The sequence below is a fragment of the Taudactylus pleione genome, unplaced genomic scaffold (genome assembly GCF_031769625.1).
Source record: "Taudactylus pleione unplaced genomic scaffold, aTauple2 ptg000064l, whole genome shotgun sequence".
Lineage (NCBI taxonomy): Eukaryota > Metazoa > Chordata > Amphibia > Anura > Myobatrachidae > Taudactylus > Taudactylus pleione.
Window position 1 is genome coordinate 3,609,989 of NW_028284466.1, and position 72,089 is coordinate 3,682,077.

Here is a 72,089-nt window from a genome sequence, read left to right on the forward strand (position 1 = left end):
TAGCAAGGGCTTTATTTTTGTATTTTTCTACATCAAGGCCTGCCTGTTCAGCGTATGCACCTGGGATTTATTTGCATGCTTCACAGTGACTTAAGGGGCACATCCACTAGACGATCTACTCCCTCTCCAATCTCTAAACGATTTTCCCTTGATTTTTTCCCTTGAAATTTTATCTTTCAGTCTGAACGATTTGCAAACGATCTTTAATAGATCAAGTGAAATTGACCTGCATGTTCAGTCGACTGACAAGACGATCAACCGACCAGCGGGAGCGCGCATCGTTGATCGTTAATGACCATACACTGCACGATTTATAAACGATTGAATGATAACGATGTTGTTATCGTTCAATCGCCTGCTAAAATTGTGTAGTGGATGCCGACGTCCGGCGGAAGGAGCCGGACAGGGACGGAGGGATCTGAAAGGATCCCTCATCGCCACCCGGAACTCCTTCCCGCAGGGGAGGAGCGGGTTGCGATGCCGGAGAATTCGCCATCTGAAGATGGCGAATGCTCCCGCAGTTAAGCTCCGAAAATATTATATTTTCGGAGCTTGATTAATTCTGTCCCCATACTAGTGTATGGGGACAGAGAGTCATTCCGCAAGAGGACGGTAAGTAGAAGATATCTCCTGCTTTACCCTCTTGATGAATGGCGCGATAACTTAATTTTTTCAATTGCAGGTGAAAATGTGCATTTTCACCTGCTTTTGTGAAAATTAAGTGATGATGAATAGGCCCCTGTGTCTGTTAAAAAGGGAAATACATTTCACCCAGCTTGCCTCTCTCATCTATTCAAACCTGGTCTGCAGTAACATTACACACACTGCCGCACGGTAGTTCATCGCATCGACAGATCTGCCATACATGCTGCTCAATCTATCAATGTGATGAACGACCATATGCATTTGGATGCGACTGGTGAACGACATATCGTGTGGTCATTCCGGCACCCAGAAAGGCTGGCAAAGGTGGCTTGCGCCCCATTCTGGCTGGCTAAGGTGCCCTGTCCCGTTCCAGAACTCAAACCAGCTGACTAAGGTGACTTGCTCCTTGTTACAGCACCCAAAACGGCTGCCTAAGGTGTACTCCGTCCTGTTCTGGCACCGGAAAAAAAGGTGGTCTGTGCAGGGGCGTGCCGGGCCTGGGAAGAAGCGGGGGTGGCCTAATCGTGGGAGGAATTACCACAACCCCTTAGGATTAAAACATTAAAAAAATTATTCTGCACGCTGGGGAAGGGGGGCCGTGAGCCCCTCAGCCCGGTGCAAAGCCAGGGGGGGGATGCGATCAGTGTGATCGCTCCCCCCGCACAGGCTTAGGAGACAGCTGCGGCTGCTGCTTAGCAACAATGACACAGCAGCATGTGCTGGGCTGCTGTGAGGTAAAAGTAAGATGTTGAGGTGGCGCCGAGCCCCTCCAGCAAGCCCGGGCCCGGGTAATTGGTACCCACACCCCCCCTCCTCTCAGTACCCCTGGTTCTGTGCCCAGTTCAGGCACCGTGAATGGCTGGCTGAGGTGGTCTGCACTCCTTTCTGGCTGGCAGAATTGATGATTAAAATAGTCAAAAGTTCAATTTAGGAACATTCTGGACAAGAAATGGAGGATTGTTTTTTTTAATCAATAACCTGATTCTTACAACCTCTAACCTCCCAACATTACCAGTGGGCAAGGGTTAATTATTCATATTTAATTGTAACTATATTGATAATATATGCCACTCTGCTCGATCCCTCTCTCTATGCAGCTAGTGCAGTGAGCTTATACAGATTAATACTAATAGCAAAGGCAGCCGTCTCCTCTGTCCGGGAGAAGCAGCAGCGGGTTAGGAAGGTGTATGTATGTAACATCACCCTGCACCGTTTTCCGTGTGACAAGCATCGCACAGAAAGCACCGTGCAGGGCTGACAGTCTCCTCAGTCCGGGAGCTGTAGCTTCATACAGGGAGGCTGTATTCTCTCCCTCTCCATTTCCCCGTTGACAGCTCTGGACGCGAGTCCAAGCTCCACTGAAGAAGGGGGTGATACAGCGGGCTGGTCTGGCGTTCCGGAGTCTGGACCGTTCCGGTTTTTATCCCATCCCCTTTTAGTACATCCTTGAAGAGAGCTGTGATCCTGGCTGATCTGGTTTTAGGGAGAGAGACACAAAGCAGTACTCTACCGTAGCCTGCCCTCCAACATGACCCTTTCCAGGCCGCAACTAGGGGGGGGCTGGAGGTGCCCGTACACCAGGTGCCAGATCAGGGGTCCATAGCCCCTGCATCTGACAGTGCCGCTGGACCCGGTGCCGCAGGGAGGTTCCATTTACCAGACGCCCGCTGGGATTTTATTTCCAGCGGGCGCCCAGCTGCTTCCCTGTAGCGCAGCAGTAGCTGGAGTTCTCTCCTGAATTCCAACTTCCGGCTCCCCCCATGGGCACTATGGGAGAGACGTTATGACGTCTCTCCCATAGTTCCGAGGAGCAGCCGGGCATCCTAGATGGCAGCGGACGTAGAAGCGGGGTTTAAGGTATTTTTTTTCCTGTGTAAGCGGCACTACAGGGAGCATTACTATGGGGGCGTTACTATAGGGGCACTGCTGAAAGGAGCATTACTATAGGGGCACTGCTGCAGGAAGCATTACTATAGGGGCACTGCTGCAGGGGGCATTACCTCAGGGGTCATTACTATAGGGGCACTGCTGAAGGGGGCATTACTATACAACAGGGATGGGGAACCTCAGGCCCGAGGGCCGTATAAGGCCCCCGGAATTATTTGGTATGGTTCTCAGAGCTTTTTTCTGCTAGCCTCATCTGGCTAGCAAGGTGCCTAGAATGGCATCCTGCAGCCAGAATCTATGCAGCAGTGCCGCCTGGAGTGTCCTTATGACACTTCAGATGGTCACACCGCTGCCCTTACAGCTCCCCGGAGCATCCTCCGGATGCTCCAGGCATTGCTGTAATCGCCACGATAGTGGCCCCGTCCCCGTGTGATGTCACATGGAGGGTCATGGCCTGCGAATACTGTTATATATATCAAAATGGCCCATGGCAGAATAAAGGTTCCCCACCCCTGCTATAGGGGCACTACTACAGGGGGCATTACTATAGGGGCACTGCTGCAGGGGGAATTACTATAGGGACACTATTACAGTGTGCATTACTATAGGGGCACTGCTGCAGGGGGCATTACTATAGGATCATTGCTACAGGGGGCATTACTATAGGGGCACAGCTGCAGGGGGCATTACTATAGGGATCCCGATGCCGGAAAACCGGCTGCAGTGAAGATCCCGACAGGGAAGTAAACTAACTAACCTAATCCTCTCCCCCCCTAACCCTCCCTTAGGGGTGCCTAACCCTAACCTCCCCCCCTAGTGCCTAAACCCCCCATAAGTGCCTAAACCTAACACCCCCCGTCCTCCCGGGGGGGTGTCTAACCCTAAGTCCCCCCCGGGAGCCCCTAACCTAACCCTCCTCCCTGCGGCTGTCCGCGCCCACCTTATCTTCATCGGGCTCCCGACGTAGGGATAATGATAGGTGTCGGGATTTCGACGCCTATCATTAGTCCCGTCGGGATTGCACAGTTGGGAAGCTGGCGGTCGTCATTTCGACCGTCGGCTTCCTGACTGCATACCTACCTTACTATAGGGGCACTGCTACAGGGGGCATTACTATAGGGGCACTGCAGCTGGTGGCATTATGTGTAAATGACATTACAATACGTGGCATTATGTGTAAAGGGCATTACAGTATGTAGCATTGTGTGTAAGGGATATTACAATATGTGGCATTATGTATAAAGGGCAATAGAATATGTGGCATTATGTGTAATATGTTTGTTCTGTCGATATATGTAATTTTAATAAAATAATTTGGACATTTGATGGTTTTAAGAAACCTTAACTAATATTTTTAAGGGATGGATATTACATTTATGTCAGAAAAAGCCATCTTATGATCGGCGGGCGGGTACCAAATTACTGCCTTGCCCCGAGTGACAAAAATCCTAGTTTGGGCCCTGCCCTTTCCATCAGGTACAAAATGCTCTGCTTCTGGACTTCACACCTAATTAATGATTGCAGTCACCTGTGTTGAACTAGGTAATTGATGAGACAGGTGTTTCATCACAGGTGGCTGCAATCATAAAATGAGAGAGAAGTCTAGGAGCAGAGCATTTTGTACCTCATGGAAAGGGACATGTTGGAGACTATGGAGAGTCTGCTGTGATGTACTGTGACAGCAGCCTGAGTCTATACATAGTGACGGGCGTTGTTATAGGACAGCACAGGGTAGATGCTACAGTGAGTGACAGTCAGAGGCTGCTGGGGGTTATTGGGCAGGGCTCAGCTACTCCACCCCATGTCCCCAGAAGGCGGGCCCCCAGGCCATGTGTGCGAGCTGCGGCCTTGTTGTGTGTCTGTGCGGTGAGCCGGACCAGGCGGAGGACACACACGGAGAGTTCCGGCGATTCCCCCCCCCCTTTCCGCTGCAGCAGAGACATGGCGAGTCCCTGTGTGGTGGTGAGTGACGCCGGCAGCAGCTTTCTTCCAGTGGGTCTGCGCGCTGGTACACGGGCTCTGTGGGAAGGTGACCGGGGAGCGGGACGGGCGCCTGGCATCGCCTTGCTGGGTGTAGCCGGCGCCATGGTAACCGCAGGCAGCGCGGCTTCAGTCAGTCACATCTGAGGCGCGTGTGGGGAAGCCGTGTCATCATGGAGGGAAATGATCTCTGCTTGCTATGCTGTATAGTGGGAAGATCACCAAGTGATGGTGACAGGGGGATGAAGGGTACGTGCAATGGCTCAGGGGAAAGGCATGTGATGGGGGGAAATGAGGGGTGCATGCCGTAGCTCAGGGATATGGGGGATGAGTTTTGTGTGTGCCATGGGTCAGGGGGAAGGCATGTGATAGGGGAGATGTGTGTGTGTGTGCGCCATGGGTCAGGGAGAAGGCATGTGATGGGGGGGGGGGGGGGGGGGGAGATGAGGGGTTTGTGCCATGGGTCAGGGGGAAGGCATGGGGTGAGGGGTTTGGGTCAGGGGGAATGCATGTGTTGGAGTGGGGGGGGGGATGAGGGGTGTGTGCCATGGCTTGGGGGAAGGCATGTAACAGGGATGTAGGGTGTGTGTCATGATTCAGGGGAAATGGGGGGGATGAGGGATGCATGCCATGACTCAGGGAAGACGTGATGGGGGGGGGGGGGATGAGGGGTGTATGTCATGGCTCGGAGAAAGGTATGTGATGGACAGGTGCGTGCCATGGCTTAGGGAGAAGGCATATGAGGGGTGCATGCCATGGCTCAGGGAAGGCATAGGGGTGTGTGCCATGGGTAAGGAGAAAGTCATGTGATAGGTGGGATGAGGGGTGCGTGCCATGGCTTGGGGGAAGGCATGTAATAGGGGGGATAAGGGGTGCATGCAATGACTAGGGAAGATGTGGTTGTGAATAAGAGGTGCATACCATGGCTAAAGGCAGACACGGTGGCTATTATGTATGCCATGGCTGAAGGAAGGTATTATGCCAACATGGTGCAAGAGGCTTTATAATGTCATGCCAAACTCTTCATGCTGCTCCTAATGCTGGGTACACACTAAGCGATGTGTACCCAGCGATGTGGGTGACGACCCCTGCCAATATGTCTGCATCTGCCGTATCCCGCTGAATGGGGTCATCAGCCGCATCGTCTGGTAGAGCTGCATGTAGGGCCGATCTGACGATGCGTTTGTCGACCCTACAGGACCGTGCACTGGCCAACATAGTTGGTACGCTCTTGTCGATTTGAACGATTTGTTGTCCTGATCCATCAATTGGGCAAATCGTTAAACAAAAAAAATCACTAAGTGTGTAACCAGCTTGAGAATTAAGGTATGGAAAGTAGGTAAGTATGGATTACATTTGTAAAACTTTAATGTTGGGTATACACTTTGACGACGCATCGGTCAGCAGACCAATCTGTCGTCAGAGCGGTGATTGACAAGTGTGTATAGCTCACCAATCACCGCTCGCTGATTCTGGTCTAACAGCACACCTGGGCGGGCATATAAATTTGCATGCTCAGTTGAGATGTCAATGTCTGCGTGCCCTACGGCCAGTGTATGGTCGGTTGCAGTTTCGCCTGTACACAGCCAGAAGCGCTAATATATCTTTCTGATATATTGGCATCGGCTGTGCTGCAGCGCCGACCTGAAATATATGTGAACGCCGTCGTTTAGACATATCGGGTATACAGACACGCCAATGCACTCGCTATATTTCACTTATTGATTGACCGAGTGATATTTTGCTAAGTGTGTACCCAGCATAAGTCTTGCTGAGTATTACTTGGGATATGGAGAATATATATATATATATATATATATATATATATATTTTGTGTGTTATAAAAAAAATATATATATATATTTGAAAGGGGATGTACTCGCTCTTTTTCACGTGGCTGTGTATTTATATAGAACATTCTCAAAAAAGGAAGGTGCAAAGGAACCTATTATAAGAATATTTCTATACACGCTAGTAAAAAGCATAATGGGGAAAAAAAAGTCCAACTTCCTGAACAGTATGCTAAGGTTGGTAACATGTTAGTAAGCCATGTGCAAAGAACTATTAATGTCAAATACTGCAAGTCTTCAGAATAGACTGGTCTTACAACCTAGATATTGGTCATGGCTTGACTTGTGTTCACTGTTTCTTGTGCACCTTATATTTGACAAAAGTAACTGAATGATTATTCTGGAATCCTGGTCACTTAGGAGAGCAGTTTATGTGCTATGCTCTCACCTGGGCAGGCTTCATCCAGCCCACAAAGCAGGAAATTTGTAAGGTAGGTATGGATGAAACCTGGAATCTAGAGGGTATATTTACTAAAGTGCAGGTTTTTAGAAGTGGAGATGTTGCCCATAGCAACCAATCAAATTCTAGCTATTATCTTCTAGAAGGTGCTAGATAAATAAGTAAAATCTGATTAGTTGCTTTGGGCAACAACTCCACTTCCAAAAACCCACATATACCCCTCTAGACAGCTCAATCTGCATGGCGAGTAGAGTTAGCAAAATGTGGTATTCTTGCCTCAGGCCACCTTTTACTATCCTGTCTTGAGAGAGAGCGTCCCTCACTGCACAAAATGCCTTCTCCTGGGTAGAAATGGGCTTCTGAGGTGCTGTTTCTTTATTTTGTGTAAATACTGAACTTTTTAACATGCTCACTATGGCCCGTATTCAATTTGAGACGAAAAGTCCAGATTTTTCGCCTGTTTTCCAGGCGGAAACGTATCGCGCATGTGCCCGCTATTCCCCGTATTCAATTTCAAAGTAGGCAAAATAGAGAACTGGCGAAACCTGGATCGGAGAAAAATTACCCGTTTTTTAACATTGGTCAATGTAATTGAATACTGGTATATTGGAAATAGGTGAAAATGACGTCATCGGCGATAAATTTTCGCCGATGACTGACTTTTCGCCCCATATTGAATATGGCCCTATAAAGGAAAAAACTTCATAATGTGAAACCCTTACATTTATGTCATAAGTTTTAAGGCACACATCCACTAGATCAGGAATGGCCAACCTGTGGCTCTCCAGCTGTTGTAAAACTACAAGTCCCAGCATGAACTGCTTCAGTTTTGCTATTAGGGAATGCTAAAACTAGCAAGGCATGCTCGGATGTGTAGTTTCACAACAGCTGGCCTGCACTAGATTAAATTGAACGTTATCGTTCAATAATCGTTTGAAAATCGTTTGAAATGTCTACAAAGACCAGCGACGTGCTCCCGCTGGTCGTTTAGACATCTATCATTGGGCAAACATGTTGTACAACCTGACGATAATGTCAGGATCGACATGTTAGCAGATGATTGATGTGCTTACACTGAACGACTGCTCGTTCAGTGTTTGTACACTGACAAACGACTGCATGATTACAATGTCGTAATCGTGCAGTCGTTTGCCTGTCTTCTAGTGGATGTGTGCCTTTACTCTTATCAAATGGGTTTCAAAATTGTTTCCAATAACCCTGCACTATATTTCACCCTCAGTCGGGAGTGGTGGGATTGTGGTAATTCCTTTTCTATTTGCTCATGTTCAAGACAATGCAGTAGGCACCTCTGGTGTTTTCTTGATACTTTATAAGTATGTGTACATGAACAACACTTGGTCACCCTTCTGAAGATTTTGAATGAATTATTTTTTAATAGTATTTGCTCTTTGTTTCTACAGTCTTATAGACTTAAGCTGCATATACACGTGAAGATTTTTCTGTCCAACCAGCCAACTAGTTGATTGTTTGGAATGAAAATCTGATAAGGTATGGGAGTAAATGATGATCAGCAATTTGCTCCTAAATGCCAGAAAACGGATAAATGGTAGTCAGACAAGTTTGTTAAATGTTTGATCTAACAATTTGTTCAAACAACAGTTTTTGTCCATTTTCCGGCATTTGGGAGGAAATTGCTGATTGTCATTTACTTTTGACCCCATACACTATGCAATTCAAAGTTGGTAAGATGTGTTGTACGATTGCCCTTGAAATTCTTCCCTTTAAATTTTTCATAAGATGTGGTCAAATGGTGTACGAGATCACAGGATAAGATGCATAGAAGTGTATCACATTGTACTCAAACGATCATAGATCTCTCTGCAAAACTGTCTGATCGGCGATCCAAGTAGAGGACGGCGGGGACGCACATCGGGGTCGCAAACACACAAAAACCACTTATTTTCATAAGATTGGTCTGTACAACCTGTTGAAACTGTCCATATCGGGTAAAAAAAAACGTACAGTGTATGGGCACCTTTCATACGTTACCAGATTTTCATGCCAACCAATCAACTAGTTGGATGGTTGGACAGAAAATCTTCACGTGTGTATGCACCTTTAGGCAGTGTTTGCTGATTCCAAATACTTTTTTGAATACACGCAAATTGCAATTCTTAGTATATTAGCTACTGCAGCCATTCATTGTAAACCTGTGAATTTGGACTGTTCTTTTTAAAAGCTGTTTCTGTCCTTTAAACTTGGGAAACCTGCTTAATGACTTAGCATCACATGTATCTCAACAGCAGTTGACTTGGCAATAACTTTCATGTGAACTGTGTTCCTTTTAGAAATTGATCCCAACGCTGAGAATGTTTTTTGTTGGAGAGGAGTGCGCTCCTGCGTCACTGCCGTCACTCCGTTCGCACCACTGTGTATAGTATGTGTAGTACTTGGCTCCTCTGTAGAGACCTGCTGCTGCCACCATTACTGTTACCACTGTGCCTACTGCTATTGCTGCTGTTAACTCTGTGCACACCACTGTTACCAAATAAACCATCCAGACTGGTTAAGGACATCTGTGTGGACTAACATTCGCTTCACATTCCACTGACTCCTATTACAACCGAAGATTTCTCAATGAGCTTTGAACTCTGTAAGCTGGTTACTTATACCCCTTTCAGACATAAGCCAAAAACCTGGGTTTTTGAACATGAACGTGCATCGACCTGGGTCTGGCGTGTGTCTGAAAACTCTGACCTGGGTTGACAGTCCCAGATCCGCAACACTGGTCACTATAAGGGTTTTGTCCCGGAACTTGCAACCCAGATCAAAGATCTGGCTCAAGTCTAAAAAGTGTGACCCAGGCCATGCCTAAATGAAATTGTTTGGCTGGGGACAGTAGCACTTGGAGATGACAGCCTTTCCAAGCATCCACTGAATGCCAGAAGACATGGGTCACTGGGAGACCCAGGTCCGGTGTGAAGAGTGACAACTCTGAAATAACCCAGGTTGTCACCCGTGTGCTAAAGTGGTAACCCTGGCTTCAACCTGGGTCCTAGCTCAGTTGAAGCTGGGATTTTATGTCTGAAAGGGGTACTGGGGTATTACTGGTGTAAGGACTGTGTCAAACATCACCTTTAATTCATACCAGGTCTTGTGGTCAAGGGAGTAAAAACTATGAAATAGGGGAGAGACCATTATAAGTGCTCTGTATCCTGCAAACTGGGACTCCTCTTATTTGAAAGTGGGGAGTTATTGTCTGGTGATCATGTGTGAACACCACAGAACACCCCTGCACTATGAAGTCCAGGGATGGGAAATCTTGGCTTCAATAACTCTTTGAAATTATGTGGTTATCGTCAAGATAAATCTGCTCTGCATAAATACTAGTAGCGCTGGAGGATGGGTATTCAGCATTCACGATCTCTCTCATCTTGGAACTTGCATACTTGAGGGCACCTGCATTTTCGACTTTCATATTATTCTTGCTCATTTTATGCATTTCCTTCAATTGGGGAAATTCAATTGTGTTTTATGGGGCTATCGTAATGGTTGCATGATGGGGGAAATTCAATTGTTTTTGCTGATGGGTGCGCAGGTGCACATTATTTCTATTCGCATCCTCCTTGGGTGACTAGCAGAAATTTATGAAAAATCCTGCTTTTGGGCTCCCAACAGCAGCATGCCCAATACTCTAGAGGAGTTTAGCCACTGATGCATTTGGGTGTGACATGCGGAATAAGTAATGGGCGCGCTAGCTCAAGCTATTCAATATTACCCCGTCACTTTAGATGGGAGATCGGGTGTGAAAAAGCAAATGCATGCCCCCCATTTATGTAGAAAAATAGAACCGATGCATAATAATTTTGAATTGCAGATTTTATTATGAAATTGTGGGTGTTCAAAGCCGTCTTGTTACTGCTTTGTGTGGCTTCAGCATTAATTCACCTTTCCAGAGTATTTCTTGTGGTGGTTCGAAAACAAAATACACGCATTTGCTTTTAGTTCAATTGCAGTTTTAATGACATAAAAATAAAACACTTTATCCACCCCTACATTAAGGCATTGTGTAAATATTTTCTTTGTTTGAGCTGCAGGCTTTAGAAGATTCCCTACGCTATATTCTAAGTAGTTGATAATATGCTTCTGAGAGCTGGAGAATAGTCTTAAATTGCTTTTGTGCCCACTCTACTCCGAGATCTTGCAATCTCAGAGCTGATTGGACACTTGCGCCGCTCACTTACATGGTAACACAGTATTTTTGCAAAAGGTTGATGAAACCTCCTGGATGCTTAATGAATATTTGTGCACCATCAGTCTTAAGACTGAAATCACTGTTCCTTCTAGGGACCAGTGATGGTTTTTACTACTTGCTGCAATACACCCCCACCAAAATGCTGGATTCGACCCGGATTGTCAAACATTGTTCAAACCCGTGTCAGAGCCAGGTTAGATCCCTTTCACACTGTTTATTCCTTGGTCGGCCCTGTTCACACTGAACCCGTGTCTGACCTGCAAAACTTGTCAGTATGACCTAATCTTTGTGAGCCTAAAAACTTAGAGTGTGTGGGAACTGCTCACTGCATAGCATCATCCATGGACAATGAGATACCACTGTGTAGCCTGGAATTCCTGTCACTTGTTTAATTTCCTCCTCTCCCTTTATTGCCAGCAGCTCCTTCATCTCTGCATCCATCCATGCTGTGAGCTCTGAGGAATGCCTGAAGACGACATTATCTCTGAGCGCACCTTCTAGCACAGTGGTTCTCAAACTCTGTCCTCTGAACCCCACACAGTTAACATTTTCCAGGTCACTCAGCAGGTGCACAGGTGTATTCACTACTCACTGACACATTTTAAGAGATCCGCTGGTGGAGCTAATTATTTCCCTTGTGATTCTGTGAGGAGACCTGGAAGACGTGCAATGTTCTAAGGACAGAGTTTGAGAACCTGTGTTCTAGCTTTAGTCACTGGCTTTTAGCATGACCCGTGTCCGATAACCCAGGTCGCACTGTTCACACCACACCATTACCTGAGACCTTGTCGAGTTCAACCCAGGTAATTTTTCTCTGACCCTTTCACACCAAACCTTGACCCAGGTTGGCCTGGCAGTAACCCTGGTTAAATGTTTGGTGAAAAAGGGGTAATATTTATAAGTTAGGTATGTTAAAATGGTGACTCTACAGACTGATTAACTTTTTTTATGCTTGTAACACAAAACAATATATGGTCCACCACTGTGTTCATATACTAAGTCCAATTTAACACCTTTTCTGCTGAGTCTATGGGAGGAATCCAGTTGCAGCCGCTGGGTTTTGCTATTCAATTAGGGGACTAAAAATGGGATGCAGTGATTTCTATAGAAAGTCTGATTTTTATTTTATTCCCTAAAATGTTAATTTTAGGAAAAATCTGTGTGATTTGATCTGTGACCCCAGTGGCACCACCCCCTGAGGACTAATTAAGCAATTGGAAGTTTCCAATTGGCTTAATTACTCACCTACCGAAGCGGTGTCTTCTGCATCCAGTGTCGAAGAGCTGGGTCTCCTGCAGCAGGGCGAGTATCTGAGTGTGAGTTTTCTTTACATGACAAAATCTACCTAAAATAGCCAAAATTAATGTTGCAAAGGTGCCTTTACAATTTAATGCATCCAGACCTCAAAACAAAATGTATACAGTACTTACTAAGCAGCAGAATTCTTTTATAAGCATTTGTTACATGCCCCCTGGGATTTTTCAAGCTGTGCCCTAATGCGTTTTTTAAAGGTAAAAAAATTACAGGTTCTATTTGAAGGGGTTGCACATCCTCCATTCTGCAAACACCAACATGCTACACCCAGTAATCTGCCGCTCTATATGGCATGGAATGCCCCCTCCCCTTTACAAGCCTCTTCAGCTGCTTGTTCAGAAGAAGGGATCTGCACTTACAGTAAGTAGGGGCAGTGTTCTTCCCAGGCTGTTTGTTGCGGGCGCAACGACCGGCAAGAAACTGCTACCGCCCGGCACTTCCCTCTGCCCCAGTGATGCGTCCCCTGCCTGGCATTCCTCACTGCCCAAATGCGCCACTACCGCCATGGACCTGCCCCAGTGTTGTATCCTCCTGTCACTCTTAATGTGTGCTTGTTAGACACTGATGCTGGATGTGACTCTGAGCGCCGACAACACATGTTCTTCACATCTGAGGTTCCGTGTCCGCCGGCAATAAGGACATGCTAGTGAGGGTTCCGGGCCGTGGCACATTGGGGCGGGGGGAGGTGCCCGGCAGGGGACGTGGCACATTGGGGCAGGGGGAGGTGCCCGGCAGGGGACGTGGCACATTGGGGTGGGGGAGGTGCCGGGCAGGTGACTTGGGGTGCAGGGAGGTGCCGGGCAGGGGATGCTGCAATGTGATGGGGGGACGTTGTCCATCACAGTGCAGGGAAGTGTCAGACTGGAGGACAAAGATCCCTCCCCCTGTATAAAGGCACAGGTGCACTGTTAAGGTGGGACCAGTCGCCTGAACAGAGAGCAGACCTGCGTCCACTCAGTGTTGCACCTGGAAAAAAAAAAAAACATCTGTGGGAGCAGTATCTGAGGGCTGTCTAAAAAAATCTATATATTCTGTGGGGACAGTATCTGTGGAGCTGCTTAAGGAATCTCTTGAAGCAGAGCACACTAAACAACCTGATACTGATCTCACAAGAGGGATCAGATCCTACAGACTGATTATGAAAAAGCTGCAGACGACTGGGCCTCTAAGAAGAAGAGGCGAATTAATATATAAATTATTTCAAGTTTAAATAATTTTAAGGACACAATTTAAAACCCTTTACTTTTGCGAAGGCCCCCACCCGGCTACTTCTTGATGCCAACCGGCTGCAAACATTTTCTGGGGAGAACACCTGAGGGGTACAACCATTTTCAGGTGATGAATAACTAATCCTAGCATTATGTCCCAGCCCCTAATTTTGGAACATAGGCTTAAACAACCAAGTTTAGTGATTTACCATTAAACAGAAATGTAAGGTTGAAAGGCTTTAGTATGTCATTTAATATATTATGTTACCAAACTTATTTTGCTTGCTGCATTCTTTTGAGATACGGAGTGTAGGTGTCACTGTAGGTATGGAAACATTCAAGGTTGCATATTTCTCATATCGCGCTGCTATGCCCTTGAGGGCTATGTTAGAAAAGCATTTGTTAAAATAAATTCAAAGGTCCTTGCAGCAAGTGTGGCAGGGCTGATCTGCATAACTGGAGACAGGTAACCGGTGTCTCTTACTGTGCTATGTGAAAGAATGTGTTCTCCCCAGGCTGTTTTTCGCGGTTGCACCACCCGGCAAGAAACAGCCTGCCACCCGGAACTTTGGGAGCCTGCAAGTGGGGACAGTATCTGGCAGCTGTATAAAAAGGACCAGATCCTACAGACTTTGCAGCTTTTTCATAATCAGACCACTGGACCTCTAATAAGAAGAGGAGAATCAATATATAAAATGTTATTTCAAGAGTAAATCATTAGGTCAGGGTTTAAACCATTTATTATTGCGAAAGCTCCCACCCGGCTACTTCTTGATGCCACCTGGCTGGAAATATTTTCTGGGGAGAACCCTGAGAATGATGCTGAGAATTAGTATGTCATGGTTTCTGATCAAGATCGTGAAATAATACAATTGTTGTTTTGGGTTTTTTTTGTCTAATAATGTAATGAGTAAGGACTTAACAGCAATCCACTGCTTTTTTTTTTTTTTCTTTTTTGGCAATATTTATTTTTATTGAATAATTTTAAATAATTTGAGTAGTTGAACTTTTGCTTTTTTTAAGTTCTCATTCATCCCCTTGGTTTTGAATACATAGCAGTCTGTGTTTAAAACAGTAGCTGCTAGTAAACTAAAAGCAGACATGCCATATGTTAGACACGTGTAAATGTAGGGCATGCTTACTGTAAATAGCCACGCAAATCAGCACATTCAACAAACTTTCAAGCAATGTTTTCCATCGCAGAGACCAGATCAACAAGTACAAATTTAGTTCTTGCAGGGTTGGCTGGTTTAAACTATCTTGGTTTAAACCAAATGTTTAAAAAGAAAACAAAAAAACTCTGGCTTTATTAATATGCTGTAACTTCTTAAAAAAAAAAAAAAAAAAGCCTATTATAAGGGAATCCCCCTGGTCCACATTGTTGCTTGTTGTCTTCATTTGAGTGAGCTGAACCAAGACAATAAATTAACGCACAACACAGAGAAAAAGGGAGGGTGAACCAGATCTGTTTATTTAAATTGAAACCAGTCCCACTAAGATGAGTGGAAGGAAGACTTAAGCTGGGTACACACTAGGACGACGGATCGGTCATGCAGCCGATCCGCCGTCCATCTGACAATTGGGCCAACGATTGGTAAGTGCATACGCATTTACCCATGTGTCGTGCCTGACACCACATCAGGGTGGGCATTTACATGTACCCGCCCAGTTGCTGTCGGTAACCAGCGACCTGAGCAGCAAGTATATGGGCAGTTGGCTGACTGCCTATACACACTGCACAATGTACTGATATATCGGCCATCGGCTGTGCTGCACAGCCAATGCCATATGTCTGTTAGTGACTGCGTTCATCTGTACACACTGGCCAATGCACACATGATATATCGGCTAGTGTGTTCCCAGCATATGTCTGGCTCTCTTTTGATGAGATAAAAAATCTTAATAACTTTGTAGTGTTAATGTTAGAAAGCATTAAAACATGGTTGTTCAAAGATTTTAATACATAGCAGTGTTTCACAGTAGCAATATAATAAGCAGGTTTCTATTTTATTTTTTTTAATTAAAACATTAATGCAAAAAAAATAGTTTTAACCAAAGACAAATGTTTAAACCAATAAAAAAACAAAACAAAACGGAGGTGTTGCCATGAGAACGCCTCCAGTTTGTGGGCGGCCCCACTGACATCACGTTTACACAATGAGATATAGTGTCAATAGTGCAGTCTTTCTATATAAATATGCAAGGCAGTCCCCTTTATCTCAATATGGTATTGCTTCTGGATATGGGGTTCTCTTCCTTTTCACATATACTGGATGGAAAAGGTATATGTGAAAAGGAAGAAAACCCCATATCTGGAAGCAATACCATATTGAGATAAAGGGGACTGCATTGCATATTTATATAGAAAGACTGCGCTATTGACATTATATCTCCCATTGTGTAAAGGTTGTATATTCGGTTGTTTGGGTGTAATCTGAGATAGGACACAGCTGCAGTCTTTGGTTGCGAGTTACTATCATTCTTGTCGCTTTGTCCACTGACCTCACGAGTGACGTCAGTGGAGAGATTCCGGCTCTGTTAGAGCCGAAATCTCTCTGGGGCTTGCGGCCACGAGACCCTACCACAAGGGTCTCGTTGCAAGCCCGATGGTCGCGATGGTCTTGACCATCATCATGGCCGCTCGCTATAGCTGTGGGTGGTCACCCACAGCTATGCGAGCAGCCAGGAGGCAGCACAAAAAAAAAAAACGCCCTGATTCAGAGCGAGCGCTCTTTCAGAGTGTCCGGCTCTGAATCAGGGCCAGTGTTGTCATTTTAACAATGCTGACATTACATCAGTGTTGACATGAATATTTTTAAACGCGTTCAATGTCGACAGACATTACAGCCATGTTGACATTCTCATGATTAAATAAAAGCAGAAAAAGGAATACTGTAGAGCTGCACAGTGGGGATAGAAAGCAGTCAAACAGTACATGTAAATTCAAAACCTTCAAGAAGCAATAATTACATGCCTCCCAAAAAGGCAAGGTGCCGAACAAATGAATAGTACAGGGTAAATATAGAACATGCAAGAAGCATAGTACAAGGATGCACAGGTGGAACAGTGTAGTGGACAAGAAGACTGGGAGAGGCTTCGGGAGGAGGAAACGGATCAATGGTGCTGGCAGAGTTTAATGAAGTGACTGACAGACTGGATGTGGAAGTGCATTACATAGTTGTGAGGCATGGTAGTAGTCTTTACCATGTAAGTGGGATGTTCTTATCAGAGTGGAGTCCAGGTGTCAGCAGAGAGGGCAGGAATAATGTCTCCTACACGCTAGACGATCAATTGAACGATATGGACAATAACGATAATGTTGTTCATATCGTCCAGTGTGTATGAATATCGTTAAAGATGCGCACTCCCGTGGATCGTTAAATGTCTCATCACCCGAAATTGCTGTACAACCTGACGATATTGTCAGGCACTGCAAGTTTGGGGATGTGACAGGTGATGTCACTGAACGATATCGTTCAGTGTGTATACTCAATATCGTGCCCGACAGTTCAAGGGATAACACGTAAGGACATGCTCCATGAGTGATATCGTTAAGTGTGAAGAGAAATTAGGTTGGAGGCCTATGGAGGGAGCAATGGCAGCGGGCCTTGTAGTTGAGGTTTTTTTTGTAGAGAATAAGGAGCCGGTTTAGGGACTGGCAAAAATGAAGTGGTGAGAGTGTAAAATCTGTCCATCTACAGTATTATGGAAGGATTGAAAAAGGAACAGTTGGCGGTTACAGTAGTTAAGACTGGATGTAATGAGACTATGGATAATCTCTTTGGTATGATCAAGGGTGAAATAATGTCGTATCCCAGTGATGTTTTGAATGTGTAATTAATAGGCCTGGGGTAGAGACTGGACATTTGTAGAGGAGAAGGTAGATTCATAGGTGACTCCTAAGCAGTGGACATGAGTCCACAGTGAGAGTGATTGGTCTGGGAATCTAGGAGGAGGGAAGATGAGCTTTTTTTTTTTTTTTTTTTTTTTTTTTGTTAAATTAAGTTTTAGGTATAATTGGCACATCCATGATCGATGGCAGAGAGAGAGACTGAAGAACATACAAGAAATAATATAAGGTGACAGTTGGTGTAGAAGACATAGATTTGGGTGCCGCATCAGGGCAGATGTGGCACTGAAGTACTCCAATGTAGGAGGTTTACATGCAGAAGAGACTATGGTTGAGGATGGTGTCTTGTGGGATCCAAACAGACATTGGGGAAAGGAGGGGATGAAAGGGTTATTGAAGATGTAAGTAGTGACCAAGCAAAGAATAGAGCCACAAAGGGAGAAGGTATGGTGTGTTGAAAGTGGTACAGGAGGATGAGTATGGAGAAGTGATCCTTAAAAGATTTTTTTGTAGATGAGAACTGTTTTTTGAAAAAGAAAATGGGTTTGATGCCTGTGGAGAGGGACAGTTGAAATAGCGGGCCAGTGGTAGGCAGGTTATAGACCAGAGGGAGCTAAGAACATGAGAAGAGATGGGGTTCGGTAGAATGGGGCTATTTGTGGGCTGTACTCTGTAAATTTGCCTTTGGCCCCCGCTTTATTCACTGGATTCAGCTCCTGTATTCTTCTCCGGCAGCCCGAGTATCCGTTAATGGATATACAGTCAGGTGCTTAACTATTGGGACATTGACAGAATTTTCATATTTTGGCCTCTTCAACACCACAATGGCTTTAAAATGGCTTTAAAATGAAACAAACAAGATGTGCTTTAACTGCAGACTTTCAGATTTAATTTGAGGGTAATTACATCCAAATCAGGTGAACGGTGTAGGAATTACAACGGTTTCTATATGTGTCTCCCACTTTTTAAGGGGCCAAAAGAAAATGGGACAAACTAAACAATCCTAAATCTAACTTTCACTTTTTAATACTTTTGTTGCAAATCCTTTGCAGGCAATTACAGCCTGAAGTCTGGAACGCATAGACTTCACCAGACGCTGGGTTTCATCCCATCTCTGCCAGGCCTCTACTGCAAATGTCTTCAGTTCCTGCTTGTTCTTGGGGCATTTTCCCTTCAGTTTTGTCTTCATCAAGTGAAATGCATGTTCAAATCGGATTCAGGTCAGGGGATTGACTTGGCCATTGCATAACATTCCACTTTTTAGCCTTAAAAAACTCTTTGGTTGCTTTAGCAGTATGCTTCGGGTCATTGTCCATCTGCACTGTGAAGCGCCGTCCAATGAGTTCTGAAGCATTTGACTGAATATGAGCACATAATATTGCCCGAAACACTTCAGAATTCATTCTGCTGCTTTAATCAGCAGTCACATCATCAATAAATACAAGGGAACCAGTTCCACTGGCAGCCAATACATGCCCACGCCATGAAACTACCACCACCATGCTTCACTGATATGGTATGTTTTGGATCATGAGCAGTTCCTTTCCTTCTCCATACTCTTCCCATCATTCTGGTACAAGTTGATCTTTGTCTCATCTGTCCATAGGATGTTGTTCCAGAACTGTAATGGCTTTTTTAGATGTTGTTTGGCAAACTCTATTGTGGTCTTCCTGTTTTTGTGGCTCACCAATGGTTTACATCTTGTGGTGAACCCTCTATATTCTCTCTTGTGAAGTCTTCTCTTGATTGTTGACTTTGACACATATACACCTACCTCCTGGAGAGTGTTCTTGATTTGTCCAACTGTTGTGAAGGGGTTTTTCTTCACCAGGGAAATAATTCTTCTGTCATCCACCACAGTTGTTTTCCGTGGTCTTCCGGGTCTTTTAGTGTTGCTGAGCTCTCCGATGCATTCTCTCTTTTTAAGAATGTTCCAAACAGTTGATTTGGCCACACCTCATGTTTTTGCCATCTCTCTGATGGGTTTGTTTTGATTTTTCAGCCTAATGATTGCTTGCTTCACTGATAGTGGCAGCTCTTTGGATCTCATATTGAGAGTCGACAGCAACTGATTCCTAATGCAAATGTCACACCTAGAGGGGTATTCAATATGAAACGTTAACTTCACTGTTGAAGTTAACGTTTCATATCAGAGTTTTTTCTGCGTTAAGTCTGGTGCGCGCTCCCGCTTATCCCCGTATTCAATATAGACGCTGGGTTTCATCCCTGGTGATGCTCTGCCAGGCCTCTACTGCAAATGTCTTCAGTTCCTGCTTGTTCTTGGGGCATTTTCCCTTCAGTTTTGTCTTCATCAAGTGAAATGCATGCTCAATCGGATTCAGGTCAGGGGATTGACTTGGCCATTGCATAACATTCCACTTTTTAGCCTTAAAAAACTCTTTGGTTGCTTTTGCAGTATGCTTCGGGTCATTGTCCATCTGCACTGTGAAGCAGTCAGCAGTCACATCATCGATAAATACAAGGGAACCAGTTCCATTGGCAGCCATACATACCCACGCCATGACACTACCACCACCATGCTTCACTGATGAGGTGGTATGTTTTGGATCATGAGCAGTTCCTTTCCTACTCCATACTCTTCTCTTCTCATCTCTCTGGTACAAGTTGATCTTTGTCTCATCTGTCCATAGGATGTTGTTCCAGAACTGTAATGGCTTTTTTAGATGTTGTTTGGCAAACTCTAATCTGGTCTTCCTGTTTTTGTGGCTCACCAATGGTTTACATCTTGTGGTGAACCTTCTATATTCACTCTTGTGAAGTCTTCTCTTGATTGTTGACTTTGACACATATACACCTACCTCCTGGAGAGTGTTCTTGATTTGGCCAACTGTTGTGAAGGGGTTTTTCTTCACCAGAGAAATAATTCTTCTGTCATCCACCACAGTTGTTTTTCGTGGTCTTCCGGGTCTTTTGGTGTTGCTGATCTCTCCAGTGCGTTCTTTCTTTTTAAGAATGTTCCAAACAGTTGATTTGACCACACCTCATGTTTTTGCTATCTCTGATGGGTTTGTTTTGATTTTTCAGCCTAATGATGGCTTGCTTCACTGATAGTGACAGCTCTTTGGATCTCATATTGAGAGCCGACAGCAACTGATTCCAATTGCAAATGTCACACCTAGAATCAACTCCAGACCTATTACCTGCTTAATTGATAATGAAATAACGAGGGAATAGCCCACACCTGTCCATGAAATAGCTCTTGAGTTGATAGTCCAGTTACTTTTGGCCCCTTAAAGTGGGAGGCACATATAGAAACCGTTGTAATTCCTACACCGTTCACCTGATTTGGATGTAATTACCCTCAAATTAAATCTGAAAGTCTGCAGTTAAAGCACCTCCTGTTTGTTTCATTTCAAAGCCATTGTGGTGGTGAATAGAGGCCAAAATATGAAAATTCTGTCAATGTCCCAATATTTATGCACCTGACTGTATGTCTGCTCCTTTTGGTTTGGCACGAGGGACTCATCAGGATTGTCCGCTGTCTCCTGCCCTTCTTCCCATGGCTATCGAGCCATTGGCTTGTTTGCTACGTGCAGATCCTGAGGTTGGAGGTATTAAAACTGGCATAGTTGAGGATATTGTGGCCCTATATGCGGACGATGTGCTTATGTTTTTAGAAGACTCGGAGGACTCATTAGAATCGGTGTTGCATACTATTAATATGTTTGGTGTCTATTCAGGATTGCTCATCAATTGGGATAAGTCTTAACATATTCCTTATTTCCGGTTGTTTCCCTGAACGAGTTCAGCTGTCTTGTCCCTTGCAGTAGACCATACATTTTAATTACTTGGGTGTCTGGATTACCCCTCTGGCCTCAGATTATATGTCACAAAATATTGATCCTATAACATCTAATTTTAAAGCAAAGGTCCATGTGTGGGAAAAAACTGCTTTTCTCTTTATTCGGACAAATACATTTATTTAAGATGTCTATCCAACCCAAGTATTTATGTATTCTATAGCACTCTCCAATCTATATCCCAAAGAGGGTGTTTTCTACAATTGATAGTATCCTTTCATATTTTATCTGGGGTCAAGGGTCTGCTAGGGTATCCCTTAGAACCCTCTATAGATCTAAGGCTTCTGGGGGGCTGGCTCTTCCTAACCTTCAGTTTTACTGCATAACTGCACAGTTGGTTCACTTGTCTGAATGGGTGTCTGGTTCTGCTGCGTCAACATTACTGGGCTTCCTAGCTGAACAAGTGGGATCTTTTCTTACCCCTTCATTATTTTTACTTCTGGTGTGTCTGCTTCTGGATTGCCCCCTCTGCTTCGTCAGGCTCTATTGATCTGGCGCTACGCTCATACCTTATTTAATTGGTCTGATGTTGACACTGATTCTCCGCTATGGTTTAATAGCTCTTATCCAGAGTTACTTTAAGATATCGGCAGATAATTTGTGTATGAGGATGGAATCTTTAAGTCTTTTCAGCAGCTACAAACTGAATTTCATATTCCTCATACAGCCTTTTTCTGATATCTGCAGCTACGGCATGCTGTACAGGTGCAATTTGCCTCTGCTACTCCTGTGTTTTCGCCATCTCCTGTTAAGTCCCTAGTATCTGCTCTGGGCTTTTGGGGCAGGGTGTCCTCTATTTACGCAGTTCTCAATGACAGTCTATTTCCAGACCTGCTTATGTCCCTCAAACTAAAATGGGAAGTAGATCTCGGCCCACTTTCTGACGAACGTTGGCCTCAAATATTGGGTTCAATTAAATACACTACACCTTGTGTTAGGTATCATCAGGTACATTTCTATGTCATGCATAGAGTATACCGTATACCTGTACTTTTACACCGTGCTGGCCTTAGGGGGATTCTCTCTGTCCTAGATGTCAAGTGAAGAATGCTGGTTTCTGGCATTTGTTGTGGGATTGCCCACTAGCCCATATATTTTGGGAACATGTCTGGAGGGATATCCTAACTACTGACTCCTCTTTGCCGAGTTTCAGCCCTGAGAGTTGTTTATTCGGCCTTGACCTTGAAGAAACACACTCCTTTGTATTCTATCGTTATATTCTGTGCCTGTCTACAATGGCCAAGGTAATCCTGGTGAACGATGTGATCAAGCATGAAAAACATGTTCCAATCCCATAGTAATATGTCTTAAGTTTCATGATAAATGGTATAGATGGTGCCATTCAAGACTGGGCAGAACTATTGATGCTGTGGCGGTTACATAGATAAATTTCCCATTCCCTTTTTATTTTTTGTGTGTGCTATGAGTGGGATGTGTCTGTCTGGGTTTGGATTATACCTACTATTATGCTCACATGTCCAGATTTTTACTTTAATATGGGAATTTATTTTTGATTTTCAACACTGATATTTAAGATATTATGTATAATGAGGTGATTTTTCTCTAATATTTGTCTACTGAATTATGTGCGTCGCCTGATGACCAGTGGTATTCTGTTTATTTACTGGGAATGTTTCGTTATGATTGTGTCTGTATGACCATTTTTATTTTTTGTATTATGTATGCAACTGATGACTTTTGTTTTGTAAATGTTTGTTTTCTTTGTAACTCTGAAAATTGAGTTTACAATAAAAAATACATGATTTAGAAAAAAAAAAAAAAGAGAGATGGGGTTGAAAGGGCATGGGTGAGCATGGGTGAGAAGATGACAGCAGTGCAGATATTGTTCCTAGATCTAAAAAACAAAACAAAACCAATCTGGCTAGCCTAAACTGAATGGTGCTGCGAATGATAACTGGTCTTATGCCAAAATGTTTTTTTAAACTTCTAAAAGAAGAAAAATAAAACTTATAATAATGAGTGACAATGGTAATTTAGGACAAATACAGCTGAACTTTTACTTCTCTCTGATTAGACTGCGTTCGTAAAAGGGGAACCAGTGCTAGGAAATGGCTTGTGTAGCAATAGCCTGAACACACTGAATGTTACTTGCTAACACCGTAGGAGGAGGTGCACCTGCACCTACACAAGATAAGCCCGATACAGCATTTGGCCAAGATGGCATCCACCCACGTGAGCAAACTCATTTTGCAATTGATAGACCATTATTTCTTATGGACTTTTTCATAATGGGACCACTGCCACAGGGTTAGTGGAAAGCAGCTGTGGTACCAGTCCATTAAAGGGTGAAAAGTTTGTTCTAGAACTTTAGAAATTCTGAAATGTAATAACAGTATGAAGAACTGACTGTTTATTTTGGTATAAAAATGTGCCATAGAGATTATTTTTAATTAATTTGTATAAATATATTCAAGGTCGTTACAGATATGTTTATAACCACCTTTTCATATAAAGGGGAGCATTTATTGCATGAATAATAGGGCAGGATTCTTTACTGTAAGGGTGGTTAAACTCTGCAATTCCCTACCACATGAGGCAGCTATCTGTAGCTATAATTAAGTTGGGGGGTTATTTATGCAGGGAATGTGTTGTGTTTTTTTTTTATTATTTTTTTTATTTATTTATTTATTTTTTATTTCTTCAAAACTTAGTAATCACCCACCTTTTTGTTTCTATGTATTAAACTAAGTTATCCCCAGTGAAATTTAATGCAGTTAAGATTCGACTTATTTTAATCAGAAAAATATTTATAATAAAATGAAAATAAAGGTGTGTTGTGAAAAATCCAAATTGGAAAAATAAAAACAAAATATAATTTGTCATTCATTTGATATGCAAACCTAGTGTATATTTGTCCTTTGCATATGATATGGTAGCTGGTTTAGAGCATTTGAATTTCTCAGAAAACTGATGTTTGTTACTACATTTAAAAGTATGCTTATTCAAATCCTCCTCTTTTACAGCTTGCTGATGATGAACAAGGATACGACCTTGACCTGTTCTGTATTCCTAAGCACTATGCAGCCGATTTAGAAAAAGTCTACATTCCACATGGACTAATAATGGACAGGTGGGTTGAAATCCTGGTCTTTCAGAAGTCTCCTGATTACCCCTCACTCCCTGGCAGCATTGCAGGGTCATACCAGCTTTCTAAAGTCTGTTCACGTATATAGTTACTACTACCACAGAGACTGGCAACCTGAAGGAGGCTGCACTGGTGTGTAGTCAAAGGGATGACAATGACAATAGTGACAACACAATGTCGACAGTTACTATCTCGACATTGTTAAAACGTTGACAGTTTAGTTAGGTCGAAGGAGAGTAGAAGAAACACTAAACCGAATACTGTAGGATCACATGTCTAATCCGAAAGTCAATCGCATGACCGCCGGGACCCGGAAGATGCCGCTGGAGGCACTGCATCCATCTGGAGCAGGTGAGTCACCGCTGGTCCTCTAGGGTCGACATTCTAACATGTTGACATTTCACCACTGTCTACATGTTAAATGTAGACAGTCAACAGTTGAAAATCGAACAATTGTATAGCGCCCCGCAATATCCCGTCACTTTTTAGACGGGAGATCGGGCGCGCTATAACAATTGAATACCGCCCTAAAAGCTTATACCACTAATATTTACTTACAGTGGGGCAAAAAAGTATTTTAACAGCCACCAATTGTGCAAGTTGTTGCACTTTAAAAGATGAGAGGTCTGTGATTTCCATCATAGGTACACTTTAACTGTGAGACCGAATTGGAACAAAAATTCCGGAAATCACATTGTATGATTTTTAAACAATTTATTTGTATATTCTTTCTTAAAAAAATATTTGGACAATCAAAAAGTTTAACTCAATACTTTGTAATGTAACCTCTGTTGGCAATTACAGAGGTCAAACGTTTCCTGTAGTCCTTGACCAGGTTTGCACACACTGCAGCAGGTATTTTGGCCCACTCTTCAATGCAGATCTTCTTTAGATGTCATGTTTTGGGGCTGTCGCCGGGCAACACGGACTTTCAACTCCCTCCACAGATTTTCTATTGGGTTGAGGTCTGGAGCAATCCAGGACCTTGAAATGCTTCTTACGGAGCCACTCCTTAGTTGCCCGGACGGTGTGTTTGGGGTCATTGTCATGCTGGAAGACCCAGCCATGTTGCATCTTCAATGCTCTTACTGAGGGAAGGAGGTTTTTCCCCAAAATGTCACGATACATGGCCCCATTCATCCTCCGTAATACGGATCAGTCGTCCTGTCCCCTTTGCAGAAAAGCATCCCCAAAGCATACCCATGCTTCCACAGTGGGTATGGTGTCTTTGGGATGCCACTCATCATTCTTCTCCCTCCAAACACGGCGTGTGGAGTTTATACCAAAAAGTTCTATTTTGGTCTCTCTGACCACATGACATTCTCCCAATCCTCCTCCTGGATCATCCAGATGGTCATGGCCAAACTTTAGACGGGCCTGGACATGTGCTGGTTTAAGCAGGGGGACCTTTCGGGCGCTGCAGGATTTGAATCCATGACGACGTAGTGTGTTACCAATGGTAACCTTTGTGACTGTGGTCCAAGATCTCTTGAGGTCATTGACCAGGTCCCCCCGTGTAGTTCTGGGCTGATCCCTCGCCGTTCTCAAGATCATTGATACCCCACGAGGTGAGATCTTGCATGGAGCCCCTGTTTGAGAGAGATTGTCAGTGATCTTGTATTTCTATTTTTTTTTTTTTTTAAATAATTGTACCAACAGTTGATCTCTTCTCACCAAGCTGCTTGCCTATTGTTGAGTAGCTCATCCCAGCCTTGTGCAGGTCCACAATTTTGTCCCTGGTGTCCTTAGATGGCTCTCTGGTCTTGGCCATGGTGGAGAGGTTGCAGTCTGACTGAGGGTGTGGACAGGTGTCTTTTATACAGTTAACCAGCTCAAACAGGTGCCATTAATACAGGTAACTAGTGGAGGATAGATGAGCTTCCTAAAGAAGAAGTAACAGGTCTGTGAAAGCCAGAATTCTTGTTGGTTGGTAGGTGTCCAAATATTTATTTTCCGCAAGAATATACAAATTGTTTAAAAATCATACAATGTGATTTCTGGAATATTTTGTTCTGATTCTGTCTCTCACAGTTAAGCTGGGCATACACGGCTAGATAAAATGTCTGTCAGACCGACAGACATTTTATCTGGCAGCCTGCCAGCCGCAGATGTCGCCGGCATACACTGTGAGATTTCTCTAACAGTGTATCAGCCCGACATCCGCGCTCCGCCCTCGGGGGAGGAGACATTTCCCTGTTCCTTCCGTAGGAAGGAACACAGGAAATGTCTGTCTGTTGGCCGCGGCTGGGCATCCACTGCCCAATGCGGCCGACAGTTTACCGGTAAATATCGCATCGGACGGGCATGCTGGACAATCCGGCATGTCGAGCAATATTTAACCCTCGGTCGCCCCCCCACACGCTACAATTATCGGGGCGATCCGACGATATCAGGCGGATCTCCCCGATAATTGTAGCATGTATGGCCAGCTTTAGTGTACCTATGATGGAAATTACAGACCTCTCTCATCTTTTAAAGTGCAACAGCTTGCACAATCGGCTGTCAAAATACTTTTTTGCCCCCACTGTATGTAGGGAACCTCAATGTCTGGAGTGAACATCTGACCCTATCCTGAATATTCAGAAAGCATGAACATTTTATTTATCTCTATAGAGGCCAGATAAATATTAATGAATTCAGATATGTTTGTGGAGATTCAATTGCTCCAACTTGAGTCCTTGATGGACTTTATGGTATAAATTCCTGCTACATCAAACGCAATTTGTTTAATATTAGGATGTGCAGCCCAGCCCCTCCCATTTCCTGTGTGTGTGTGTATTTAAGGTACATTCTGAAGGTGAGACCCCTCCTTTGGGCTAGCATTCTTCCTGCCTGCCCCAGATGATTTTAACTGGTATGGGTCCTTGCATTGCAGTACACACATCTAATGGGCTCTATGATAGGTAAGACCTAGATAAACTAATTAGTGTGTTAGTATTAGAGATGTTAGGGACCCACCTGTATAAGGTTCACCGTGACGTAGTAGGTGGCCAAACATGTACTAAGAAACCTTACATTTAAAACCATGATAATTATTGTAGTCTATTATAGATATTTTGATCATTTGTTTTCTTAGTGCTTATAGTGTGCACCTGCTCCCCCCCCCCCCCCCCCCTCTTCTTTTTTGCTGTGGAACTACTGGTCTCAGCATGGTAGCACTTATTATCATGTTTAATATTAGGATGTGCAGCCCAGCCCCTCCCATTTCCTACATCAAACACAATGTAAAACATAGAGCAGAGAATGCTATTGTACCACACTTCATGTTACAACACATTGCAAGAAGTCTGAGGGATGTCCATGTTTTGTTCCTCTACATGCTGTATAAATCTGTCTTTAATCTGTACATGTTACCCAATGACCTATTAAAGTTTTGTCTTTTTTTTTTTTTTCCCTGTATACATTTCTTGGATTTTAATGCTGTTTAACATAATGTAATTGTTCCCCTTTTAGTTTGTGGGGCCCTTGCACTTCCGGGAATACTTTATGCTATGTAATCACTAAAAAAAAGCGGTTATTACTGAACGTGAATTCCATTGGTTAGCTGCAGTAACAGTGTAGAATCTGTTCTCTATATCCATTTGACTGTGTTGACTCTTACCTGTTTGCTACTGTACATTTGAATAGCTGGAGGGAATTCTCTGTTGCATGTGGTTGACTGCCTTGGGTATTTTTTATACATAAAAGTATGATCTCTGTTTTCTCAATCTAGCTTGTAGATACAGGTTGAGTCTCCCATATCCAAATATTCCGAAATACGGAATCATTTTGGCATGACTGATATAATGAAACCTTTGATTTTTGATGGTTCAATGTACACAAACTTTGTTTAAGGCACAAATTATTAAAAATATTGTATAAAATTACCTTCAGGCTGTGTGTATAAGGTGTATATGAAACATAGATTTCATTTCTGTATGCAAACTTTGCTTGAGCCACAAAATTATTGAAAATATTGTATAAAATGACCTGCAGGCTGTGTGTATAAGGTGTATATAACACATACATGCATTCTGTGTGTATATTGGGGTTCCATTCCCAAGATATTTCTGTGATATGCAAATATTCCAAAATACTGAATATTCCGTTATCCAAAATAGCCCTGGTCCCAAGCATTTTGGAACATGGGAGACTCAACCTGTATATACTTATAGTAATTCATGATGTGATAGCATTTGTGTGCTGTTCTGTCACTCCATATTGTACCCTACGAATCTAGGTCCTACATACAATTTTGGATGGTAACATTATTGAAAATATTGCTTGATAATGAACTTTCAGTCTGTTTAATTCTTGTGTTCTTGATTCTCACTGTTGGGCAACTCCCACTTGGACCTGCTTGTTAATATTGTATCTGTGTTACTAATTCTGTGTTACTGATTGATTCATTGTGCAGAATGGGGCTAAACTCCCAGTTGCCAAAAAGTTTGTTTGGAACAGGGATTGACCTAATTATTTAGGTGGTTTTGTGCACCTTTAAATTCCCAGTTGCGGTCCCCAGTGTAAAGAAGAGGGTCATAGAGGCTAGGCTTTTGCACACCATTGTTTAAGTATCTAGAAGGATGAGCTGCGGTGGATTGGAGTCCGGTGTATCCTGGCTCCCTTGATAACATGACCGCATTCCTGGTACACCATTGCTCTGCAGAACACAATGGTCTGTTTACTGGGCCATAGCTAGAACCTCTTCTGCATAATACACACCAGCATATTCTCTCCCTCTCCCTTTAAAATGTTCCATCAGCCAAATTAGGTGTTTTTCCCAATCTCCCCATTTCTCTATTACTCCCCCTCCCAGGGATTCCAGTGATGATCTAACAATGCTGTCAAATAACTGTTTTTCCTTGCTTCTCTGATGCACTGTGATATGCTATATGTGTAACATATTACAGGGAAACTTGCCAGCACTGTTACGATATTTAGCATATGACCATATATTATGGGAACAGAAGATCTACATGGAAACTTAGTGTCAAATCATAATCCACACACTGGCGAAATAATTTTCCTGTTGGCAGGGTCCAACTGTGTTTGTACAAATGGAAATGGAATTAGCATCACGATAACTACAACTAAAATATATATATTTTTTTTTTTTAAGCCCAGGTTATTCTAGTTGTAGAATTTGTTAAAATTGTCTGCAAACCACTCTCTCTCCATGAAATGACTGTTTGGCAGATCTCTTAGTCGTCTTTTGGAAACACTGAAAACGAATGCCTGTATAAATGAATAAGATCACTATGGGCCATGTTTGTAGCCCATCTTCTAACTTTACTATCCGATCCCAATACTAGTGAAATAGATCTAGCAACGTCAACTTAATTTATGGTATAATGTATAATGTTTTCATTTAGACAAAGGGGAACATTTATTCTGAAAAAAAAAAAATGTGGTTTTTATCAGACACATTGCAAAGAAAATGTCCAAGGTCTAAACACAGGTGAGAATAAATGGCCCCAACGTTGTTAGGAAGCAATGCTAACCACTTTCATCTGTGTAATAAAACCACAATTTCCAATGAAAAGTATTTCTAATGTTCTAGTATATTGATAACCTAATATTTAATTTCATGTAGTGGTGTTCTGACTATATTCATGGAATATATTGAACTTTAACATACTGCCTTTGCAGAGAAAATATTAAAATGTGTCAGTATTTATGTACCCCTGAAAAGCTTCTACGGTAATTCTATTTTCTGGGACAATGTCTGAAGGCAAATTGCAGTTATTATTTATAGAGGATTCTGATGCGCAGTTGCATAAATTAGTCAATCACCGCTATTGAGCGAGCCATCTATTTTTAGAGTATTACAGTGCACAATGGTGGAATGTCTGTGCACTTTATAAATAATAACACTGGCAGTCTCTAGTATGTGGTAGAGGTAACATTTATTATCCAGACAATTATTCCCCATAAGATGAAGTACAAAGGGTCTAATGCCTGAATCTCAGGGGTACCCCTTTTAACATCGCAATTACCGGGACGTACCCGGGATTTGTACACTGAGGGCTGAGACCCCTTTCAGACTGTCAGCCCAACCCGACAATAATGCAGGGTCGATGATGTCACTGCTGAGCCGGTGCTTGGAGATGAGATCACCTCCAAGCTCTGGCTCTTCCTATGCAGTAAACGGGACCCGGTTTTACACATTCACACTACACTGCGAGCCGAGTTGAACTTGTCTTCAGCCCTGCTCGTTACCAGAGTTAATGCCGGGGTGCTCGACCTGAGTTATTTCAACTGGGCCCTTTCACACTGCGCTGTAACCCTGGTTGCTGCGCGTTCATGTGCAATAACGCGGGTTATTTGCTGGCAGTGTGAAAGGGGTATTACTTTAGGACAGGGGTAGTCAACCCTGGTCCTCGTGAGGTACCAACAGTGCATGTTTTCCAGGTTTCCTCAGAAGTGAAATAATTAGCCCCACCTGTGGATTTTTTTTTAAATGTGTTGGTGATTAATGCTACACCTGTGCACCAGATAGGTGGTCTGGAAAATGTAAACTGTTAGTAACTTATCGAGGACCGGGTTGGCTACCTCCTGCTTTAGAACATCTGTAACTGTTCCTCTTCCCTAGCTGATAAATGGCAGGCTGTAGGTAGCTGTCAGAGCCACAACTGATAGATGCAAATTGCATTTAGGTGCTAATAGCATTCTTTGTTTTAAGATCATTTGTGTGTTTTATGTAAATGATTTGTTAAACTTTTTACTTTTTTCATTTAGGACAGCTGCATATTTATTCCTTATTTTTTTTTTTTTGGAGGGGAAAATTATTACTTATCTTGTGTTTTTTTTTTTTTTTTTTCTTTCTTGCTTTTTATTAAACAGGACGGAGAGGTTAGCCCGAGATATCATGAGAGACATGGGAGGCCACCACATAGTCGCACTCTGTGTTCTCAAGGGCGGCTACAAGTTCTTTGCTGACCTGCTAGACTATATCAAAGCACTGAATCGGAACAGCGACCGGTCGATCCCTATGACTGTAGACTTTATTAGGCTAAAAAGTTACTATGTAAGTAAAGCTGATGTATTGCGCCTGTTACCGCCATCTAGTGACTAAAGAATGAATTGCAATTTCAAACACCTTTTTCTAAATTAACCCCCTAAATAAGGCAATCCCAGTGCACATCTCTATTCTATGCTAATGGAAATGTTTTGCAGGTAATCTATTTACATATAACATTAAAAAGATTAAGGAGATTTTAGAAACTAATTTCAGCACTCGTTGCTACTAGCATGGCAGTTTGTTTGTTAACCAAAATAACTGACCTGGAATGGGAAATGGACTTTAAAAGGATTATGGCTCTGAGTAGTGAACAACTTCACTCGAGCAAGCAGGCAAAGCCGTATAGATCATAGTCCCCTGCCACTTGCATTTTCTTGTCTTCCAACCTTGACTGCTAATTTTATGCATGTAGCTAAACTGTAATGATAGAGAGAGCATCTCTCCCTGAGAAATGTGTAGACCCCATGACATTTCAATAACATACAAAATATAGCCGGTAAAAAAGGAAGTTTCCATCTGAAGGGGTGAAAAAAAGGGAACAAAGGACAGAAACAGGCATGATGCTACAAACTGTTAATTCAAATCTATAGAAGGAAAAGATCAGAGACCCGAGGAAGAAGTCAGATTGGCATGAAACCAATTGGGGAGCTGGAGTTATGGGTTGTTAAGCATGAGCTGACCAGATCACCTTCCTCCTTCTGCTATTTTAGACCGACTTGTTTTTACTATAAGATAGTCATATATGCTTTGCAGACACACTCTAGCACTGAACTTTACAGATGTATCCTCATACACCTAGCCTCAACACGCCATGCAGTGCAAGACACCTGGAGCGAGTGAGCTGGGCCGAGCGGTATAGCGTCTATTTCACCTGAATGTGCAGCTTAAGGCTCCCATACATCAGAGATTGATTGCAGCAATCGTGCAATTTGCAATCGATTGTGTATAAAAATCTTTCCCTTTTTCAATCGATTGCAGATGGCAGAATTGCCATAATCGATTGAAAAAGGGAAAGTTTTTTGTACACAATCGATTGCAAATTGCACGATTGCTGCAATCAATCTCTGATGTATGGGGGCCTTAAGTTGCAATGCTTCAAAACCGCTTAACGAGACTGCACTGATTAATTTTATAATTGACACTTGTATATCTGTGTGTGACTGGGTCTGAATCCGTACATCAACTTGGTGTGAAAAAAAGACTTCCTATATAGATTCAGACTAGGTCGAACACATATATACAAGTGTTGTGTCGCTTTGCGATGAAGACACACATTCAAGCGAAAGATGCTCTGCGCCACAGGACCTGGCACGCTGAGAAGAGCTGTTGGACACGACTGCAGCAATAGTGTATGAGCACACATCTGTATTCGCTCTACTCTGCCCCCTAGTCCCTGCTTTGTTATATTTGCATCCTCCATTAATAGCTATGATTATTACCTACTATACTATAATATGGTAGCATATTATAGTGCATTATATTATTTGTAACTGGAACCCAGGAGCTCCATCACAGGCTGTAAGCAGGGGTGAGTGATCAGCTGTAGCGATTAGATGATGACTACACTTCTAAAGCAGGAACACAAGATATAGCCCAGGCGCTGTAGAGTTAATATGTACTAAACCGATTCAATGTGGTTGTGTGGGGTAGTCAATCCCACTGAATAAGAAAATACATAGAATCTGTGGTTGCTTTATCTTCTATTAGCATAAATAAGGATCACTCAAACCTGTAGCAACAATGTGTATAATAAAAATCAATTGTATATTTATTAGGACAAAGCAACCAATGCTTTACAGATCAATTGAAGCAGTAAAAACACGTATAAATAATGAAATACATATAAATAATTAATTCATGAAATATAAAAAAAAATGTGTAAATGAAAAGTCCCGGACTAGTAAATAGACATTTGATAAAACCCTCTAAGAAACTCCTCCATAGACAGATGTAAATATTTCAAATGGTGTTACTTAGTTCATCATCCGGTGATGAAGTTAAAGTGTAATAAATATGGTATTGATATTACCTTCCGTGCAGGCTGATCAGACCCAGATCTTTGTGCTTGACCACAGTGTGGATGGTGGTTGCCGAGACCAAGGATGGCTGGCCTCCCCATCTCAACCCAGCTGACGATGGAGATGCAGAGGGGAGTGGGTGGCTGCTCCAATGCTTCGGGTCCGGCACAGGGGGGTGGGAAACAGTGAGCTCCGTGCTCTGAGGACGGATGGGTTGTCTGACCAGCGTGCACGGGCTCGACCCGACTGGCGGGGAGACTTTTTTTTTTAATATATATATTTCATGAATTATTTATATGTATTTCATTTATTTCATTATTTATACGTGTTTTTATTGCTTCAATTGACCTGTAAAGCATTGGTTGCTTTGTCCTAGTAAATATACAATTGATTTTTATTATACACATTGTTGCTACTGGTTTGAGTGATCCTTATTTATGCTAACAGAATCTGTAGTTGCTTTATCTTCTATGTATCATCTAAAGCAGGGATGGGGAACCTCAGGCTTGGGGGCCGTATAAGGCCTGCGGAATCATTTGGTCTGGCCCTCCTGAGTTTTTTTTTTTTTTTTTTTGTTGTTTTTTTTTTTTCCCTGCTAGCCTCATCTGGCTAGCAGGATGCCTAGAATGGCACCGTGCAGCCAGAATCTATGCAGCAGTGCTGCCTGGAGTGTCCTTAGGATGCTTCAGATGGACACACCGCTGCCCTTACAGCTCCGGCATTGCAGTAATCACCGGTGATTGTGGGCCCGTTCCCTGTGACATCACACGGAGGGGGTGTGGCATGCACTGGCCCGCACTCGGCAGAAAAAAAGGTTCCCCACCCCTGATCTTAAGTGAAATAAGATAGAAATAGGCGAGAGAAGGAAGATATAATATTCTTCCACAACACACAATTCTACCTACATTTATTTATTTATTTTTCATTAAACCTTTTTATTTAATTTAAGACCAAATGGTACACACTTCAAAGGCAGACAAGAGACCGTGGGTCAGATGGTCAGAGGAATTCTCTTCAGTCTGACTGCCTAGGGTTCCAATGGTGCCTCTCTGAAACATAGACAACGTGTAATGAAGGAATTACTGTAATCTCCGCAGAAAGTGATTGCCACAGATACCAGCTCATGGTGTTTGTTAGGGAGAAGCGGGAATACACTGTGCAATGCTTCTTTGTAAACCACTAAAAAAAAAAAAAAAGCAAGTCTATTGGATGTTCTTTAAAGGTTCCCCCACACTGTACAATATTATGCACGATCTAGCCGTTTTTGGACGCATCGGAACAACAGATCGTGCCTAATATGTGCAAATCGTAAGTGTCCACTCACGATACTAATGTCGATACGCGGGCTACGATAATCTGTCTTGATAACCTTAGTGATTGCGCTGAGCGAAAAACTTTGTGGGTCTTCGTTGTTTCTGGGCCCCATCACATATGGGGGCAGATAGCAGTTGGGGCAGAGGAGGTTAAGGACAAACAGCAGTGGGGTAGAGCTGGGGGTAAAGGCAGGGAGAAGTGAGGGTAGTGAGAGGATATGTGCAGACAGCAGTTGCAACAGTGCTGGGGAGCATCGAGGGGGGCTACGGGCAGGCATTGCTGGGGTAGGGAGGGGGCAAGGGTAGATAGCTGGCACAGTATTGGGTGCAGGTAGTACTGGGGTTAGGAAGGGGGCAAGTATAGATGGCAGGTGGGGGAATTACTTGGGGGGCAAGGAGGTGGTTGGGTGCAGGCAGTGCTGGGGGGTAAGGGTAGATATCAGCTGGTGCAGTACTGTAGGCAAGGAGGAGGTTAGGGACAGGCAGCGCTGGGGGTAGGGAGGGGGTAAGAGTAGATAGAATGGCAGCTTAAAGTAGCAGCCGGCCGTCCCCCGCTACTAGCACTATTGTTTGACAAACGGAAGTAGAGCCCTTTTGGCGCCTGCTACTTACTCTGGCAATGTAATAGGAGGAGAAATATAAATTCCATAACCAAACGCCCATGGGACCATTTCAAATAGCGACAATGTGTCGCTGAACATCCTGTGATATTTAGGTGTGGGCACAAGCGCTCTACTTTCTATGCGCAGCTCTAAGTTGTTGCCTGCTATGTGCTGTTCCGCTAATTCAATTTCCCCATATGAGTCAACGGGTGTCACAGGATCATGGACATTGTAGTTTAACTGTTGTAGGATGGATAATGGCGCACTGGATACTAGAAAACCCGTTCCCATTTTTAGGAGAACTGAACTTCATTTATAAGTAGGATTTCCTTTTACTAGATGGATCTCTCTACACTCAGATATAGCTATATCTATCTCTTTTTTTTTTTTCTCCTGTACAAAACCTATGTGCACATTGGTAATCCACCCTATTTCACTGCATTCTTATAATAAAATATGTTGTCTGTTTTTTTTTTTTTTTCTTTTAGAATGATCAATCTACTGGGGACATAAAGGTTATAGGAGGGGATGATCTGTCCACATTGACAGGCAAGGTGTGTTACACGCAGAGAAGCCTTTTACACGGATTACTTCTAATAAATGTATTGGTGTTAAGCATGTCCGTTCCATTTTAAAAAGCAAGTGGCTTCTTCAATTTAAATAGCCTGGTCCTATGGCCTGGGGTGGTTAGTATCTGACATCAGGTGCACCGTACAATGTGATGTGGTTGATCGACCTTTCTACCACTAGAGGTCTCGTTTATAATTATTCATCTCCTTTCCCTATAGTGAAGCCTGTATAAAGCTATGTACTCAAGTTACCTTCCAGCACTCTGGCCCTGATTCAGAGCCGGACGCTATTTGCGCTCGCTCGTTCAGAAAAAGGGGACGGCTATTTAAATTGAGCGCTTGCTCTTTGCGGTCTGTTGACGCCTCTCTGTCTGAGCGAGCGAACGAAACATGCGCTCGCTATTTTGTAAAGACGCCCCCTGGCCGCTCGCATCCAACGTCATCTCCGCTATTTATTAGATTAATCGAGTACATCGAAAGGCGTCTGAACTGCTCGCAGTGGTTGGATTTTCCTACCGCAATCATGCGAACAGTTCAGGCTAAGAGACAACTAAGTGACGTGGCCGATGACGCTGCTTTGTTAATTATGCACACCCTTAAAACGCCCGTTTTGACCGTTTGTCACGCCTGCGTTCGGATCTCCACTCCCCGTTTTCAAGCACCTTCCCTGTTACCACCCACAAACGCCTCATCCTGTCACTCAAATTAGCAGGCACTCGCTATTTTGCGAACACACGATTTCCGACCGCACTGACTGGTTGGCGCATGCGCATTACGATCCATACGCATGCGCAGATGTGCGAACATCGCTCGGAGCGAACGAGCGGCCGCTTACGAGCGGCTCTGAATCAGGCTCTCTGTCTATTTACTCCACATTACTGCCTGTTAATGTTCAGGCATACGCCAATGTTTTCTGTTTTCCCTTAGTGCATAAATAACATGATTTTTAAATATTTTTTCTTTCTTTGTAGAATGTTCTGATTGTTGAGGTAAGTTCCGATTTATTTTTATTTTTTATATATAATATATAATCCATATTTTGATGGCATCTGATTATTTAGGAATATTGAGTTCTCTATAAACCTAGATATGTGCCAGTGATTAGCTGGACTGTAGTCAACTAAACTTGATGTTCAGTAAATTAAAACACTTTCAAATGCTTATTCTGGTTATGTGGTTGGAAGGTTAAAAAATGGCCTCGATATATTTACAAAGTGCAGGATCTATTGCTGCGTATTCAGCTACCAGTGTGTTTTGTTTCTTTTTTTGGAGGTGGCAAGTGTGGGCTTATGTGTTCAGATTCAAGGGGATGTGGTGTTTGCATTTTGGCACCCACCTCTCTGAGCACCCTCTGATGGTGGGAGAGGTTGAGGGCTGAAGAAGTTTTTTTTTTTTTTTTTTGTCCTGGGTTGTCTGTGGAAAGTCCCATGGAAAAATGTCCCTTAGCATTGCAGAAAAGGAACCCTCTGCTTCCAGGGGTCAGTGATAAACGACGGCTGCAGCTACTTTGGAGAAAACACAAGAGGAATGATGCAGAGCTTCTGCACCTATGATTTTAAAATAAATGAAAACACTCATGATGTGTATCTGTAAAGAGGCACCAGTCGCATGTGCTATATAGAAGGGACAGCCACACAGAAGTCAAATCCTCCACCAAACTTTTACAGCGGCAAGACCTAATACTTTGCAAGTATTTTTAATAAGCCTAGAACCCCATTGTGGCCTTATTTAGTAACGGCATAAAAAAAGCAATTTCTGGAATAAACCATGGGGCTTATGTAATGGGTTGCAAGCTGCAACCGCTGCAGAAACTGGTTTTGCCTTTAAAATGATTGCCGCTTTAAAAATACAGGAAGACTCACAGGAGTTCCCGCAGCGACTGCAGCTCGCAACCTATTACATAATACCCCATGTGGTGTAATGTAAGGGGTGGAAGTGTAGTTTTGTTGTGGATTTTTTTTATTTATTTTTATTTTTTGGGGGGTGGGGGGGTTTGCAAGTCGCGTACAAGTAAAGGGCAGCTTTGTTTTACTCTGAACCTAGAATTGAGCTAGGACATGCCCATTCTCAGCTATAAGTTTTTGCACATTTTAAATATGCCCCACCTGCAGTACAACATGGTTCTTCCACGGTGCAAATTGCTTTTGATTATTATTTTTACTTACTCCTGTGAATAAGCCCCCGAATTGTTGAACTAATTCAGAGTACTTAGACAAGTGTCCAGCAACTGTTCTTTTATAACAGTATTGTCTAATGATTCTCAGAATACTAAGGGGTATCCAATTAGCTTCGAACGGTGAAAAACGTTGTTTTTGGTTTATTTTGCCGATTATCCCCGTTTTTTGTAAATTTTTTATTTTATTTTTTTTCTCCCCTATCCTATTATTTCGGACAAAGTAATAGGATATTTCGGCCGAAAACACACAGGTCCATGAACTTATCACTGATCTTGTGTTTTCGCCTCTGCCGCGACAAAAAAAAATGGCACTTTAGCTGGATTTTTTTTTCTCGGGACACATCAAGTCCTGAAAAAAAAATCCGGCGTCTGGCAGCACTTCGGGGATAATTTGATAGCCCTGGGGGATCCATTAACGCCCGGACAATGTTCGGGACTAATTCTATACCGCCCTAATTCTTTACAGACACTTCAGTTGCTATATGTATCACATTTTTAATCAAATTTAATTTCAATACGTCTATTTTAACTATACACACAGCCTTGGTTTTATATCTCTCTGTACATTTTAATACGTTATGTAAATTAAATAAATTGACCGACCTATAGAAGTGATGCCAATATTTTTTCTTTTAATGTGTATCTAGAAGAAAATGGTATTTTAGTATAAAATGTTATGTATTACCCCTGAGTGTCCTGCTAGCTTCTTTTGGATCTCATTCCTTTTTTTTTTTTTCTATTATGTATAACTTTGTAGCACAGTGGTGTCAAACTCTGGCCCTCCAGTTGCTGTGGGACTGCATATCCCAGCATGCCCTGCCACAGTTTTAGCATGCCCTAATAGCAAAACTCTGGCAGTGCATGCTGGGATGTGTAGTTCCACTGTAGCTGAAGGGCCAGAGTTTGACACCACTATTGTAGCATATGCTTTGAGTTATGGCACATCAGATAACATATATACCTAATCAGGCCATCGGCAAAGGAAAAGTGTCTTTTTTTTTTTTTTTTTTAATTCTTAACATTTGTTGTGATAGTGAAAATATTTTGCTATTAAATTTTGCTTAAATGAAAAAGCTTTGTAATACAACACTTATAATCTTCCTTCTCGTGTACTTGTGAAAGTAGCAAATAAGTAATTCTAAAGTAGGTCCTCAAAATCATAATAATGTAGGCACTATCAATGAAGAAAGCACTCTATAGACTTTAGATGTCCATCCACAATCAGCCAAAGCCGCTAGCTAGTCATTATAAATGTTTGTGCACCAGATCTCAGACACCTGCAGGTAATGCGGCGACTGACTGGCATATATTCAGCTGTGCGGGTCTGATGCAGCAGTTGTGTACTGTACTCAAGCTGCATGTACCTTTCTGTCCCGTCCCCCTCCCCCTGCTGTAGCACATCTTTGTGTAATAAGGCACAAGTATCAGATCTGCATACAGATATAGGCACATGCATTGTACTGTATGTATTTCCAGACAGGAATAAACAGTAAAAGAACAAGATTGGGTAATAACATACATGCATACATTACATACATACATACATACATACATATATTGGGACACTGACAGACTTTTCATATTTTGGCCTCTATTCACCACCACAATGGCTTTGAAATGAAACAAACAAGATGTGCTTTAACTGCAGACTTTCAGATTTAATTTGAGGGTAATTACATCCAAATCAGGTGAACAGTGTAGGAATTACAATGGTTTCTATATGCGCCTCCCACTTTTTAAGGGGCCAAAAGTAATGGAACTATCAACTGAAAAGCTATTTCATGGACAGGTGTGGGCTATTCCCTCGTTATTTCATTATCAATTAAGCAGGTAAAAGGTCTGGAGTTGATTCTAACAGGGGTATTCAATATGGGTGCGATAACATCGTTTTTGCGTTAATATCGCAATTATGACGTCATTATCGCAGGTTTTACTTTTACACCCTATTCAATTCCAAAGACTTATCGCAGTTTTGACAAGTCTTTGATAAAAAACGGTGATAAGTTTTCACCATTGAATAGGTGCCGAAAAAAAGTGCAGAATTGGGGTTTAGGGGTGCAGGCTTAAAAAAAATAGCCTGCACCCCTGAGAATTACATTTAAAAAAGAACTGTGTCAAAAAAAGTAAAAAAAATAAATAAAAATAGGACACCCCAAAAAATGAACTTAAAAATTGGGGTGCAAAAAAAAAAATGGGGAAAAATTGTTCAATAGGGAAATAGGTTCAGGGCTATTCTGCATGTATGCGGCAGGTGTTTTGAAGAATAGAATTATAGCGGCAGGTGCACAAATGCAGAATTTTTAAAAACTAACTTTAGGGACATCAAAATATGCTAGAACCCATTTTCATGTACCCCAAATTTGATGGGACCACTTAAAAAAACGAAAAAAATAACCTAAGTGCTCTTCTGCATCACTTCTTCAATGTCGGGAAAAAAACACCTGCTGCGGCTATTTAAATCACCGACTTTCAATTACAGGCTAAAACGGGGGTACCCATAGTGATCCCCCATGTTTTTACAACTTTAGGGGGGTCTTACAATTATTTTAAGGAAAAATTTGTAACTTTACGCATATCCAACTTCGGAGTTTCCCGTTTTCGTTAATTTTATATTGAATACGGGGATAAGCGGGAGCGCGCACCAGACTTAACGCAGAAAAAAACTCTGATATGAAACGTTAACTTCGACAGTGATGTTAACGTTTCATATTGAATACCCCTCTAGGTGTGACATTTGCATTAGGAATCAGTTGCTGTCGACTCTCAATATGAGATCCAAAGAGCTGTCACTATCAGTGAAGCAAGCAATCATTAGGCTGAAAAATCAAAACAAACCCATCAGAGAGATGGCAAAAACATGAGGTGTGGCCAAATCAACTGTTTGGAACATTCTTAAAAAGAGAGAATGCATTGGAGAGCTCAGCAACACTAAAAGACCCGGAAGACCACGGAAAACAACTGTGGTGGATGACAGAAGAATTATTTCCCTGGTGAAGAAAAACCCCTTCACAACAGTTGGCCAAATCAAGAACACTCTCTAGGAGGTAGGTGTATATGTGTCAACAATCAAGAGAAGACTTCACAAGAGAGAATATAGAGGGTTCACCACAAGATGTAAACCATTGGTGAGCCACAAAAACAGGAAGACCAGAATAGAGTTTGCCAAACAACATCTAAAAAAGCCATTACAGTTCTGGAACAACATCCTATGGACAGATGAGACAAAGATCAACTTGTACCAGAATGATGGGAAGAGAAGAGTATGGAGAAGGAAAGGAACTGCTCATGATCCAAAACATACCATATCAGTGAAGCATGGTGGTGGTAGTTTCATGGCGTGGGCATGTATTGGCTGCCAATGGAACTGGTTCCCTTGTATTTATTGATGATGTGACTGCTGATTAAAGCAGCAGAATGAATTCTGAAGTGTTTCGGGCAATATTATGTGCTCATATTCAGTCAAATGCTTCAGAACTCATTGGACGGCGCTTCACAGTGCAGATGGACAATGACCCGAAGCATACTGCTAAAGCAACCAAAGAGTTTTTTAAGGCTAAAAAGTGGAATGTTATGCAATGGCCAAGTCAATCCCCTGACCTGAATCCGATTTGAACATGCATTTCACTTGATGAAGACAAAACTGAAGGGAAAATGCCCCAAGAACAAGCAGGAACTGAAGACATTTGCAGTAGAGGCCTGGCAGAGCATCACCAGGGATGAAACCCAGCGTCTGATGATGTCTATGCGTTCCAGACTTCAGGCTGTAATTGCCTGCAAAGGATTTGCAACAAAGTATTAAAAAGTGAAAGTTAGATTTAGGATTGTTTAGTTTGTCCCATTACTTTTGGCTCCTTAAAAAGTGGGAGGCACATATAGAAACCGTTGTAATTCCTACACCGTTTACCTGATTTGGATGTAATTACCCTCAAATTATATCTGAAAGTCTGCAGTTAATGCACATCTTGTTTGTTTCATTTCAAAGCCATTGTGGTGGTGAATAGAGGCCAAAATATGAAAATTCTGTTAATGTCCCAATATTTATGCACCTGACTGCACATACATACATACATACATACATACATAAAGCAAAAAAAAAAATGTAATTTCTAAAGATGACTTGGGGCATGTAGAAATGGGTAGTTTAGATGTTTCATAGATCCATTCCACCTTTTCTGGATGGAGGAGAGCCTGAATCTGGGGAGGAAATGCTTTTGGCACGCACACAGTGACAGAGTAACGTAAAACACTACATTCCAATGCAAATCTTCACAGGGATCATTGATCCCTATGAGCCTGTGTGCATACATCCTTCTAGAGTAATGAAGTGCCTCCCCTGGCACACCCACCATTTGCTCTATGTAGCAGGGTCCACTAGGGCTCCTGCGGTGTAGTGAGCTGAGCAGCACCAAAGGTCCCCGGCTATGTCTGAGTGCTGGGACCATGCTAAATAGAATGCACTTTAGTGGTGCCATGGGAGGTGGATACCCACCTAAATGAATGTTATTGGGAAGGTAAGGGATATACTGTAGGGACTATTTACAGTGGAAAACCGTTTGCATAAATGGATTAAATACATTAATATCAGCGATTCATAAAAATGTTTGGTAAAGTTAAACGTCGGTGTCACACTGTTGTATCAAACGCAATTGTGATCAGCTGTATTTATATGCTGTCCTGTCAGGACATCATTGACACAGGAAAGACGATGAAGACGCTTCTTGCGATGTTGCAGCAGTACAATCCCAAGATGGTGAAAGTAGCCAGGTAATATCTATAATTAATCCTGGCAATACTCTGTTAAAAGCAAGTAATTCTATTATTGACTTTTACTATATCTTGAAGCCTACATGTTGCTTCTTTAGTGTGAACAGAAAGACAAAAGGAAATAAGTTAAGGAATGTTTCTATTAGGTGGGGGGGATTGACCAAGAGACTCTTATACTGGGTGCTCGCTTACACGATGGATCGGTCCGCAAAACGTGCGGGCGTTTGGTAAGGTATACACACTTGCCAATCAGCTGCTCAATTATATCCCCCCCAACTAAAACAAAATAAAAATAAATAAAGCTCGAGTAATACTCAGTGGGGAACAATGGGATTCCTGTGTTACACTAGTGCAGGCCTGGCCAACCTGTGGCTCTCCAGCTGTTGTGAAACTACATGTCCCAGCATGCCCTACCACAGTTTTAACATTTCCTAATAGCAAAACCGTGGCAGGGCACGCTGGGACTTGTAGTTTCACAACAGCTGGAGAGCCTCAGGTTGGCTAGGCCTTGCACTAGTGTAAGGAAGAGTGAGTGGAGACTCTGTCTGGATATCTCCTGCCTGGCAGCACTATCCATCAGTTGTATGCTGGATCTCATAGGGCTGATATGGTAACTGCTGTTGGATACAATTTGCTTGCGGTCTGACCATACTGTCCATAGAGGTCTGAAATAGGGTTTGTTGGTTAATGGTAAACTTTTTTTTTTTTTTTTTTTTTCTTTCCCAGCCCCATATTTCCATCTTGCCTAGCAATAACATATGCATCATTTGGTGTGCCACTTGAGAACTAATTCATTTTGATCAAACTTTCTGGGGTTCTACTAGTTGGGCTAAGTATCTACAATACAAACTGTACTAGGTAATAGAATACACAAAGCTGTTTACAGGTTATGTCTCCATTACAGCCGTACAAGAAAACAGGGAAATGTGGTCTGGCTATGGACATAATGTATAAAATACCCCATGCTATAAGGAGGTAATGTCCTCTCAAACTGAAACCTATACTTTAAATATTTCAGATGTATTTTGGGTGGATTTTATTTAAGGGTCATTAAGTCAATCTGGGGCTAGAAAGCTTGTACAGTGCATGGCTATTTGTTTTCAGCAAATCTATTGTTCATTGCCTGACCACATATGTTCTTGTTTGTCATTGATAAGCCTAACGTGGCCATTTCATATATTTTTATTTTTCCCATTTAAAAGGAAAATAATTTTTGCATAATCCACATCTGTACCGGACGTTCTGGTCACCCATGACTCCATGTGATGCTTCATATACTGTTACTTACCGAGATGATTCATCTTCTGTCTGCAGTTCCTGGCCATATAATACTGGGAACCCTCAGCCATCCTGGGCTGTGTTACAGAACTACAGTTCAAATTCCAGTAACCTGATCATCATGTCTGCGCCATCCCAAGTGCCGCAGCCTAACCTCCACTTTTCATGTTTTTGCTAGAGAGGCTAAAAATGCAAGTAGGGTTCTGTATGTCACCACTGACCGGGGAAAAGGTGCACTGTCCTGTCCTTTTTATTCTCTCCTATTATGGAAAGTGGGACATTCTACAACATAGCATTCTTCCCTGTTAGGCAAAAACTTGTCGTACTTCCTGGAGGATAAATCATTCTTGCATATTACAATGACAAATCAGGCCTTCGCAATGCAATGTCCATTACAGTTAGTTTAATTTTATTTATTTTTTGATTGGTGTTTTTTTTACCTTGTTTGTCTATTAAATAATGTATTCATTTTTCTAACAGCTTACTTGTAAAGAGAACGCCACGCAGTGTTGGATATAGGCCCGATTGTGAGTATCTAGTATTTTCTACTGGTAAATTATAGATGTGATGTCTGTGCCTACTGATTCAGTAATGTCAGGCTTTTGTGGCAAAACATTTAACTCTTTACATGAGTACATCTCGTGCTACTACATTATACATTGTATGCACTGTTTTAGCAGCAAGTGAATTTTGACTCATATAAAATATTGATTATCTGTTGTATGTGACTTTGCCAACATTAACAAAAAAATATTTTTCTTGACGCTAATAGAAATATTAACGTATAATAAAAAAAATCAATACATGTGTAAAAACTTCTAATAAAAAGGTAAGAATACAGCAGCTAGTTCCAAATAATGCATTGATGAAAAATCCAATCTGAACACAAGAAAAGAGGTGTGGAACTGCGCTAATAAAAATATATTAAATAAGGTTATAGAACACTGGTAGGGCAGTAAGTGTCAAGACGCGTTATTAATAATAATCATTTAATGTTTCGGCTATGAATGAAGAAGGCTAGTTGTCGGTGATGCAACGTTTTAATGCTTGACAAATACTCATTAAAGTGTTAATACGTTGCATCACCAACGACTAGTTGTCTTCCTTCATTGCCCGGAGTGCTGCCGTACCAACAGCTTCAAGACTCCTCCTGTATGGAAAAACTAGTTGCATACATTGCTCAGGTGTGATTTTGGCCCATTCTTCCAGATAAACAGTCTTCAAATCTTTAAGTTTCTGTGGACCTATTCTATGAACTCTGATCTTTAGTTCTTGCCATAGATTTTCAATTGGATTCAAGTCAGGTGATTGGCTGGGCCATGCTAGCAGCTTTATTTTCTTTCTCTGAAACCAATTGAGAGCGTCCTTGACTGTGTGTTTGGGATCATTGTCTTGCTTAAATGTCCACCCTTGTTTCATCTTCAGCATCCTGGTAGATGGCAGCAAATTTTTATCAAGAATGTCTTGGTACATTTTTCCTTTCTTCAATCATATGAAGTATGCCAATACCGTATGCTGAAAAACAGCCCCACACCATGATGTTACCACCTCGAAACTCCACTGTTTGGTATGGTGTTTTGGGGGTGATGTGCAGTGCCATTTCTCCGCCAAACATGGTGTGTATTATGGCATCCAAAGAGTTACATTTTGGTCTCATCTGACCAGACTATATATTCTCAATATTTCACAGGCTTGTCCAAATGTTGTCCAGCAAACTTTAAACAAGCTTCAACGTGCTTTTTCTTCGGCAATGGAGTCTTACATGGTGAGCGTGCATACAGGCCATGGCAGTTGAGTGCATTATTGTTTTCTTTGAAACAATTGTACCTGCTAATTTCAGGTTTTTCTGAAGCTATCCACAAGTGGTCCTTGGCTCTTGGAGAACTGTTCTGATAATTGTTTCACTCCTCTGTCAAAAATTTTGTGAGGAGTACCTGGCCGTGGCCGGTTTATGGTGAAATGATGATCTTTCCACTTCCGGATTATTGCCCCAACAGTGCTCACTGAAACTTTCAGAAGTTTTCTGTAACTAATGCCATCAGTATGTTTTGCAGCCATAAGGTTGCGAAGGTCTTACGAGAGCACTTTGCTTTTACCCATCATGAGATGTTTTCTGTGAGAGACCCTGGCCTATAAAAAGGTGTCTCATTACCATCAGTTGGGACTGAACCAGTTTATATTAGTTTGCACTGACAAAGGGGCTGGATTGCTTTCTAATTACTGATTGATTTCAGCTGGTGTCTTGGCTTTCTATTCCTTTTTTGTACCTCCTTTTCTTCAGGTGTTCAATACTGTTTCCCTGTGTCACTTCACATAATTTAATTTATGGACATCTACGGTTTGATTTCTTTACATGTGTGGATTGCATGGGTTGTTGCTGACATTTGGTGAAAAATTCATCACAATAGCCCCATTACAAATATAATTACTGAGAAAAATGTTGATGTTCAGTACATATTTTAACGTATGTATTTTCACTTTATATAGAAAGTCATAACTTATCTGCAGTCTGGAACTAAAAGTACCAGAAACATATATGATCGGACCAGCATCTGAAGGAAAGCTGTTTAATTGCCAGAGAGTTCTGCTTAAAACAAATGTTACCAGGTCTGTCAGCCGTATTTATGTAATTACCCGATAGACTGGGGCTTCCTAACCGCTTAGCACTGCGGCACCCCTCTCACAGGTAGGCAGATGCATTGGCTAGTGGAACCAATCTCGGGCACAGCAAACATCCACGTGATCACCCGGTAAATATAACTCCTGTTGCGTGCAGCAGTAAGACGTCTCTTGTCCAGGTAGCATATAATATTAGCAATATAGCTGTCCAGCAGATATCAGGATATATATTTTGTTTTTCATAATTGATATTAAATTAACGTGTCTTGACACTTACTGCCCTACCAGTGTGTTATAACCTTATTTAATATTTATTAGCACAATTTTTTTTCTGTTTTTTTTTTCACTTTGAAAACAATGTCAATTTTATTTTGCTTTTGTGTTTTCCCTTCTCTATAACCCATCACTCAATTGTTACATGTTGCTTTACAGTTGTAGGATTCGAAGTACCAGACAAGTTTGTTGTGGGATATGCACTAGACTACAATGAATACTTTAGAGATTTGAATGTAAGTGGTTTTTTTTTTTACAGCATTTCTTACAATATGTAATATAAGATACCCTAAAGTCGCATTGTGTTGCTGGACCAGTTTATAGGAATTCCCGGCTGATGTCAGTGCCTCAGTGATTGGCATAGTTACAGACTAGCTGTATTCTTGTGAACATTTGTTCAACTTGCACAACGGCTGCTGCCACCTCTGTGTAGGTGGTGGGCACTCTTTATAGACCTAGCAATTTAATGTACCATTTCCTCTCCTGAACACACCTTCCCTTACTACTGTCTGAGGTGAAACACTGTATGCTCATGCACAGTATCCCTTGTCTCTTTGTTTTTCAGCACATTTGTGTGATTAGTGAGGATGGGAAGCAGAAGTACAAAGCATAGAAGATCCAAGCACCACCTGATTAGTCGTCGGCTCCTGTACTCCCAAGGCTGGGGTGGACTGACTGCTGCCATGCTACTAGAATTCATCCACTTCACACATTAGGCTCCTTCCTGCATGAAAGCAAATACTACCTTGTTTCTGCAACATACCCCGCTGCACTCTGGAGTGCCCACTATTTATAGCTAGCACCTTTTTCAGTGTGAGACTCCAGCAGTCTTCCTCTGACATGTCTCCTGAACCATCGCCCATGTGTAATGTTAGATTGTACTTGCAATGAATTACGCGGGATGTTGAAGCCATTTGGAATTTTTAATTTTCTATAACTGAAGCATCTAATTGGTTTCTGATGGGGAACTGTCTTTGCGCTTTGTACCAGCTCTCAGAAGTCTCCCCTAATGTTATTGAAGCTTTAGATGTTCCTAAAATTTTAGTATAGCAAAACTTGACATTTTTGCTCGATCTGGGGGGCACTAATCCCAAGTGCAATGTTTGCTGATCACTTACTTAGCACTTATTTTCTTATCTTATTTTCTTCTAAAACCTTGCACATATTCTTCACTTTCATTCCCTGAAAGTGAGGTGTTTTGATTGAGCGATTTTATATTGGATAGTTTCATATTTAGTATGACTATCCTTCTTTTTTTTTTCTTTTTTTTTAAGTTAAAATGGGGTGTGTGTGAAGGGGTGCAATTTCACTTTAAGAATTATAATTTAATCTGCAAATCTTTGTTATATTGCGAGCACTGTTCTGGTGAAGGCTTTTTTTTTTCCAGGTATACAGTATTCTAGAAAATCTAGCTGTCCTGTCTCAAATGAATCCGAAAGTATACTGTACTAGGATAGACTTTCACATAATCCGGCCTCTGTTACCTGTGATAAAAGTTGGATACACCACTTTCACCAGCATAAAGTTTAATGACAGTGATTTAGCAAACCATCATCAATTGAGCCATTTGGTTTAAAAATCTATAAGAACTATATTAGGGTTAGTTATACCCTATGAAGGGACCTGTCAGATGCCTGTCCATGCAGCCATGTTTTAAATGCAGAATTTAATTGCCCAACACTAAGTAACACATGGAATTTGAGATCTGCCGCTTCAGCAATGCACGTGACAAAGGTCATGTGCATTGCTGATAGTATGCATACTGAAACTGTATACTATGGAGGATATTCCATAAAAGTGGAGGAAATTCAACATGTTCTTTAAAGTGTCATGGAACTACTATATAGGTTTTATTTAAAAGTCTATTTATGATGTGAAAAAAGCCTATTTTTCTATTCCTCATGAAGAAAATACAGGTTTTTATAGTTCTTATATCCTCTACAGACAGGATAATCATCTTTTTTTTTTTTTTTAACAATTTATTTTTTTTAAAAGGGTCACTGGGGTAGATGTACTAAGCCTTGGAGAGAGATAAAGTGGGGTGAGGTAAAGTACCAACCAATCAGTTCCTAAATGTCTTTTTTTTTTTTTCAAACACTGCCTGTAAAGTGACAGGAGCTGATTGGTTTCTCTCTCCTCTTAATCTCTCTCAAGGCTTAGTACATCTCCCCCCTTAATTCTGTATATGTGAGTTTTATTGTAGCGTTGGCTAAACACACTGTCAGTGCCTTAGCACTAGAGACAGATGTTCCAGGAAAAAACAATGTTAATACAGAATTCTACAATAGGTCTTCCTGATTTTCTTTCCTTCCAGACAGGCCGTGTTTTATAGTCCGTGACCCCAACATTATCCCCTTGTTCATGCAAATGAAACGGTTACAGGAAGAGGCCTTTGGCAACTTGGAACATGGCAGGCAAGGGCATGGGTAGGTGCTCCTGCTATGAAGGATCCATGGTGCCATGATATGTAAAACTGCATTTTGTCAGCTAAGTTTGCCTTTAGGGCAAGCTTTCTATTCCTCCTCTTTTACTGAATATCTCACTGCATGTTCATTTAAGAGTAAACTCCCCATTATGCAGTGTGTCTAAAGGAATCTCTCTTCTGACAGGTCCCAAACTATGGGGCAGAATTAGCTGTGGTGTTTACCACGTGGCTAAAGCTCCAGGTTTAATGCCTGGAGCTATACAAATATTAGCCATTTTCCCTGTGCGTTTGCTATTGTGCTTTAACCCATAGATTCTGCGCTAAGTGCCTGGAATCTATGGGTTACCCTGCGCAATAAGCCCCAGAAGGTGCATTTATTGTAGATTTTATTTTTTCCCTTGCAGATGCTGAGGCTGCAAAGAAAAAAACATGTTAAGTGCACCCTCTGGGGCTTACTGTGTTGGGGTAGCAACACTTAATTAAATATCTCAGAGCAGAGTTTTAGCTGCAGGATTGAATCTGCCCCTATGAGTTTAGTAGATTAGAAGAAATTAATGTCAAAAGGAAATCAATTGTTGACCTAATATGGTTTTCTACAATATAGCACTTACAAATTTATACAGTGTCAGACTGGTATAAAGGGCCCACAGATCATGTGAAATACAGAGTCTGGCCAGCCTATAGAGGTTCTCATTTAATTAGACCTCTATTGTACTGTGCGTATGCCGTGCACTCCGGTTAAGATGTAAGGCAGGTGGAAAGCTCTCTGGCTGTGATGCTCACCAGGATTTCCTCACTATTAAGTGAACCAGTCAAGCACTTATGCACAACTCCTCTTTCAGCACTTAAGACCGGCACACACTAGACTGTCTAGTATGTACCGACCTTGTAAGTGACTGTATCCGGCTGGGTGCCGACATCGGCAAGTACGTACACACTTGCCGATGCAGGGAGAAACCAGGGGGGCCTTGCTGCACTCGGAGCATGGCCCCCGCTAACTAGATCGCCTGTTGGTCCATCAGGCGATATTGCTGACGACGCATGGGAGCGCGCATAGTCAGCGACATCGGGTGCACAATAGACTATGTGCCTGATATGATGTTCCGATCCGCCGGATCGGACGACATATTGCCTAGACAATATTAGTCTAATAATTGACCCGGCATTAGAGTAATAAATAGTACTCCTTTTTATTTTGGAAAGAGTTGTTAACTTATTCTGGTGTCAATTAATTGATATGCTGAATATTGGTTCAGCCCCCAAAATGTCTGCTTGCACTATGTGAAAGTGATGGGTACACTTCAAAGGCTTTGGGAACTCTTACAAATGCTAGCCCACCTGTAGAAACATTTCACAGACATAGATGCTTCAATTATTTAAACTCTCTATCATTCCTGTTAGTGAATATAGGAAAGAGTTGTACAATATTGATACATTTTATAATCATTATTGATATTGTATAAGTTATTTGAAGACTAAATTAAATAGGGTCAATGGACATGAGTTTTTACATGTAATCTCTATAAAATTAACTAACGGTAAGGTACAGTAGTTATATGGATTGAAAAAACAAATTTGTATTGAAATCCAGTATTTTATCTAAGAATTTGATGCAAATATGGCAAGCAATGTTTGGGTTAAGTACATGGAAGCTAAATTTGAAAGTCTGCCTTAGAGGAACCCACCTGATTGGGGTTACACCACAACAGAAGTAGAACTTTTGATTTGATCTTCTGTTGGTGAACTCCATTTGGCTTTGGGTTTTCTTTCTAACACATTGCTTAAAATAGTTGATTTGCATTAGATACTTTTTTTTTATTATTCTTTATGCCTACATCAGAATTATATTTTATGATCCAATAATAAAAAATCTACAAATATTTAAGTTAAATTATTAATTTGTCAATGTTAATTTAGCCACAATGTTAATTGTGGCACACCACAGAATATATTCTAAAAGCTGTATTGCTGCAGTTCGGAGCAGCCGAGAGCTACATGGGTGAGCTCATGTGCAGTCATAGAACATGCATGTAACTTTTTTTTTCTTTATTTCACAAATGGAACGTATAAATGAAAGTCCCATAATTTTATTTTTAGGTGTGCTAGCTTTTGTCTTCATGCAGAAAAGGAGTAAAGGAATTTTTTCTTCTTCAACTTGTACACTGTTTAAATATAGAATATATAATAAACCACCTATAGACAGACCTCCATTTTTTTTTTTTCTTAGTGTAATTTATTTTTATATATATTTCTTTGTGATTTTCTGATCTCTCAAACATAGCGGCAGGGACTCTGCTAGTTTTTAGTGAGGATAAAAGATGACCAGACTGTTTAGTTTAACCCAGATGTCATTAAAATAGCCCAAGCAAATGTGAAAACCTTTTCACTAATTTAAGAGAAAAAAAAAATTAAGAATGGCATTTAAAATTTCTGGAAGCTATAATGTTTTTTTGTTTTGTTTTGACATTAAATACATTTGTTGGAAAAAAATTGATTTATTTTTGTGAAGAACAGTTGCAAGAAAATCGAATTCTCTTACAGATTGAAAATATTTTCTAAATATTTGGAATATTCAGTTTGAAACACAGATACTTGTTTAATTTATGTAACATTGCCGTTCATGACAATAAATCGTAATAAAATCATGCTGAATTAATGGTTGTCTGTCAGATTTCCAGGAGAAAATGGAAAGGATAATTTGTCTGGAGGTAAAAACTACACATAGTTTGTGTACAGTGTCTGTCTTTGTCATTATGCTATAGGCTTGAGAAAGAGGGTTACACCTCGAAACGTTTGCCTGGCCTGAAGGCTTATATGGGGAAAAAAAATATATATTTCCCAAGGCTCTGTGGGAACATTACTACAAGCTGTGACAAGAGAGCGGGGTCTTGTACAAAGTGTTTAAGCCAGGGACTTCCTTATGCTGGGCATACACTATACAATTATCTGTCAGATATCTGTCCAATCTGGCTGGTTGTCATTTGCTCCCATACATTACCAGATTTTAATTTCAATCAACTATTTGCTCAATAAGACTGGAAAACAGAGAAAAATGGTTGTTCAGACAAATTGGTTAAAACACACGAATTTAGCCAATTTGAACAACTGTATTTTGTTTGTTTTCCAGGGTTTAAAACCATATGATCGACTGTCATTGGCGCCCATACATTACCAGGTTTCATTCCAACCAGCCAGATTAGACAGAAATTTGTATAGTGGATGCCCAGCTGTAGTGAGATTCTGCCTTGATCTCACCCCAAAATTCTAAAATAAGGTGGTGCTGCACACAATGATAGAGACCAGAGCTAAAATAACCTCCCATGATTTAATAAAAAATCGTGATGTATAATATACTGTTATAAATTGTACATTAATATATAATCACTAAAGAATCACGTGTGTGTATATGTAAGTGTGTGTGTGTATATATATATGTGTGTATATATATATATATATATATATCTCCCAGCTGGTGAGCTCAGATTTATTACAGCCTGATACATGTGCATGCCAGTTATATATATATATATATATATATATATATAATATATTTTACTGTGTGTGTGTATATATAATATATATATAATTTTTCTTAGTGATTATATATTAATGTGCAATTTATAACAGTATATTATACATATATATGACCATTTTTGTGTTTCTTATTAAATCATTGAGGTGTTTATTTTAGTTCTGGTCTCTATCATTTTGTGCAGTGCCACCTTATTTTATAATCCAGAGGTAATGGATTATGGTGGGGGTTGGCCATCCAGTGCTCCAGACTCTGGCTCTATATAACCATCCACAGTCGGGATACGTTCAGTATCCCGACACGGGATGCCGCTGCTTAGAATACAGACACCGGCATCCCGAAGGTAAGTTGAGGGGAGGGAGAGTTAGGGTAGGGAATGGGTTAGGATACCTACCGACAGGTGTCTGTATCTTAACCCTGTCAGGATGCCAGCATTGGGATTTGGACCGCCGGGATCTCATACCCATTCCATCTGAGCCATATTTTTAATGGTTTCCTGTAGGCCTGAGCAGTCACACTTCAGTAGGCTGTGTCTCATTTACTGCTGCACAAAACAAATCTGATACATTGCAGGAAATTTAATATACCTGCTGCACCAGTAACTGCAAGAAAAGTGTTGAGATATGCACCAACCCATCAGATTACAAGCTGTTTTCTATTGCAGTTTTGAAAAAGATTGCATACATCTAATTAGTTGCTATGAGTTGTAGCAAAATTTTTCTTAATTTCCTGTGTATTAATTTTCATTACGTTTAATCATTTGGGGTCAATTCACTTAGGAGTGAGTACAATAGATTTTCAGTGTTTGTATGCAAGTTGGTACAGGTTGAGTCTCCCATATCCAAAATGCTCGGGACCAGGAGTATTTTGGATATCGGAATATTCCGTATTTTGGAATAATTGCATATTATATTAAAATGTCTAAGGTATAGGGCCCAAATCTAAACACAGAATGCATTTATGATTTATATACACCTTATACACACAGCCTTCAGGTAATTTTATACAATATTTTCAATAATTTTGTGGCTCAAACAAAGTTTGTGTACATACATGAAATTTATTTGTGTCATATACACCTTATACACACAGCCTATAGGTCATTTTATACTTTATTTTTAATAATTTTGTGCCTTAAACAAAGTTTGTGTACTTTGAACCATCAAAAATCAAAGTTTTCACTATCTGTCATGCTAAAAATATTCCGTATTTCGGAATATTTGGATATGGGATACTCAACCTGTATAAACAACTTTTTACCTCATCTGCAAATAAAAAAACAAAACAATCAATACAACACTTCCACAATCACTTAAGTCAGTTTCCAGGTGAATTTCTCTAAAAAGCTCAATAAAGGATTGTTTTTATTAGCTAAATTATGCTATTTAATCCCCTCCAAGTGCATGATTATTCATTGGGAGGGGTGTACCAGAGGTTCTGTACTGTTGTCTTGACATTTTTTTGAATTAAAGATTTTATGGTGCATACACACTGCCAGATGAACGATTTTTGCCTGTATTAAAATGAATGGAATTGTCCAAATCTGACTGCAAACACAGATGTCCGATTATCGTTATCTGACAAATTGGAACGTTCATCGTTCATCTGATAAACATACTGTATGTCAGATTTTCCTTCAGATATGAATGATTTTTAAAATTTATTGTATAGAGCTGAAGGAAAATCTGACTGTGTGTATGCACCATTACCTACAATTTCACCTGCTCAGAGGGGTACAAATATATGCAAATTTTCTTTGAAAAATCAATGTAAATTTGGAGTTGAATTGCAAATGGAAATTGTTGTACCAGTTTCCTGTGAATTGACCCCATTATGTTTACTAAATCTTAATAGACCAATTGTTTAAGCAGAAGTGGATGAAACACATTGGAGCCTGTCCATACACTGTACTGATGCTGCTGCTTGGTCCAAGCTACAGAATCAGAGTATAATTTGGTTACAGGTGGAAGGGACTACAGTGTAAAGGTGGGTATACACTGCAAAGATATATCTGCAGGTGATGGTTGTTCATATACAGCCATGGCCAAAAGTTTCGAGACTGATGCAAGTATTTGTTTTTCACAAAGTTTGCTGCTTCAGTGATTTTAGACGTTTTTGTCAGATGTTACTACGGTATACTGAAGTAAAATTACAAGCATTTCATAAGTGTCAAAGGCTTTTATTGACAATTGCATTAAGTTTATCCAAAGAGTCAATATTTGCACTGTTGACCCTTTTTCAAGACCTCTGCAATTCGCCCTGGCATGCTGTCAATCAACTTCTCGGCCACATACTGACTGATGGCCGCCCATTCTTGCCTAATCAATGCTTGGAGTTTGTCAGAATTTGTGGTTTTTGTTTGTCCACCTGTCTCTAGAGGATTGATAAGTTCTCAATGGGATTAAGATCTGGGGAGTTTTCTGTCCATGGACCCAAAATTTTGATGTTTTGTTCCCTGAGCCACTTTATCACTTTTGCCTTATGGCAAAGTGCTCCGTCATGCTGGAAAAGGCATTGTTCGTCACCAAACTGTTCTTGGATGGTTGGGAGAAGTTGCTCTTCGCAGTGAAAGCGGTCTGCCCTACACAGTTACAAACACAGCCGCTAGCGGCAGCTGTGTGTTATAGCAGCCAGCCAATGAGAGTCAGACTACTGCGTTGTCCATGGAGGGAGCCGGCTGGAGCTCACTCATGAGCTTCGTCTTCCGGCTCCTCCCCCCCCCCCCCCCTGCAGCGGGTGATGGGAGAGACGACATGCCGTCTCCCATCCCATAGTGCAGAGCGAGAGCGGGCCCGGAGGAGTGGACACCGGTGGTTGTCAGCAGGAGCGGGGATCAGGTAAGTTATATATGGGGTGGCTGCTACTGGGGCCAGTTTATGGGGGTGTGTGGCCAATACTGGGGCCACTGTATTGGGGGGGACTACTACTGGGGGCACTGCAGCATAGGGGAGATTACTGCTGGGGGCACTGTATAGGGGGGTGGCCGCTACTGGGGGCACTGCCTGAAATTATGAGGGGAGGGGGGCGCCGGTCCATTTCACTCCCAGGGGCGCTCGGATCCCTAGATACACCCCTGGATGCTCCATCTTGGAAATCTGAACAACTTGCACTTAGAGGTTCCAGAGGCTGTATTTTGGGCTTGGGACTATAAATAATCAAGAACATTGTGAGAATGGGAGGAGCTGTGACAAGTGCTGTGTTGGTGTGGCCAAGGCCATGTGGACGTATACACCCCATAGCCCAAATGTCTCCCAAAATATGTTTAAGTAGAAGAATTGCATAATTTTAGAAAATAGAAACACAATTTTAATACTTAATCTGATCAATTTTTTTTTATTTTTATTGTAAATGAAACCACAACTGACTGTCAAATACACATTACACTTTGAATCTGATTTTTTTCAGTTCATGTGCAGCAGAAAAATTTGTGCGTATAGATAGATATGCCTGATTTTTTTGGACCCGTTGGGCTAGCTGAGTGTGTATTGGAAAATCTGGATGTCCTAATGTTGCTGTTCTTTATGCGGACCAATAGAGGGTGGTGAGCTGTTGCAGTAGATTAGATAGCATGGCTAGATTGCAGATGGTAGCATCTTTAGCTACACAGGAGAGGTTAGCTGAGATATTGGCACTGGAGCAGGATGCTGGCTATCAGGATGTACTGAGATTGTGTGTAGGTACAGTCCTTCAGCACAAAAACAGTGCAGGTTTTTGGGCTTGCCAGCATGCCATAATGCCAGGGCAGGTGCAGGGTTGCGGGATTGTCCGTATGCTGGAACACAAGGCCGGTGCTAGTTTTAAGGCTATCCAATGTGGGAACACTGGAGAGGGGTTTTTAGGATGTCTAATGTAGGAAATAAATCCAATATTGCCAAGTGGAAAAAAAATATGCTTATAATTGATTAGGTTTATATAAATGCACTACTGCAGTGGTCCCCAAACTGTGTGCCATGGCACCCTGGGGTGCCTCGGGACACTTGCAGGGGTGCCTCAGGTTGGTGGTCCAGCACCAAATCAAATTATTTATAGGTAATGTAAATAAGTGGACAAACAGAAGCGCAAACCTGTCCACCACCACATAACTGAGCCTAAGGATGACAGGTAAGCACAATTTCCTTCACTTTATACAGTACTTTAAATTTTTTTCTGAGTTTCTCAATAACAGACTTTTGGCCCAGGGGTGCCACGAAAACAATTCTGATACTCTAGGGCGCCTTGGTTCAAAAAAGTTTGGGAACCCCTGCACTACTGGTTCCTTTGCGCAACCTCACAGAATATACTGTAGTTGTTACTTGGTGCACAAAGCATATCAGTTTATAAGTACAGTCTCGGAGCAGCAACAGAATGTAAAATTAAGTTCTCCAATGGGAAGTATTTATGACTAAATGCAGAGAGATGTAAAAGCAAGAGACTGTGAAAGTGTTCTTACTGATCTCTGCAGCTCAGGTAAAGCCTCCTCTCAGGTTTGTGAGTCTCTCTGGTCCATGGGTGCAGGATTGCACCACCACAGAAAACCAAAGTCCTTTGCTGGTAAGTATTCCCAGGAGAAAGCCATCGACCCACTGTCAGGCAAAGCAGCATCACGGGCGTTAGCTGATGCGTTACTGCGCTAATTGCTCTTTTCTCAAAGGCAGTGACTGAGAAAAATACAATCAGTGCATAAAGACATAAAGGCATGTGACATTTTCAGATGCAACTTTTGTACCAAGATTAGGGGTGGTGAAAGTGTACACTAGAAGTGATAACTGGAATCAAACCAAACATACTGATAGGGGAGGCTCAGTCGCATAGATGTGTACAACTCTGCATACAGGTGACTATATGTATTCACTTCCATGCACGGGAAACTGCATTCAACTTTACTCAGGCCCCAATGTCCTCAGATCACAGCTAATACTTGCTGACTTACTCGTTGTTGAAACAACCTTGGGTTTAATCCCTACTTTGTGAGCATACAGTGGTCTCTGATGGCGCTGTTGGAAATGTTTCGTAGTGATCTTCACTGTCTTGGTCCTAACCAGAGTCTAGTAGTTTTATGTCCTATACACAGCATAAGTTATACGTACCATGATATTTCATTCAGAAAGCAGTATGCGTGGCTCATCGGTTTGTAAATCAGGTCCTTTAAGGTCTAATTGAGTGATTGGGTTGTTATATGTAATGGTGTAAGTTTAATGGGTGTAGATTGTGCGGTGCACATGGGCCAGGAGGGCACACCCTGCACCCACTGCTTTGATTACCGCCGGCTGGCGCGCTCCTGTTTCTGGCAATATCGCATAACATATGGTGCCAGAACCATATTACTGTAGAGAATCACCAGATATATGGTGCCGGTGCCCTATTTCCAAAGGCAATGCCAGAAATATGTGCATGAGCTATAGACTCCGGCACAGTGCCAGGGTCTTTTAAATCGTCCGCACATGCGCCAACAGCAGGTTTTTTTCTCAGGGTTAGGGGGCCCCTTCCAGCCTTAAAACGCCACTGGTAATGTGTTTTGCAAGATTTAGGGAAATAAAACAGGGTACTTATGGGGTGAGTGAGGTAGGTGATCAGAAAAATTTTTGAACTTTGAATGGGAAAGATGGGTTTATTGGTGCATTCTGATGTAACGGTGCAGCCCATGATAGATCTAGGAAAAGAGAGTGATAGATGATGATAAGTTGTGTTATTACTCTAGAAAAATAGGTCCAGGAACACATGGGGTGATGGAGCCTAATTGTATTTTATTTTTTTTGTCAATGTTGGGAGAGTAGTGGTTTTTGGCAACGTAAACTTCTCTATTTAAAGTGTTGAGAAATTTCCTTCCTTGCTCAAACAATAAATACTAAACACAATTTCCAAGGAACAGTGTCATTCAGTGACTAAATTATCAGAAAAAAGAAATGAAATAGCATACCTGTAACATAACCGAACAATTACTTTCAGAGAGAATATATTTGGTTTACTATACTGTTAAAATATCCTTATGTGGCTGCTTTACCTTCAAGTTCTGGAATCTATATCACCTACCTGAGCAGGACAATATATTCTTAAATTATTTAATTTTCCCTTGGAAGTAAGTTGTAAAAACTTTATTTATTTTAACTTGTCAACGGAATCCTCTCCTAGCAGGCCGCTCGCTGTACAGAGGGTCTCTAGTCATCACAGATATCTTAGTCTCGTTACTCTCTTACAGTCTCATTGCGGGCATCACAGGCATATTTTTCAAGTAGTTGTGTGGTAACAACAGCGGTAAGACTGCGGGAGGAATAATAACCGAGTCACCGCTTATGGGGCCTATGTATCCAGCTGTTTATTACATAAATTTATGCAGAGACTGCCATTTCTGCATAATTTTATGTATTGTACCTATATACTAATGGCACAATGCAGGCTATTTCATAGAAACAGATTGCGGTCCCCATTATTATCAATGGGAACAACGATCGGACCCCTATGTACTAAACTCTGGTTGGCCTATATATACTTAATCAAAGAATCTAATGGATAACAAAAGATATGTGCACTATTGAGAATGGATGAATAAAAGTATTGAGTGAATATATATAAAAACAAATGGTTTATTAGCAACAATATAAAATGTGACAGGTAGGAACAACATGTATCAAATAGATTATTAGGAAAGATTACAGGCGTAAAAACATACATAAAGTGGCATTAGGTCATGTAGTATGTAAATCCTGACCAACGTATAAACAATGTCTCTTGATGTAAATATAAAAGAGTGGTTTGCACTGAATAAGGGGGGGGGGGGGGTTTGGTCCAATCCTGTTTCTCCCTTCACACTATCAGTGCTCCATGATAAAATTCATATTGATGAAGGAAATATAATTTGATTGAGTCTAATGAGGTATTAAAATAATGTTGCTGAGTAGTCAATGGAAAAGCTCCGTGGCTTATAAAGTTTGCAGTGGTGATGTGATCGATACTGAATGGTACAGTTTGTTAAATATGGCTGTGCGCACCTCCTACCTTATCCTGGACTGTCTTGCTTGCAGCTTTCACAGAATTCGAGAAGGGCTTGATGCGGTAGCCGCCTCGTTGAGTTCTTTGTATGTAGTGGCACAAAGAGGAGATCCGTGTTGACAGACTTCCTTCATAGCGCCGACAATTCAAGCAGCAGGTCCGGATCCCCCTGGGTGAGCTCTTACCACAGGTCCGTGTTTCCTGCTGCTGCTCTGATGTTAACTGGCGATTGTCAGTGTGAGTCTCCTCTTTGTGCCACTTCTTGAGTGCCCTAGTAAAGTTAAACACCAGTACAGGGGCGTGCATAATTAAGCCCCTGCAAATGTAAAGGCTGGCAGAGGTCTAGATGGTGACAGGAAGCTTAGCAGTTTGTGATGTATGGTCAGGTCAACCACAACTGTGCGAATAGTTACAATGTTACAGATGTTTTCACTGACTTGCGGATGCATGTCATGGGAAGTGGGCGGCTTGGTATAGTGCTGCGGATGCCGTGCGATTGCATTCATTAGCGTATTTTCGCAGCTAGCGGGTGCGTGCGAATGCAGCTGTGCGATCCGAGCTGGATCAGGCCCTTAGTACACTTTTAACAAATGTAGTCCATCGTTGTTTGTTTTGTGCTTTGTAATCTGATGCCTTATAGTCATCTTTCCGATATCGAATAGATGAATACAATATATGTAGAAACAGATTAAGATAATTTCAGACATGAAAATATTTAGCAAAATTAACCTACATGGGTAGATGTATTATATTCCAGCTAGCACAGAGACAGGTTGGATTCATGCATGCGATGAGTGGGGTAGTTAGCATACAAGACATGAGACTGAGGCATATTTATTAAATGGCAACAAATATCATGATTTTAGTATTGGGAAATACTGCCGAATATAGGCAAAATCAGAGATGATATGGCATCTGCAATAATAAATAACCACCAAAAATACATAGCAAATTGCTGTGATATGCAACAATAAAGAACGCTAATATTCAGGGGAAAAAAAAATCGACACCATATGGTGGAAAAGACCAATGACGCGAGCACTTAATTGTAGAGGGAGGTGGCATTGAGACGGTAGGTGCAATTGGGGATGAGGGAATAAAGTCGTGTGTCTTTAGGGAATATTTGAAGTTTGGGAGAGTCTGGTAGTTGCTTATCGTGATATACACATAGGGGTACATTTACTAAATGTTCGATTTTGATTTTAGTGTGATTTACTAAAGGCAAAATCAAATGTCAACTCAAACATAAAACTGAATTTCACTCAAATCGAAAGTCGGCAAAACATCGAACCTTTTACATAGACCAACACACAAATACCTTATTTACTAATAATCTATTTGAAATCGATCCCCAAATGAATGGACCTGCTTCATGCTTTTGATTTTTAGCATGAGCAGGTAAGAATGACACAGATGCATGCATAGATCAGTGCATGCATCTGTGTATAAAATGCTTGTAAAGTGTTAAATAAAATGTAAAAAAAAATAATTATGTGGGGTACCCCCCTGGGCTGACTAGCCGTCAGGCGTAATGCTTTGGCCAGGGGACCCGGTGAAAGGGTTCCCCTGGCTGTGGCATTACACCCCTGCTTGAAAGAGTCAAGTGCTGGTTATGGCATATACAGGGGACCTTCTCATTTTGTCCCCTGTATTTCCAAAACCAGGACCGGCTCACTGAGACCAGTGCTGGTTGTGCAAAATATAGGGGACCCCTACGTCTTTTGTTTCCTGTATTTACACAACCAGGACTGGCTCTGAAAAGTCTGGGGCTGGTTGTGCTTTTATGGGCGGACCCCACATCATTGCACGCATGGATCTCACTGATCTGTGCATGCATGTGTGTCAATCAGACCTGCTCATTTTAAAATTGAAAGCATGAAGCAGGTCTATTCAATTGGGGATTTGAACTTCGATCGCGAGTGGGATTTGGTGTTCGATTTGTACATGTGCATGCAAAATCTATCAAATCACTGTTCAAAATTGAACCAAATCAAATTTGATTTATGAAAAGGCTTCTAAAATCCAATTTTATTAAATGTGGGATTTGAAGAGGGATTTCTACATACGATTTGATGTGAGCTAAATCGAATGTAAAATCGATAAATATACCCCTTAGTACCCACACAGTGCACTCTTTTCACTTAATTTGAGGACATAATGAATCATGTTTCATTATCACAATTGTTTTTTCATACTGCAATCGGAAAGGAGTTATTGTAGCTAAAAGGTCACAGGATTAACCCCAGACATACCTTACGATTGTGCTCAGAGTAATGTAGTAACGTAAAGCACGTGTGCATATATGTCACCAGTTGATGTTGTCATGAAGATGTATCTCTGAATGTCGGCACCATTGCATGTTTTGAGAGCACTGCAAATTCTATAATCATGGAAATTCAATTGATTATTATGTCTATTTCTTTTTATAGGCATGAAATGGGATGTAGTCAGAAGGTTGGCAATGACAACATTCATACCATAAGAAATACTGACTTTAGGGTTAGGCTGCGGGAGGATAAGGCTTATGCTGCAGGAAAAGGGGGGGGGGGGGGGGGGTAGAGATGGTGCACTAGGAAGATTAGCGATCACATAGATATCTTCACCCGAATGCCGAATCAGAGGTGTGACCAGGATGTCAGTCACATGACCGCCAGGACCCAGAAGACCCTGCTGGAGCCACTGCAGCTGTCGGGAGCATGTAAGTCACTGCTGGGGTACCAGGGACAACATACCAACATTGTTGATATTTCATCACTGTCTACATGATGAATATCGACATAATACACCCAACCCCATGACGTACGTAGAAGAAAAAATCTATAGAAATATGGCTTGTAGCAGTGAGCAACTTGTAGTTTTCTTTTTATCAAATCTGTTTTAGTAATCAAGAAACCAAAGGTCTATATATTAAGCCTTTGAGATAAAATGGACGGCGATAAGTTACCAACCAGCTGCTACAGTAACTGTCATTTTTCAAACACTGGGGGAGCTGTAAGAAGGGGCGATATGATGGAGTGCACATTGTGTGCTGATACCACTTCTCCCCCATGTGTTATTGAGGGGTGCGGTGTTAAATGACAGACACTATGCACCCGTCATTATCTGCGGTGCCATCTATAAAATAGCAGTGCTGTTGTGCAGGGCAATGTATGAACAGTCAGTGTCGCTGCCCTATCCCTGCTGCTGCTGGCTCCAGGCTGTACGTAAAATTTTGCAATGCCTGTTAGAGATTCCACACGCCCATTGGAGACGGCTGGGAAGGGAGACAGCGCATCAGCATTAGGGTGATGCAGGGATCACCGGAGGGGGGAGTTTTCACTCCCCCACTCTGGCAGATGAGTGGCATCTCATCCATAGTGCTTCCTGCTTCTCCCCAGTAAAGAGGCGAAACAGGAAGAGTTATAGCGGCATGATGTGTGCCGCTATAATACATCCTCCCCACAGCCTGTATACGGACAGTTGATTGGTTGGTTGGTACTTCATCTCCATCCACTTTCTCTCTCTCCAAGGCTTAGAACATACACCTACCCCCTACACTTTAATTTGTTCTTGAATAGTAAATATGCATGAAAAAGTAATAAATGCAGAAGTTTAAAGCACGTGTATAATTTTTTTTTTAGTACTTTAAAATGTTCTTCAACTTACTAGTGCCTAATGATCAGTCCTGAGAATTATCTAGTTTTTAATTTTAAACGACACCCCGTATATTTAAAAAAAAATAAAAAATATAGAGCTCATTGCCTATTTCATATGTAATGCATCCAGTGGCAAACGCAGGATTTTTAGAGGGGGGTTTCCAAATGCTTGATTTTAGCGTGAGTGTGGCCAGTCCATGAAGAGGGTAGAATTATCCAGCTTTAATATGCATCATACAAAGTATATTGTGTGTCATAATTCCAGCATATCCAAGACCAGCAATCACAGTAAGCCATTAAATGTGGCAGTAGGGCCATCTTGCCTGAGCTAAATGTTTTTATTTCAGATGTGGACTCCATTCCAGAGCATTGGATCAAGTCCGGGAGTCTGAGAGCAGCAGAAGAACCTAGCACTGCCCTGGACATATATGTACATATTGGTCTTCTTATGCACCGAATAGTGTATTATACTGTATTACTAATTTACCCGATTGATGGTCTGTAGCATTGCACCCCTAACCCCCCTGCGTTTGCCTATGGCATCTACAAACAAGTTTACTTTACTAAGAAATCTTAGGCAAGAGTTTGGTTAGTAATATGGCACAATCACTGTACTCATTAGCACTTGTTTGAAATTGTGCTTGATAATTATTCTCTCAACAACAGGAGCAGTAAACAGAATCCCTGCTTTACTGACTGCTATTAACTGATCTTTATAAGCTATTTTATTATGATAAAAGAAAACATTTCAAAGACATGCATTAACAACCGGCATTAGTGGCACAGAATGAAGTTAGCCTGCAATTACATGTAGACAATTCAGATCTTCCTTCTTGCCATGTTATTAAATTATAACCTGGTTTAATATCTATCTGTATTACTTGGATTCAGTGGTGTAATGTTTGTTTTGAAACATGTAAATATTTGTAAGCGTGCTCTCTGTGTATAATGTATGCGAGTATCCCACATTACACAATAGAAGTTGGTAGGACGTACCTCACCAGTTCAAAGTGCAGGAACATGATCATAAATTCTTCTCAGAAAGGAGATGGAAATAAGAGGATTATTGCGTACTTACCGTTGAATCCTTTTTTGAGTCATGCTGGGGGACACTGGACCATGGGGTTGTAGCTGGGAATGCAGGAGCTGGCACTTAACTAGTTAAATTGTAGCTTTAACCCTAAGCTCCATGATGTCAGTACAACTTCAAAAGTGCCTGGTAACGGGAAGCAGTAACCCAATGAAACGGTTATTACCAAAATAAAAAACAGAACCACAGGGGCAAACTGGTCAACAAAAACACAATGCAACATGCCTGAGTATGAGGGAGGAAACGCAGTGTCCCCCAGCCTGACTCAGAGAAAAGGATTCAACAGTAAGTACCCAAAAATCCTCTTTTCTCTTTCATCAATGCTGGGGGACAATGGACCATGGGACATTCAACAGCCGCCCCCAGGGGTGATCGCCACCGCCCGAGTAGAATGAGCAGACATCCTAGCAGGTGCTGTTTGCCCCGCATCAGAATAGGTCAGAGAGATGACAGAGCGGATCCATCTTGCAATGGTCTGCTTCGTGGCCGGCCACGTTTCTGAGCGTCGTAGATAACCAGTAGGGAGTCTGTACGACGTAGGGCAGAAGTAGTTCTGTCCAAGTAGATCAATTGGCCCGGACGACATCCAAACTGTGTCACATCGTCCCGCTCCCTGGATGTCTTCGATGGGGAAAACACAGTAAAGAATCTTCATGTTTAAATGGAAAGCCGAAAAATAAACTTCCATTGGAACGAAGGAACTGTTAGAACAGCCCGATCGTCATGGAATATGAGGAATGGTGGTTTGCAAGGCAAGGTTCCCAACTCAGATACCCGTCGAGCTGAAGCAATGGCCATAAGGAAAACCAATTTCCATGTGACAAAGGTCCACGGATTCCAAAGGCTCAAAGGGAGCCTGTTTAAGAGCAGATAGGACCAGGGTCAGATTCCACAGAGCCACCGGCAGCTGAAACGGAAGTTGAACCCGCAACACTCCCTGCAAGAAGGTCCGAACTTCTGGCAAGAGGGCCAGCCACCTCTGAAAATAAGAAAGTCTGTACTTTCAATGAGCGAAGCCACAAGCCGGGATTCAAGACCTCCCTGAAGGAAAGCTAAAAACCTCAAAAGGCGAAACCGTAATGTGTGCACTTCGCGCCGTTCACACCACAAGATGTAGATCTTCCAGACCCTGTGACAGTTGCATGACAAAACAGGGTTTCCGAGCCCGCAACAGTACGGACAACGGAAGGGGAAAACACCTTAGCTGTTAATAGCCCGGTCTCAAAAGCCAAATAGAGGAAGGTCCTCGTGCCGAAACGGACCATGCAGGAGCAGATCTGGTCGCAGTAGGCAGGCGCCAACCGGGGCCTACGGCCATCTTGAGAACGGCGGGGTAGCACAACGTGCGCAGCCTGTATGGAGCCACAAGGGTCACCGGAACCTGTTGCTCCTTGATCCGCCGGAGTATCCGAGGTAACATGGGAATCGGAGGAAATAGATATGCCAGACGAGACGAAAGCTCCATGGAACGGTCATGGCATTCACTGCGAAGGCCAGTGGGTCCCTGGACCTCACACAAAATCAGGGAACCTTGCAGTTGTGCCGAGATGCCATCAGGTTTACCTCTGGATGACCCCACTTCCGTACAAACGGTCGAAAGACCTCCAGGTGGAGAGATAACTCCCCCGGCAGGAAGGCAGTCCTGCTGAGGAAGTCCGCCTCCCAATTTTCCACTCCCAGAATGAACACCGCTGACAGTGCTGGAACAAAGGCCTCCCCCCAAGATATATTGCAGGCTGCCTTTGCCATTGCTGCCGCACTTTTTGCCACTCTGCTGGTTCACATATGCCACAGCCGTGGAGTTGTCTGAATAGATACGTACCGGACGGCCAGGCTGGGCTCCCAACAGAGCCAGATAGATGGCATGGAAGCTCCAACACATTGGTCATCATCGGAGACTGCCCTACTGATCAAAGACCCTGAAGATGAAGACTCAACGTCACAGCGCCTCAACCGATGAGACTTGCATCTGTGGTCAGAATGACCCAGCTTGGGATGATCAAAGAGCGACCATGGAGCAGGTGATCGGAAACCATCCACCACTGAAGGGATGGCTGTGTGCTGTCTGACAGAACCAGAAGCTGAGAGGTCCTCCGCGCAACCCAACCAATTGCGGAGAATTTCCCACTGGAAGTCCCGCGAGTATAAGCGGGCGTACTGGATAGTCTCGAAAGTGGAGACCATCTTACCCAACAGCTTCATGCACAGCCAAATGCACGAGTGAGGCACCGACAGAACCGTCGTGACCAAATCCTGGAGGGCCCGGGCTTTGGATTCAGGCAAGAAGACTTGTTGAAGAGGGACCCCCGGCGGTTCAAATCCCGACAGCTGATAACACGGGAGAGAAAGAGGCAGTCGGAGGACAAAGGGTCCGGTGGGTGCTGGGTGCGGTTACCCCATGCGGTATGTATGAAATTGGCCGACTGGCACTAGGTGTCACAAATTTATTTTACAAATATTCCTACTGCTGCTAAAATAATCTTTGTTTTTTTGTTGTAAGTCTGCACTGGCAAAATACATGTATGAGACTGCTGTCTAAAAGTAAAAAAATATTGTCATTTGTTATAGAATCTGTATTTGTGTGAATTATTTCATTATCCTTTATAACAAGTAAGGTTTGATAAATATAGAACGAACCGTGTTATCACAGAGGAAGTCCGGCAGTGAAGATCCCGACAGGTGAGTATTTTTTTCTATTTACTAACATCCCCCCTCCCCGCAGCCGAACCCCAAGTCTCCGGGGGGGGGGGGCCTTCCACGAGATCTGAAAGATCCAAGGAGGCAGGGAACGTAACCATCCTTTTGCGCTTGGGTATCCAAGCCCAGGCACTAACACACCGCCGTAATGAGGTCTTCCACACATTGAGCTAAAGAGGGCTCCAGATTCCCCCCCCTCGGGTATAGCCTCCTCTGGAAGTTCACCTTCCTCTTTGTCGGAATCCGAAACGTCTAACGGCCCCCTGGAAGGAAGGCGCTTATGTGCCTTGCGCAGCTTAGATCCTCTAAGTACCGTTCCATATTAGAGTAAGCTTTCTCGAATCCTGCTGCTGCGCGCTCCATGGTACGAAGCCAGGATGGGTCAGGTCCCGGCTGGGGGACCACCCCGCCTGTTACTGGAAACCCAGTACCTTGTATGGTGGAGACAGACGCGGAAGCCACCCAAGCCTGTTCCTCCCGCTGAAGTCAGCGAGAGACCCCATAGCCTGTGCTCACGCCAGCTCATCCGTTGCAGACGCAGTGCCACCTAATGCCTGCGCTCCCCTAGGCCCCAACCTACAGTCCGTGCACAGCACCTCAGATGCCAACTGACCACACGGTAACTTGACCTGACATTGGCTACAAGTAAAATATAAATGCCATAGTGGTGGACTTAGCCCTGACATTGTTTTGTCTGTCAAAGATGCCATGCGGTCCCACGCAAAAAATAATGAACGCAGCCATTCGTAAAACAGAGGTCACTGGGAAACTGTACAAATCACACACAAACCAGCAATTATAACATAGTTAGCCTTCCTTGGAGAGGCTACCAGCAGCAGAGGAGTTTGTGGACCCTTTGTGCCTGCACTCTTCTCCTGCAGAGGTGGCCGCTTCAGGGCTGTAGCATCCTACGCGCCCAAATAGCTTGTACCATCAGCTGCTGTGGAGCAGGGGGGAGGCCAGCACTGTTTGGCCCCGTGCTCCTTACACTGTGTAAACAGCCTCTGACTGCCAAGTGTTACTCCCCCTTCTGGGGAAAACACTTGGTATGCCCCGTAGACAGGCAGCCTGTGATCGGCACACTTTCTAAAGGAATCGCCCGGTTAGAAAAGACCCCGACAAGATGGCACCGCCATCCGGGCCAGCGCCCTGCACCCTCTACCGGGGTGCAGGCGCACACTGACCCCGGGCCCCGCAGTCTCTAGTGAGACTCCCCGGCTGCAGATACCTCCACTCCTACGGAGCCTGGCAAGCTGCGGTCCTGCAGCCTGATGCACTCCCACTGTGCATTAAGAAAGAAAAATAACGACAAATTTACAAAAAAATATATATGAGATATGGTAAGAACTTACCCTTGTTATCTCTATTTCTACGAAGTCCATAGGGTTCCACAGGATACCTTGGGGTATAGGTGTGACGTCAGTCATCGGGCACCATAGAGTTAAGCTTTCAGCCTCCCAGGATGCACTAGGGTCCCCCTCCTATACCCCGCCCCCGAGCCAAGGCACCTCAGTTAGTTACCAAGCCATAGGCCAGAGGAGGAGAAGGAAGAGAGAGAAAAAAAAAAAGATCTGGACACACAAGAATCACATTCTCACCAGAGGGAGACGGAAAAACCAGTGACCAGAGCAAAGCCCATCTGCAGCACAGGTGCGACAGGGCGGGAGTCCTGTAGAACCCTATGGACTTCGTAGAAATAGAGATAACAAGGGTAAGTTCTTACCATATCTCATTTTCTATTTCAGGGTCCATAGGGTATCCATAGGATACCTTGGGGATGTCCCAAAGCAGTATCCTTTAAGGGTGGGGACGCTCCTGTGCTGAAAGGAGAATCCGCCACCCGAAGGAAGCATCCTGAGAGGCGAAGGTGTCAAACCTGTAATACCTCACGAAGGTATGGACAGAGGACCACGTAGCAGCCTTGCAGATTTGGACTGCAGAGGCACCACGTCGAGCTGCCCACGAGGGACCCACAGACCTAGTGGAATGAGCCTTCACAGAAGGAGGAACCGGCAGGCCTTCATGAAGATAAGCTTCAGAAATAGCCATACGGATCCAGGCTGCCAAAGTTTGCTTTGAAGCAGGCCAACCCTTTTTACGGAAGCCATAGAGGACAAACAAGGCGTTTGACTTCCTAAACGAAGAAGTGCGGTCAACATAAGTCCTTAAGGCCCGCACAACATCCAAAGTGGCCTCACCCACTGAAATACCAGGTGAGTTAAAGGCCGGAACAACGATTTCCTCGTTAACATGAAACTGGGAAACAACTTTGGGAAGAAACTCGGGCCGAGTGTGGAGCACTGACCTGTTCCCATGAAAAACCAAGAAAGGGGGTCTACAAGAAAGAGCCCCTAAATCAGAAACACGTCTGGCCGAAGCAATGGCCAGAAGAAAAACAGTCTTAGCGGTTAGCCATTTAAGATCCACTGAGTCCAGTGGCTCAAACGGCGGTCCCTGGAGAGCCCTCAGGACCACAGCCAAATCCCAAGGCGCCACAGGTGGAACAAAGGGCGGCTGAATGCGGAGAACACCCTGCATAAAGGTGCACACATCCGGGATTGTAGCAATCCTACGGTGAAACCAGACAGACAGGGCCGAAACTTGTACCTTCAAAGCAGCAAGGCGAAGCCCATGATCTAGTCCGGCATGTAGGAAGGCAAGTATCCGAGACAGACGAAATTCCCGCGGTGCATAACCTCTCGGTCGACACCACTGGAAGAACGTATGCCACACGCGATGGTATATCCTCGCGGAAGACGGCTTCCGAGCTCGTAACATGGTACGCACCACAGAGCTGGAAAACCCCCTGGACCTCAGTATGGCTGTCTCAACAGCCACGCCGTCAAAGACAGCAGAGTCAGGTCCGGGTGAAGACAGGGACCCTGAGACAGAAGGTCCGGTCGTAGCGGCAACCGCAGAGGACTGTCCACGGACAGACCTTGAAGGTCTGAGTACCAGTGCCGTCTGGGCCACGCGGGAGCTATCAACAGGAGCATCCCTCCTTCCTGTTTGAATTTCCGGATTACCCGTGGAAGGGAAATCGGAGGAAACAGGTATGCGAACCGGAATGTCCACCGGACGGACAGAGCATCCACCAGAGACGCCCCTTCGTCTCTTGTGCGAGACCCGTACACCGGCAACTTGTTGTTGTGGCGGGACGCCATGAGGTTGATCTCTGGAAGACCCCATCTGTCCACCAGCAGTTAAAAAACGTCCGGATGCAGGGACTATTCCCCCGGATGAACGTCCTGGCGACTTAGAAAGTCCGCATCCCAATTTAGCACTCCCGGAATGAAGACCGCTGATATGGCCGGAAGATTGCGCTCCGCCCATACCAGGATCCGAGAGACCTCCACGAGAGCCGCCCGACTTCGGGTTCCTCTTTGCCTGTTTATGTAGGCCACGGTGGTAGCGTTGTCCGACTGGACCTGTACCGGACGACCCTGGAGAACCCGATGTGCCTGCTGGAGAGCAATGAAGACCGCACGGAGTTCCAAGATATTGATTGGAAGCTCCGCTTCTGTCGGCGTCCACCTGCCCTGGAACAAGTGTGGACCCAAAACTTCTCCCCAGCCCCGAAGACTGGCGTCCGTTGTCAACAGGACCTAATTTGAAACCCAGAACGGACGTCCCTTGCTGAGATGGGACGTCTGTAACCACCAGGCAAGGGACAGGCGAACCTCCGGGGTGAGCACAATCGTCTGGGACTTCAGAGACTGAGGCAGCCCGTTCCACTTGGACAGGATCAGGTGCTGCAGAGGTCTGGAGTGAAACTGGGCATATTCCACCATGTCGAACATCGACACCATGGAGCCCAGTAACCTCATCGCCGAGTGTAGAGACACCCTCAGCTGTGCAGACAACTGCGCACCCTCGACTGTAAAGCAAAGATCTTTTCCCCCGTCACGAAGATCCTTTGCTGTTCCGAGTCCAATAAGGCTCCGAGGTGCAGAATCCTCCGAGACGGGATTAGAGTGGACTTCTGCCAGTTGATTAGCCAGCCGTGCCGTTGCAGCAGTGCAATGGTCAGGTCCAAGTGGCGTAGAAGGAGCTCTGGAGATCCCGCCACCAATAAAAGGTCGTCCAAGTACGGCAACATGCGGACTCTCTGCAGCCGCAGAGAAGCCGCCATGACCGCCATCACCTTGGTGAACACACGTGGTGCTGTCGCCAGGCCAAAAGGTAACGCCCGAAACTGGAAGTGGTCGCTGCGGATTGCAAACCTGAGGAACTGTTGATGACGCAAAATAGGGACATGCAGGTAAGCATCCTGTATGTCCAATGACACCATGTAGTCCCCAGGTTCCAGCGCCAGAATGATGGACCGTAGGGTCTCCATCCGAAACTTCGGTACCCGCAAAGACTTGTTGAGAGCTTTGAGGTTGAGAATCGGACGATACGACCCATTGGGTTTCTGTACCAAAAAAAGATTTGAATAGAAACCCTGGCCCCTCTGGGAGAATGGAACAGGCACTATAACTCCAGCCTGGAGCATAGTGTGCAATACCTTTCGCAGCTCCGTAGCCTTGTTCCGGTCTGATGGTAGACCAGTGGTGAAAAATCGAGCCGGGGGTCTGTGCCGGAAAGAGAGGGCGTACCCGTGGGAGACCACCTCGAGAACCCAAGTGTCTGTCGTAGTGACCGACCAACACTTTGCGAACTGCAGCAGGCGGCCTCCCACCTTGGGATCCCCCAAAGGGAGGCCCGGACCGTCAGGCCGCAGGCTTGTCATCTGGCTTAGGGGCCGGACGTCTGGTACTCCATGCCTGCTTCCGGGGCTTGGCCGATTTCTTAGGGCCAGCCTGTCGAGGAAAAGACTGTGGTTTGGGCCTGCCCTGGGCCCTATAAGACCGAA

At 42.9% G+C, this 72,089-nt stretch overlaps 1 protein-coding gene across 1 annotated transcript; it reads left to right on the top strand.

Annotated features, from left to right (window-relative positions):
* The first annotated feature begins 4,162 nt into the window (after positions 1–4,162).
* On the top strand, positions 4,163–51,970 carry HPRT1 (hypoxanthine phosphoribosyltransferase 1). The gene is made up of 9 exons (XM_088465747.1): positions 4,163–4,494; positions 24,156–24,262; positions 31,100–31,283; positions 35,699–35,764; positions 36,751–36,768; positions 42,637–42,719; positions 44,478–44,524; positions 47,049–47,125; positions 47,455–51,970. Exons 1-9 carry the CDS (start codon positions 4,201–4,203, stop codon positions 47,500–47,502), a joined length of 924 nt encoding a protein of 307 aa, XP_088321873.1. The 5' UTR covers positions 4,163–4,200; the 3' UTR covers positions 47,503–51,970.
* The last annotated feature ends 20,119 nt before the right edge of the window (positions 51,971–72,089 follow it).

Coding starts and splice junctions, on each gene's coding strand:
- HPRT1 (XM_088465747.1), top strand. CDS start 4,201: ATGTACTGTGACAGCAGCCTGAGTCTATACATAGTGACGGGCGTTGTT. Junction 24,263..31,099: donor CATGGACTAATAATGGACAG/GTGGGTTGAAAT, acceptor TTTATTAAACAG/GACGGAGAGGTTAGCCCGAG. Junction 44,525..47,048: donor TGTTGGATATAGGCCCGATT/GTGAGTATCTAG, acceptor GTTGCTTTACAG/TTGTAGGATTCGAAGTACCA.